The following is a 71,167-nucleotide window of genomic DNA, read 5'->3' as shown; positions in this document are numbered from 1 at the left end:
GAGCCTGGAGCCTGTTTCAGATTCTGTGTCTCCCTCTCTCTCTGCCCCTCCCTTGTTCATGCTCTGTCTCTCTCTGTCTCAAAAATAAATAAACGTTAAAAAAATAAAAAAAAAATAAATTCTTTTTCTTTAAAAATTTTTGATGTTTATTTATTTTTGAGGGGGGAGGAAGAATGAGCAGGAGAGGGGCAGAGAGGGAAGGAGACACAGAATCCGAAGCAGGTTCCAGGCTCTGAGCTGTCAGCACAGAGCCCGACGCGGGGCTCGAACCCACGAACCACCGGATCATGACCTGAGCTGAAGTCAGATGCTTAACCCACCGACTGAGCCACCCAGGTCAGGTGCCCCTATCCTATCTAAATTCTTTTAAGCAGTCGAGGGGGCAGAAAAGAGCTTTCCCTGAGTTTGCTGGGTTTTCATTGCCTTTCAGCTCCAAACATCCCACATGCCAAAATGACACAATTCTACCCCAAGTATTGTATTCTGCTGCCGGCCATAAGTTTCTTGAGTTCGCATTTATTGGGTTTATGTAAGGTAAAACACACCTGGACTCTTTTTTTTGTTTGTTTATTTATTTTGAGAGAGACAGAGACAGTGTGTGGGGGGGGAGGGGCAGAGAGAGAGGGAGAGAGAATCCCAAGCAGGCTCTGCACCGTCAGTTTAGAGCCTGATATGGGGCTGGAACTCATGAAAATGTGAGATCATGACCTGAGCCAAAATCAAGAGTGAGACACTTAACTGACTGAGCCACCCAGGGGCCCCTGGACTTTTTGTTTTTTTAAGTTTGGGAGTGGCTTGAGGTTTTCCTATAAATGTATGTTTGCCAGCCCCCCAAAACTCTTATTCTAAATACCTTTTGTGTTTTTCCCAATGTGTTTCAATACATCCATAAGCACCTCGACCAGTGGAAGGAGTGATTTAGCTGCCTTCCCACCCAGTCCTTTCCACTGAGAAGAGGAGAGAAATGTGGAGAGAATGGGCACCCCCAGAAGCGCAATTAGCGTGGAGGAGGGGAGAAGGGCCGAGCGCCAGGGGACCAGCTGGAAGTGAGAGAGCAGCCGTGTCCCCAGCTGTTTACAGCCCAGCCAGTCAAAGGGAAATCAAACCTGTGTGCCAACCTGGGCAGGCAGATTGTAAGTCACACAACGTCCTATTCTTTTATAGCTCCACCCCAGGATCTGGCCTAGCATGAGGGCAGAGAAGAGAATAAATTCATTCACTCAACAATAGTTAGAGTATCTACTGTGTACCAGGAGCTGTTCTTGGTGCTTAGGCTGTGTAAGGCAACATAAAAGACATAAAAGCATTTTAATGGGGGGAAGATGGACCCTAAACAATAAATATTATAATAAATAGATTATATTTTATATTCGGAGGAGACAAGTGCTGTGAAAAAAAAATGGGCAGGAAAAGGGAGTTTGAAAGTGTGTGTGTGTGTGTGTGTGTGTGTCTATTAACTAGGGTAGTCAGAATAGGCTTCATTAAGAAAGTGGCAGGAGGGGCACCTGGGTGGCTCAGTTGGTTAAGCGTCCAACTCTTGATCTCGGCTCAGGTCATGACCTCACAGTTCATGAGATTGACCCCCATGTTGGGCTCTGTGCTGACGGCGTGGAGCCTACTTGGAATTCTCTCTCTCTCTCTCTCTCTCTCTCTCTCTCTGCCCCCCCCCAAATAAATAAACTAAAAAACTAAAAAATAAATAAACTAAAAAAATAAATAAACAAAAAATAAACTAAAAAAAGGGGGGGGTGCCTGTTTGGCTCAGTCGGTTAAGCGTCCAACTTCAGCTTGGGTCATGATCTCGCGGTTCGTGAGTTTGAGCCCCACACCCGGCTCTGTGCTGACAGTGCAGAACCTGCTTCGGATCTTCTGACTCTCTGCCCCTGCCCTGCTCACTTTCTCTCTCTCAAAAACAAATAAACTTAAATAAAAAAAAATTCTCTTTATTAAAAAAAAAAAAAGAAAGTGGGAAGTAAGACTTGGAGGAAACGAGAGAGTTCATCATCTAGGTATCTGAAAAAAGAACATTCTGGAGAACATTCCAGAGAAAACAGCCAGCATAAAGCCCTGGAGTGAGACTGTACCTGAAGAATGGCAAGGCGGTTAACATGCACGGAAGGGAGCAAGTGAGTAAATGGCTAGATTACAAAGGAGGGTGTTAGCAGGTATGAAAACACCACCCACACTGCAGATGGAAGGTATGAGGGCCGGGGAAGCTGCTGAGTTGGAAAGAAGGGATCAGATGGAGGTTCTGGGCAGGCTTCCTTGAACTTGAGTGGTGGAAGGTGGGGGAGGGCGGTCAGGGTGCATAAAACGGAGCCACGGCCTCGAGCTGCCCTACAATCATTGTCAAGACTTTCAGGTTCTAGAGGGCTAGATGAGAAATCTGTCTCAAGCCCACCGAGAACTGGCCTGTGCTCTTATTCTGGGGCTTTTAAGCAGCAAAGGAAGCAAATAAACCACCGCAAACCCCAAAATAACAATTACATTTTCCGCCAGAATCTTATAAATGCCAACTTCAGGGGCAGAGTACTCAGGGACCCACCTCTCCTTCCCTAAAATCTGCTAGTCTTTCATACAAGGGTGGTTTTCTTAGTGTTCTATTGCTGCTTTGGCAAATCACCACAGACTTGGTGGCTTAAAACCGCAAATATTTATTATCTTATAGTTCTATAGGCCAGAAGTCCCCAAATCAAAGTGTCAGCAGGATTACGTTCGCTCTGGAGGCTCTAGGGGAGAATCTGTTTTCTTGCCTTTCCTACTTTGTATCGGCTGCCCACGTTCCTTATCTTGTAGTCCCTTTCCTTTTATGATGTCGTTGTGCTTTGTATTTTCGTTCATTGTAAATTCCCTCCTTGAACAACTACTGAGGCACAAGGAATTTCCAAAAGCTGTGGGATCCAAGTCGATAGAGCACTTAGAGGTCATCTTATCTCATTTTTCTTTCAGTTCTGAAACTCATTCTGCATTTTCTGGACAACTGCTCATTTAGCTTCTCTTTTAAACACTTGCAGTGACTCAAAACAAGTCATTATGAGTTAGTACTTATTAAGGTTGAAAAGTCTTCCTACTGAATCGAATCCTGGCTGGCTCCTTGTAACTTTAACCTTTTGTTTGTTTGTTTGTTTGTTTGTTTGTTTAGAAAGAGAGAGAGCGTGCGAGGTGGGGGGGGGGAAGAAGCGGGGGGGGGGGAGAGAGAGAGAGAGAGAGAGAGAGAGAGAGAGAGAGAGAGAGAGATTCTCAAGCAGGCTCCGCACTCAGCATGGAGCTGGATGCAGGGCTTGAACTCACGAACTGTGAGATCGTGACCTGAGCCAAAATCAAGAATTGGACGCTTAACCGACTGAGCCACCCAGGCGCCTCTGGCTATTTTCTAAAAATGCAGACCCCTGGGGTGCCTGGCTGGCTCATGTAGCATGCAAGTCTTGATCTCAAGTTTGTGAGCTCAGGTACCACGTTGGGTGTGGAGATTACTTAAAAAAATTTTTTTAAATAAGATAAAAATAAAAGTGCAGACCCCTGGGCCCAAGTCAGACTCAGATTCTCCAGTAGTGAGGCTCAGAAATTATCATTTGACATTAAACCACAGGTTATTCTTATGGACACTGGAGTTTAAGAACCCTGCTTTAGGACTTCAACACAGTGATCTACAGCAGTGGGCCTTAACTTTTAAAACCTCTCATGTCAAGACCACACCTCCTATCAAGTCAGAATTCCTGGGGGTGGGACCCTAGTATCTGTGTGCAGAAGAAAGTTCCCCAGAGGATTCTCATGTGTAGCCATTACTGAGAAACACTGATTTATATGTTCTACAGTATAGATCTGAGGGTCAAATAATCTTTAACAGCTTGTCAAATCTCAAGAAAACCCTTTGAGCTCATAAAATGTCACCTGATTACTTTGGACTTTGAGTTAGTTGTCCTAGAGTAAAAACGAACTTACTGTGAGGAGAGACACGACATGCCTCTTATTCAGCACTAAAAATCCCAACAGTAATTGCCATTATTATTATTCAGATAGGAGGGGTTGATGACTACTGAATGTGCAGCACGGGGTTCGGCACTGCTGGGAAGGCTGGAGATAAATAAGCTAGTAGAAGGCATGTTCCTCAAGGACCTTAGTCTAGTTGGACAGTCAAAGTGAACGTGGGGGAATCTAGAGTGAAAAGTTCTATAAAACCTCATCATACTGAAATATCGAATGATAGAGCACACAGTAAACACTGGTTCAGAACCTTAAGAGGGAAGGAGGTTGGTAAAGTCTACAGGTAGCGTCTGAGCTGCGTCTTGAAAACATTTCAAGATTGGAATTGATGGTGAAACAGATGGACGGTTTCCCGGACAAAGGATATGACTTCAGATGACTTCAAGTCAAGCAATAAAGTTCCCCAACTAACAATGGCTTAAGCTTATTATTTATTTTATTTTTTAGATTTCCTTTCTTTAATGTTTATTTTTAAGAGAGAGGGAGAGACAGAAAGAGTGTAAGTGGGGGAGGGGCAGAGAGAGAGAGAGAGACGGAGACAAAGAATCTGAAGCAGGATCCAGGCTCTAAGCTGTCAACACAGATCCTGACGTGGGGCTTGAACCCATGGACCATGAGATCATGACTTGAGCTGAAGTCAAATGCTTAATTGACTGAGCCACCCAGGTGCCCTGACTTAAGTTTACACGGACATTTGTTATCCCACTTAACAAGAAGTTGGGAGGTGGACAGTCCCAGAGAGGATTATGTAGCAACTCAACGATATTAAAAATATTTTTGTCAGGGTGGCTCAGTCGGTTACGCGTCTGACTTGAGGTCAGGTCATGATCTCATGGTTCGTGAGTTCGAGCCCCATGTTGGGCTCTGTGCTGACAGCTCAGAGCCTGGAGCCTGCTTTTGAATTCTGTGTCTCCTTCTCTCTCTGCCCCTCCCCTGCTTGCGCTCTGTGTCTGTGTCTCAAAAAGTGAATAAGCATTTAAAAAATATATTTTTGCCTTTTTGCTCCGACATCCTCAGCACGATGAAGTCTTCCCTCATGGTTCCAATATGGCTGCCACAGCACCATACATTGCACCCTATCTCTCAAGCAATAGGTCGATGGAGGCCTTTCCCAAGTTCATCTCTTTTTCAGAGAAGAAAAATCTCTTTCAGCAGCTCCTTCAGGGTCCTCTTCATGTCTCATTAGCCAGAACTAAGTCACTTGGTCACCTTTATATCCGTTATCAGCACAGGCTTGCATGGCTGGCTTAAAGCAACTGTGATTCATCTCTTGGAGCTGAACACACCATCACCTGTAACATAAGGTTCTGTCACTAAGGAAGTAGGAGGAATGACTCTTTGGTTAGGCAACAAGCTATGGCTGCTACAGATGTAATGAACATTTGCCATAAATGAATGAAAACTTATGATAACTCATTACAGCAATTCAAACTGACAGAGATGTGCAAGTTATTTAACCTTTCTGGGCTTCAGTTTCCTCCTGTGTAAAACAAAGGTAACAATGCCTGCTTTATACGGTTGTGAGAATTCCATCAGATAGTGCATATGAAGGGCCTACCACAGACCCTGGCTCATAGGACATGCTTGCTGTTATTGCTTTTTGGGTGTCACCAGATTACAGACGATTCTAGAGGACTGCCACAGACATGCTCTTTGAGTGTTCTTGTTTGAAGTTCTATTTTTAGAACAAAAGCCACCAGAATCTTTCATCATCAGACAGGCCCAACTTGGAAACTCAGAAAGAACCTAGAATTTTAGACTATTACAGCTGAAAGTGAACATGGCGATTTCCCAGTCCAATGTTTCTGGTAATTTTTTTTAGCCACAGAGCCACAAAAACTCATGCTCTAAAACAAAGAAAACTGGAGCCATTCTCTTCCTTACTCGCTGTGAGATACCTCCCCTGAACCCGAGGACTCCGTGGAACACACTTTGAGAAACACTGGTGTAGTTCAAACACTTAGACAGTATAGTGTGGTTAAGTGGCCAACGATATTAGGTGGCCTGAATAAGCCACAGAGTGAGAAGTGGACAAACTGGGATCGGAAACCAGCTTTCCTAGCTTTATGCTGAGGAGGGTGAGCGAATGTTTGATGTGAGCGGGGGCTTGATGTGGTATTATGGTGGAACTTCAGTAGGACCCTGCGAAGCCCATCCCTTAGGTTTTGTCCGGAGGGTTGGTGTCTTCATCCCACTTACAGGCCTTCAGGTGGATGTGTCTACCTCTGGAAGCCACCCCGGCTCCCAGAAATCAGTGTGTCTGGGGAGAAAAGATGGAGAAGTGTGGCTGGAAAGAAAGGGATGGAATCAAGTAATGAAGGGATGGGCTGGCTGGACGGTCTTCCTTCAAGCCCACTGTAAAGCCAGAAAGTGCTTACGTGAACAGTCTGCTGGAGAAGGGGATAAATAACATCTGGAAGAGCGAGGTTGTCAGGAAACTCGCACACTTGAGTTCGGCAGAGTGCTCGGCTTTCCAGCCGATGAATTCGGTACCAGAACGGAACACAGCCCTCTTTGTTTTCCCGGCCTTTCTCACTGGCATGGAACTTTTGATGAATGGGGCCTTTTCGATTACGGAGTTTGAGCTAACCAAGAGCAGAGCACTAGATAAGAAATACAGAGGTGAGAGCTCTAGTCCCATTTCGGCTGCCTACTTGGGCAAGTAACTTGAGGCCTGTGGGCAAAATGAAAAGGTTGATGCAGACAAGGGCCCTTGCGATTTTAAAATGTCCATTATTCCATGGGGCGCCCGGGGGCTCAGTCGGTTAAGCGTCCAACTTCGGCTCAGGTCATGATCTAGCGATTCGTGAGTTCGAGCGCCGCGTCGAGCTCTGTGCTGACAGCTCGGACGGAGCCTGGAGCCTGCTTCGGATTCTGTGTCTCCTCCTCTCTCTGCCCCTCCCCCACTTGTACTCTGTCTCTCAAAAATAAATAAATGTTAAAAAAAGTAATAAAAAATGTCCATTAGTCCATATCTTACACCAGAGAGCTGCCCGGGGCCTTCTCAGTAAAAATCTGCAGAGCCAAGTTATTGTCATCACCAATACGGTCCCAGGGAGGGCGGGGGAGTAAGGATTTCTGAATCTTAACACTGTCCTCCAAACTCCTACTGCAAAGGAAGGGAAATGTGACATTACTTCCTAAGTGATACATCATTTCACAGTTTTGTGGGTCATAATGTCCTGGGATCACCCTCCTATATAATCTATGGTGTTGAAAGAGAATGTGGAGATCACAGGGGAGATATAAGTAAGGTAGGCTTACGAGTGTGTGTGTGTGTGTGTGTGAGAGAGAGAGAGAGAGAGAGAGAGGGTCTGAGACTTAGAAAGACAGAGACAAGGAGAAAGTGGTCAAAGTCAGAAGTTTGTCAATGGTCAGCTGGCCAGTCCAGTGGAAAGAAGGCATATAGCCAGCCACTTTCCCTCGTGTGACTCAGACGGAAAAAGCTTGGGAAATATTCTGCTGGGGAGACCATTCCTCCAGCTCGACACTGACGTCATGTAGTCTCCAAAAGCCAGGACCTATTCTTAGATCTGTCATTCATTCATTAATTCAAGAAAACATTTCCTAAGCACTTATGACAAGAGATTGGTGAAAAAATGGCCGTGTTCTCCACCCTAAAGAAGCTCCCAGGCTACTATGGGGTCTCGGCCAGTGAACAGACGATAACAGCATGACAGATGCCATGATGATGGAAGTCCAGGATATTAGAGGAGCACGTTGATGAAACCCCCCCATTTCAGCCTTGGCTGGTTAAAGAAGGTTTGTTAGGAGAAAGCCATGTTATTTGAAGGAGAAGCAGAATCCAGCCTAGTGTTGGAGGAGGTGGGAAGAGAAGGAATGTTGTAGGCAGAAATAGGACTACAGGTTATTTTAATTTTTCTCTTTGTGCTTAGCAGTGTTTTGCAAATATTCTTCACTGGACATGGATTACATTTATATAGAAAGAATTTTAGAATTTGCACGATAGCAACAGCCCTCCCTTAATCAGTGAGCACCAACGAGAACTTAGGTCTGTGACACGCTGGCAGGGAGAGAAGGGGACACGACAATGACCACTCTAATCACAGTATTAGAAATGTGTGTTGAGTCCTTTCTATATGCCAGCATTTTCCATGTTCCTCACTTAATCCTTGCCATAATCCTATGTGATAGATACCATTGTTATCATCTCCATTTTATGGCTGGGGAAACTGAGGCCCAGAAGTCACACAATTAGTAAGTGGAAGAAGCAGGAATCAAATACAGCCAGAGCCCTGGCTCTCGACTACTAGGCTAGACTGCCCCTCTTTAAGAGAGTAAAGCCAAGCGATACACACAGGAGACGAACTAGCGTTTTAAACTTCGCCCTCTTCTAAGAAGCAACCTCTTGCCATCATCTGACTATGTTTCTGTGTCCTCCATGTCAAGGTAAGGGGAACGGGGGCGAGTCTTCATTTGGGCGTGGACACGGATATCAGATGCACGATGCGTGAAGTGATTTTCCAGAGATTGCATGATAATCTGATGGCTGAATGGGTTCCAAAAACCCACTTCAGTATCACAGCTGCTGGACCCCACGTTGCTCTGGCCACACCAGCAATGCTTATCTTGTGGTAAGTTTCCAATTTTCAAAACTGCGACTTCAGTCAAATGGTTTATTAAAACTCCCATATATTGATGTTGCTCTATGATGCAATTCCTATGTTAACCACAAGGTGATGCTGCAGACAGATGCAGGGATTTGTTTGGAAAGGAGAGGTTTAAGCATATTTGTATTTTGATAAATTATGATATAGCTACACAATTAAATATTAAGCAGCCATTTGAAATAATGAGGTAAAGCTATATGATTTCTAGGAAACATCTTTAAGATATGCCAATAAATAACTGAGAAAAACCAGTCAGTAACAAAATGTAGAGCATGCGCATATTTGTCTAATTAAAAAAAAGAATATAAATACGTATGCAGGTACACGCATCATTTTTTCCTGAGAGTATTAAAAAATAGTGCTAACAGTTATTACTTTGAGGAGTGGGATTGGGGTCTGAGGGAGGGGAGAGGATGCTTCTCCTTGATGTTATCCCTTTTTAAGTTATTTGATGTTTTAAATGATTTGCACTCATTACTTTAAAAATCATTATCACAAAAACAATCCAATTGCTGTAAAAATTTAAATACTGCAGAAGTTAATCAAAGTCCCTCTCCTGTCACCTCTTAATCCCATTCCCCAGAGGACAGGTAACCACAGAAATGAGTTTGGGACCTCACCACTCAGAAGATGGTTTCCAGAACAGCAGCATCAGGAACGTCTGAGAAGCTGCTAGAAAAGCAGATTCTTGTGTCTCACCCCAGATCTGCTCAAACTCCATAGTGGGGCCCAGTAACTGGTGTTTTCAGAAGTCCTTTTGGTTATTTTGGTGTGTACTCGAGGCTGAGAACCACTTCGTTTTAGCAGGTTAGACCATATCTTTTGCGGGGGGGTGGGGGGGAGTGTTGAGAACAATCCTGTGAGAAAATTAATAACTCAAAACGGCATGTCTCCATTCACCCAGAGAGCTCTAGCTCAGAGGTTGACAGCCTCTTGAGGCCACTGTGACCTCTCTGCTGGAGTTGAATGATGACATATTGCCACGGTTTGGAAGCATTATCCAGAAAGGGGGACCTGCTAGAGTGAGAAACTTAAGGGAGGAGGACTAGGGAAAGGAAAGATGGTGCACAGAGGATGCAAATAAAACCACCACATGATGGCAAAGAGATGACACCAATACCTCAGGGCCACTCAATCATTTATTTCATAAACTTTTTTTTTTTTCAAAAAAACGTATTTCTTCTTACATTGAGGTATCGTTGAGACACGATGTCACATTCATTTCAGGTGTACAACATAGTGATCGGACAAATCTATACGCAATGCTGTGCTCGCCACCGTCTGTCACCACACAACACCATGACGATGCCATCGCCTGTATTTCCTATGTTTCATAAACATTTATCACTTTCGCATTCTATATCTCTGTATCATTATGTCCGTTTCCTTGCTCTGACCCACACATTTCATTGTCCATCATTTACCAAATCTGATAGGGTCATTATTTCTCACACCATTCAGTGTGTTCACATTCAGGGATGTGTTTGCCAGTGATTCCCTGTTCCCTGGCCAAAAAGTCATGAGCTCTCAAAGCTGCTCAAAAGAGGAGCGCCAGGGGTGACTCGGTCGGTTGGGCGTCCGACTTCGGCTCAGGTCATGATCTCACGGTTCGTGGGCTCGAGCCCCACTTCGGGCTCTGTGCTGACAGCTCGGAGCCTGGAGACTGGAGCCTGCTTCGGATTCTGTGTCTCCCTCTCTCTCTGCCCCTCCATCACTCACACTCTGTCTCTCAAAAATAAATAAGTGTTTAAAAAATTTAAAAAAATCAAAGCTGCTCAAAAGAGTCATAAACAGGGGTGCCTGGCTGGCTCAGTCGGAGGAGCAAAACCCCTCTTGATTTGGGGGTTGGGAGTTTGAGCCCCACGTTGGGGGTAGAGATAACTTAAATGAATGAATAAATAAAAATTTTAAAAGAGTCATAAACTCCCTCTGGGGGTAGAGGGTATGGAGGGGGTGTGCTGAGGCCTTTTGCACAGTGGGGAGGGTTGAGGTACGGTAGGAGAGGACGTGTACGTAAGCGCACTCGGGATATAGCAGTTTCAACAACGAAGCCACCCCATCTGAAGCTCAGAAGAGAGGGGATCTCACAGGGTTCCCCAACACGGATGCTGGTCCCCATGCACCGATCTGCCTCCGCCACAGAAGAGCTTGGGGCAACAGCCTTCAACGGGGGGGCAGGGGTCATGGGAGGCTGCCTGCAAACGGGAGTCGTTCTCAGTGTTTCACATGAGAAGACTGGGAATGTGGAAGCTCAGACAAGCCTAAGGCTCGGGAATGTTTAATCTATTGATTCTAACAAGATGCCCCCCATTTACTAACCACTTCAAACACATCGTTGTGTCTCATGAGGTACCTGTTCCATTTACTCACCACTTCGAAGACTTTGTTCTGTCTCCTGATGAACTGCACCCGGTTCCCAGTCGGGGAACGAGCGTTTGTTTTCTGGCAGGAGAAAAGGTTATAAGGGGTGGGAGTTAGCTTATAAGGCTGTTCGTATCTCGCTGTGTTCTGTTTTTGTAATTTGATGGCACCTGCAGAATGTTAAGGGCAACCATTTATTAAACTGGACATTTGACGAATCGTGACACTGTTTCCTTCTATTTTATTTTATTTTGCTTTATTTTATTTTATCTTATTCTATTTTATTAAAGTTTATTTATTTATTTTGAGAGGGAGAAAGAGAATGAGTGGGCTGGGGCAGGGAGAAAGGGGGGCCAAGGATCCAAGGCAGACTCTGTGCTGACAGCAGAGAGCCCGACGCAGGGCTTGAACTCACGAATGGTGAGATCACGATCTGAGCCAAAGTCAGACGCTTAACCGACTGGACCACCCAGGCGTTCCCCCTCCTTCTATTTTGAATAAATGAGCATTTACTCTTATAGAGTCTTAGCTGGGGCCACCTTCGAGATGGTCTCTGGGCCATTAATATTTTCTTGGGGAGTCTTGAGAAAAATACAATGCCCACGCCGCACTGTATACCCACCGAATCAGAATCTCAAGGGGTGGGACCAAGGTGCAAGGCTAGTTTTAATGTCTTACAAGTTACTCCAACGCAGCCAGGACTGAGAAACTGCTCTAGTCTCACTATTTTGTTTTATGGATAAAAACACAGAAGTTAAAGAGATGAAGTGATTTGCACAAGGTCAAGCTGCCAGGAAGTAGATCTCATCCCTAACTTTTCTGACTGCCCATCCACTGTTCCTTCCACTGTGCTCTCTCGTCTCTTCTAGAGCTTAGAGTTTTGCTGAACATTGCAGTTAGGTGATTTTTTTTCTTTCAAGATTTTATTTAAACTCAAGTTAGTGAACATATAGTGTAGTATTGGTTTCAAGAGTAGAATTTAGTGATTCATCCCTTACATTAATACACAGTGCTCATCACAAGTGCCCTCCTTAATGCCCATCACCCACTTAGCCTATCCCCTCACCCACCTCCCCTGCAGCAACCCTCAGTTCATACTCTGTATTTGAGCCTCTTATGGTTCACCTCCCTCTCTGTTTTTATCTTATTTTTCTTTCCCTTTCCCTATGTTCGTCTGTTGTGTTTTTCAAATTCCATATATGAGTGGAATCATATGGTATTCGTCTTTCTCTGACCGATTTATTTCACTTAGCATAATACACTCTAGTTCCACGCACGTCATTGCAAATGGCAAGATTTCATTCTTTTAGATGGCTGAGTAATACTCCATTGTGTGTGTGTATACCACATCTTTATCCATTCATCAGTTGGTGGACATTTGGGCTCTTTCCATAATTTGGCCATTGTTGATGGTGCAGTTCGGTGATTTACAGTTGAGGGAGAAGGGACAGAGTCTATCAGTTAAAGATGGGTGGGGAAACATCTAAGGACTCAACTCAATCAAGCGTTCTCCAGGACATGGCTCCTGTTAGTCTTATTGGTGGTGGGACAGTCGAATGACCTTTCATTGCTAAAAGCAGTGCCTAATACTATAGTATATGTTAGCTCCTCATAGAGCAAGTCAGTTGCTCCTGACTTTCACCCATGAAAGAATACATTCATGAATAAGTGTTCTCACGTTCAGGAATTAATCATGCTAAAGCAAATGATAGGGTATATCAGTGATTGTTCATATTTGAGCAGGGGTGGGTGTTAGGGTGAGGACTCACAAGTTCCATTTGAGAATTTGTAAAAGCTATAACCTGCTCCCCCTCCCTGAAAAATCCACATACATAAATGTTGCATGTAATTTCTGGAGATTGACAGACCCTCTTCCCCTGCCACCCCCCGGCAAGTTCATCCATGGTCACCAGATTAAGATCTCCTGGACTAGAAGCATTTGAAGCTCTATTTTTTTTTTTTTTTTAGTGTTTCTTAAAGTGTAGTCCAGGAACCACAGAAATCAGAATCACTTGGGGGTGCTTGTTTAAAAAAACGGATTCCAAGGACAGCCACAGAGCTACTGTTTCAGAATTTCTTATGAATGAGGTATGGGAGTTTGTATGATAGTAAGCTCCCTAGATGATTCTTTGGGACACTAACATTTGAGAATTTGTGCTTTATCCCAACGTGAGATTTTTACAGTTTTTGAATGCTTTCATTTGTTTACTATTTTAGGTTTCATCTATTCAACTGTCAAGTATACCAAATAGTATGCTTAGTCCGAATTCATTAAAGAATAGTCACATGTGGATATGCATAGGAAAAATAGCTGGAAGGGTAGATAGATAACCATCTCTCTCTGGGTCTTTATTTTTCCCCTTTACCCTTCTATTTTATTTTTTTATTTCCTATTATCTTTCTTTCTGTATTCAAAAAAGGTTCTTTATCTTTCTGGGTTTAACTCCTCCATTTGAAAAACAGGGTGTTATAACTAGGGCGAACTTCGAAGCCACGTCTTGCTCTGGTTGTCCGTGACACCATACTACCCTCAGCGCCCTTGTGCATTTAATAACACGAACTGCAGAGCTAACAACAGTGTTTGGAGTAATAACTGGGTACTATTTTTATATATATTATGTTGTGATGCCTAGCAACTGTTTCACTCCAGTAAAATTACTCTCTTCTTCCTCAAGGAGTTGGAACTGAAATAAACTGTACTATCTGTACCCCCCAAAAGTTAATTCTCTCTTTTAAGCCTTAGAAAAAGCCGTCCGCGCATATCTCTTAAGCGCATAAGAATGATTGTGAACCAAAAAGCCAGGGCGTGGTCGCCCCGCCCACCGGCTCCTACGTCACCACCCTTCTCGCCGCTTTCGAGCGCGGAGATTGGCTAAAGGCAAGAAAGAGCCCCGCCCCTAGTCTTATGACCCGCGCTGAAGCGCCTTGTCCTGGCGTTTGCAGCAGTTGTGGTCGGTGGTCCGCGCTCCTCTTGCCCGGGTTCCAGCAAGCTTTTTCCCTGGTGTTGCTGCTGTTGTTGCCACCGCCACCGCCACCGCCACTGCCGCCGCGCCGCCGCCGCCGCCTCCTTTGCGGAATCATGGTGTGCTTCCGCTTCTCCCCGGTTCCGGGCTCGGGGCTCGTTCTGCTCTGCCTAGTCCTGGGTGAGTTGTCGGGCCCTCCTGCTTAGTCCCTCAACCTGGGCCCGGGGCGCCCAGTTCAAAGGCCACAACCTGCAAGACTGGTCCGGGGGGTGGGAGTGAGAACCTGAAAGGCTGACACTGGGCGGTGGCGCTTGGCCCAGGGAAGCGAGCCGTGACCTAGAGAAGGCCTGACCGAGGGATGGCGGGGAAGAAGGGCCCGTGAGAGTAAGAAGGGGCAAGTAAGGGGGGGGTGGGCGCCGAGGGAGTAGGTGGGGAAGAGGGAGGGAGGAGTGGAGCACATCCGGGTAGAAGGAGTAACTTGGGGAAGATACTGAGGAGTGAGCGTAGGTACGTGCGATTCTGGGGTGGCAGAGACAATCAGGGGAGTCCTGGTTTCTTAGGATCTTAGGGGCGAGAGCAAAAATTGGGGAGGGAAGAGACTATTGCCTGCGTGGAGAAACTTGGGGGAAGGGGGAGGGTAGGGGCAGATATGACAGTAGAGTCTGAGGGGGCAGTGAGAGGGCTGGGGGCGGTTTGTGGGCAGGAATTTGAGGCTGTGAAGGAAGGGTGATTAAAGAGACGAGGAATGATGCTGTATTTGAGTTTGGTAGCTCGAGTTTGGAGGGGTAGGGACCTCGGGTGGCCCGGGGCAATTTCCAGGCAAGAAAGCACGGAGGTAAGGTCTGGAAACGAAGGGGATGAGGGGGGACTTTGGTGGGGGAGTGAAGATCTGACTTGGAACTGTTGAAGATGTCGATTTTCTACCAGTCGGCTATTTCCTCCCAGCCAGATCCTGATTTAAACAAACAAACCAAAAAAGAAAAACCTTAAAAATCCTTTAAAAAAAATCCCCAGCTCTTTCAGCTGGGAGGGTCTCCTAGATGTGAGGTTTTGGAGTCTTCGTCTACTGCCTCTTTGCCTTCAGAAGGTTGTGTTCATAGCCACACAGCTGGCCTTTCACTTCATTTTTGGAGGAGGACCATAGGTAACTTGCTAAAGATTGGGGTGTTACCAAGTCCTAAGAATGGCTGGATGAATGTTGGCTGATTGGGTTCTACCACCCTCCCCCAGTGATTGCTGAGTCCCTGAGGGCTTTAATGCCTGAAAGGTGAACCTTGACCAGAAGGTCTCTTCCTGACCTGATTCATCCTGTGCTTGCTGCTATCCACTGACTCTTGCTGTTTGTGACCAAATAAATGAACAGAAGGAACAGACCCAGATGGGAGTGGGGAGGAAATAGACATAATAGGGGTCTGAGAAGGCACTGAGAGGTACACATTCTAACTCCCATTTCAGTGGAATAAAATCAGCACCTGAAAATAGTGGATTTTCAAACAGTGGACATTTGGCAACATCTGGAGACGTTTTTGGTTGTCAAACAGACGTTTTGGTTGTCAATCTGGGATTGCTTTTGGCATCTAGTGGGTAGAGGCTGGGATGCTGCTGAACATCCTATAATGCACAGGACAGTGCCCCCAACAAAGACTCATCCACCTCAAAATGTCACTAGTGCCAAAGTTGACAAGTCTGGCTCCAGAGTGATAGTATTGGAAGGGTTCTTGATGATCTAGTCTAGTGATTCTCAAGGATCTTTTTGAGGAGGCGTATGTCAGATACAAACTTATTTCTAAAGTAATACTAGGAAGTTACTTGTCTTTTTCACTCAACACTCTTCACCAGTGTACAGTGGAGTTTTCCAGAGGCTACATAATGTGTGGTGACATCACTGCTCTGATGGCTCTGATGTTGTGTTGTATTCACTTCTCATTTTTGATTTCAAATATGGCCAACGCCAGTAGTCATAACTCATGTAAACCAAAGCTGTTTCAAGTTCTCAGTGGATAAGAGAGTAAGGGGTCCTGACACCAAATGGTTCAGACTCCCTGCCCCTAGTGCAGCTGTCCACATAGGGCAGGAGACGTCTCCATAGCCCTTGTGAAAGGGGGCCATGGAGGCTTCGCTCAAACACAATTCAAAGCTGTAACGTTGGAGTGAAGCACCTACTGAGGGGCCAGCGACCCTAAGAGAGGATTGTTTACAACGAAAAGCACCTTATCAGTGATGGAACACATCTGACCAAGGCATCTGTTAATCAGTAGTTCACTGCCAATTGAATCTGCACAAGCACAACGCCGTTATTGTTTAGAGAAAGTGAAAAAAAAATAATAGTTGTCTTACTTGTTGGCTTTTGTGTCATTAGATTTCTTTTTTACTGAAAGCTTTTTTGTCTTGTTTTTACAAAAGCAATGCTTGCTCAATGCAGAAAATAAACAGGCAAAAAGAAGCACATAAAAGAACCCATCAGCTCATCTGCTAGTTTGCCATTTATTGATTGGGACTAACTAGATTCATCTTCTTGGAAGATTTCCAAGATCGATTTCCTCCACCTCCAGGTTTAGAACAGGATTTGGAGAAGTAAACGTTCATAATGTACCTAGATTAGATTTGTAGAAGGTATCAGGATGAAATGGAAAGCATTTCTTGTATACAGCTGCTTTTTCTGACAGCTGTTGGTTCAGTGTGGGGCTCAGACTCCTTCATGTGGCTTTTGGTCTAAGAACTGAGCAGATCTTGAGTTGCTTCATGGGTTTGGCACATTACTTTTTTTTTTTTTTTTTTTTTGAGCGAGAGAGTCAGTCAAGTGGGGGAGGGGCAGAGAGAGAGGGAGAGAGAATCCCAAGCCGGCCCCAGCTATCAGCATCAGTGCAGAGCCCGGCGAGGGGCTCTGACTCACTAGCTGAACAGTGAGATCCTGACCTGAGCCAAAACCAAGAGTCCGACACGCAGCTGACTGAGCCACTTGGGCGACCCCGTGTACGTTACTTTTATATATCAGAGTGGATACCAAAAATTTTTCAAGCAGTCAGTAAATACTCATAAAAGACCTGTTGTGAATCTTGTGCTGCTCCTGGGTTCGAACGGAGGGGAGGTTCTGTCCTGAATTTATAGTCTCATTAGCTTGAGCACTCAAGCTGTGCCAGTTTCACTCTGTAACTATCCTGGCTCCAGAGGGTAACTCTTTAAAACAAAACAAAACAAAACAAAACAAAACAAAACAAAACAGCTGCTTTACAGCAAGCGTAGAAAAGAGTTTGAAGGGTTTATGCATTGGTCCTTTTCACAGAGATTACATTGTGCTGTTTATTTGAGTGAATTCTAACTGACTAGGGAACTTTCTGAAGAAAACCTATATGATTTTTCTGAAGAAAAGCTGTGTAGATGCATTATAAAGAGAGTAGTAGGTGAAACTTATTTCCGAGCATCATTGTCTTCAGGGTCTTTTCTTTGAGACCTCAGAGATTTCAGAATTCTTCTGTGGTTATTGATTTTTGTAACTAGTTTGACTCCTGGTTTTGATAGGGTTGATGCTTCTCAGGGTGGGAAAAACCTCATACAAATATCCTGACTGTGAACTTAAGGGGTAGGAGCCCCTCCCTCCCTCAAGTGTTTATCCATTGCCTGGTGAGCAGAGACCTGAGTGTTGGGGGGGGGGGGGGCAGCCAGGTGACCATCTGAAGGAATAGGAGTAAATCTTGTTCCCAAACTCTCAGGTTTTTAGACTAGCCTGTTTTCCACTTTATTTATTTATTTTTGATGTTTGTTTATTTTTGAGAGAGAGAGAGCACAGGAGAGGGAGAGGGCTAGAAAAAGGGAGACAGAGGATCCCGAGCTGTGAGATCATGACCTGAGAGCCAAAATCGAGTCAGATGCTCAACCGATTGAGCCACCCAGGTGCACCCCCCATTCTTTTTTTTTTTTTTTTCTTCCTTAATATCATTGCCAGTCAAGTCTCCCCTGTGGCACTGGTCTCCGAGAGTGAAGACTCTTATGGACTGTCATTTCCCACTGCCTGCTTAGCACAGCACTTGGTATGTAGTTAACCCTCAGTGAATTTTTGTTGAGGGTATTCATTGGTGGGTACTGGGGATGATTGTAAATTAGACCAGCTTGGTCTCCTTTTTCTTCTGCGAATCTTAAATTATGTTTTGCCGAAACAAATTTTTTTTGTGTCTTTGGACTTAGAACTTCAAGATCAGTGCTAAACAATACAGATAGTTTAAACCAATTTACTGAACTATAATCCCATATAATAATGCTAGTATCTTACTTGTACCCCTTCAGATATACCTACATAGTAGTGAGAGTTAGCATGGAGAAGCAGGAAAGTCCTTGGTGAGAATGAGATTAAGGTTTTCACAAACAACCAGTCTCTTCCCTTTTGCAGGTGATCTAAAAGAGAGAAAGTAAGCATGGGATCTTTCTGTAACCCTACCACATTTTGTTAACCTGATTACTTTGATTTCAAGGTTCTGCTAAAATTATTTTAGCTGTAACAAAGATACTTGAAAGGACAGGCTTACTATTTGGCCGTTAGTCATTGGTTATCACATCCGATAGGATTCTGGATATTCAAATATTTGAGTGCAGCTTTCTTCCCCTATATCCTTGGATGGAATTTGTGATCGATGATTATTTCACAGCACTGTAGCTGACCTAAGTGGTCCTTCCTGCAGGAAGACTGCTCTTCCTCCTGTAGTGACAAAAGCATTCCGATCATAATTCCATATTAAAGTGATCAGAGATTGCCTCAGATCCAAAAGCACACTTTATAAGTACTTGTTGGTATGTTGCTGTGCATTGCAAAAGAATTCTGGAGGTCTGCCAAACACCACTCACTCAGCAATAAGCACTTTCCATTAGTTGAATAGTGTTGAACCTTACTTCCTTACCCACTCTCTGATCTTAAAAAAAATTATTTTGTAGCTTAAAATCATTTCATTACTTTTCTTTTCAAAAGAGATGTACCAGAAATCAAGAGTATCAGCAACTGAATGGGTGATTGTACTTATATTAGGAAGCATAAATGAGGACTTGTAAATGAGGAACAGTTAATCTGATTTATCAAACCTGGGGACAGAGGAGAAAGAGTACGTAGATACTGTATGCCTATGTCTTTTTTTTTTTTTTTTTTTAAAGACCCTTTGCCCAACATCATTGTGAACGGATCAGTTTTACTTCAGGAGTTCATAACTTAACATGATGAAAAAAACCTATAATTAAAATTTGGGAAGGATTCCTTTAGGTGCTTGCTACGTTTACTACAAGGGAAGCTTGTAAGCTGGAATATCCAGCTTGCTTGGCAAAGTTCTCTTAGCTCTGAAGGGCTCACATGCTTTCGAAGAACCTGTTCAAGAAATACACACTCCAATTCTTAGCGAGGATAATTTACCCAGAGTCTCATAGCTAATAAATTGGACTGACTGATTTGAATTCTAGCTTTTCAGTGCCAAAGATGGGGCTCTTAATCGCCTCATTATATCGCCTCTTAGATTATTGTTTTTTATTGGTTATGTTGTACGACTAGTATTATGTTCCCACCCTGCCCCAATTTTGTTCACGAATACATATATTTTTCAACTATGCTTCGGGTTAGATAGACTTGTAAAAACCTAGCCACTTTCTGCAGCATCTCATGCTCGGAAAAATAAGTTGAGTTCTATAAGAGCCTATAAATGAACTTTTTGGAAATAAGATTGAGAAGATATTTAAATTTGAGAAAGTTGATTTTGAGGCATGCCTTTTTCTTTGGAGAATAAACTCTTAGCTCTGTAATTACACACTCTAGGATATATTCAGCTGTGTGGGTTTTTTTAAAACATTATTTAACTAATTATTTTTTTTATTTGAGTATAGTTGACACAGCCTTGGGCTTTTTAAATTCTTTTAACATTTATTTATTTTTGAGAGACAGAGGGAGCACAAACAGAAGAGGGGCAGAGAGAGAGGGAGACACAGAATCTGAAGCAGGCTCCAGACTCTGAGCTGTCATCACAGAGCCCGAAGTGGGGGTTGAACTCACGAACCGTGAGATCATGACCTGAGCCGAAGTTGGATGCTTAACTGACTGAGACACCCAGGCACCCACCCTTGGGTTTTTTTTTTTAATGCCATAAAGACTTTTAAATTTTTTTTTTTCAACGTTTATTTGTTTTTGGGACAGAGAGAGACAGAGCATGAACGGGCGAGGGGCAGAGAGAGAGGGAGACACAGAATAGGAAACAGGCTCCAGGCTCTGAGCCATCAGCCCAGAGCCCGACGCGGGGCTCGAACTCACAGACCGCGAGATCGTGACCTGGCTGAAGTCGGACGCTTAACCGACTGCGCCACCCAGGCGCCCCATAAAGACTTTTAAACAAAAACGATTTAGCTATGCTAAAAGAAAATACAGCAATAAGGATGGAAATGGCTTTCTGGAGACTTTTTAGCAAAGTGTAAATGTTTCAACTATCAACTTGCCTTGTGGGAAATACATTATTCCTAGCTTGAAATTCATGTCAGAATTTATTGAGGCGAAAACTGACTTGGGGGTTGAGGAAGAATCCAGAAGACTGATAGGTTAGGTTCGTGATTTGGCAAAACTAGAAGATTTGCCTTTTTGTAATTAGATTAAGCTATATTTCAGGTCCTTGTTGCAGGATATTTTTGCATTGATATAATCAGTCAATATTTATTGAGAAACTAACATATATTCAGCACTATTAGGAATGAGAGGAGATAGAGGAAAAGTAATAGACATGGTCTCTCCGACCATGGCACCCGTGATGGATGACATTCATATAGAAGGCCCACTCCTAGGGGCTGTGGCATAGATTGGATCATCTGTTGGTAAGGGAGCATATTGGAATTCAAATGAGTGGCAGAAACATTATCAAAAGGGAAACTTGAATCCAGATATATCATTCATTCACAGACTTGGGTCCTTTTTTTGTTAGTTAACAAATTACCTGCTGTATACAATAATTTACTGTGACACATCAGTTGGTTGTGAAGTTACAGTTGAAGACTGCTGTTTTGGAGCTTGTGACAATAGAGGGGTTAGGATTTACGGGCATAAAATAAGTGAATAATTCAGAATAGTACAAAAATATACTGAAAGGCGGGGGTATGCACTATGACTGCTCTTCAAGGCTTCTATTGTTCAGGAGATTTTTGTGGAGAAAATGGCTGCTGAAAAATGGATAGCTTATTATTCCAGGTTCTTAATTGTAAGTAACAGAAATAAAATCTGATAGGCCCACCTGGGTGGCTCAGTTGGTTGGGTGTCCAGCTTTGGCTTAGGTTATGATCTCATGGTTTGTGAGTTTGAGCCCCACATTGGGCTTTCTGCTGTCAGTGCAGAGCCTGCTTTGGATCCTCTGTCTCCCTGTCTCTCTGCCCCTCCCCCGCTCATGCGTGCACACGTGCTCTCTCGCAAAAATAAATAAACATTAAAAAATAAAATCTGGTAGTTTTTAAGCAGAAAAAGAATTTATTAAAAAGTTATCAGGGCATATGCATAGCCTTTGATCCCCCGTTTCATTCTTAGATACATACCCAACAGGCACACATACACACATGTTCACCGATGTGTCCATTTGCATTAGGACCAAACTGGAAACTATCCAAATGCCCATTAGCAATAGCGTAGATAAGTAGTGGAATATTTACCCAATAATAGAAAGCTATATGTACAGAGTGAGAACGTACACACTGCAGTTACACACACCAACCTGGGCGAATCCCACTAACTTAATATGCAGTGAAAGAAGCCAGACACAAAGGAACGGAGTGAGTGCTTCCATTTACATCAAGTTGAAAAACAGGCAAAACTAACCTGTACTGTTAGAAGTCGGGATAGTGGTTGCCCTTGGGAGGGAAATAGTACCTGGAAGGGGCTTCGGGAGCACTTGGAATGTTCTGTTTCTTAACCCAAGTGGATTCAGCTTGTGGAAATTCTTTGAGCTGTGTGCTTAAGGTTCCATGTACCTTTCCCTTTCATATGTGATAGTGTGCGTCCCTCTGTATGTTAGGCATCAGTAACATTTTTCTTTATAAAAACATGCATATCGAGTGGCTCGGAATTACCAGGGCTCCTGGCTGTGGATGTCAAGGCCTGGCCCAGTTTCCCCGTCATGTCGCTGAACTGCATGAGCGCCGCCAGGCGTTGGACTGCAGTTCGCGCACTACTGTCACCACCGCCAGCTCTGCAGGCCTTGTTGCCTGGGACCTTGATCCTGCTGTAGCAACTGCCACCTGAGGGTGACACTTCCATTCCTGGCTCCATTCCGCCGCCCTCCTATCTAAAATCTGGGGCAGATGCCTGTGTTAGGTGGAGCCTCGTCCATCCTTGCTGCAAGGGAGGCTGGGAAAGCAAGCTTCTGACATTTTCAGCTTTTACAGTAGGTGGTGACATCTGCCAGAAGTTATTAGAAAAAGGCAGGGTCTGACAGTGTTGCACATTTGGAGGCAGCCTGAAAGAGAGACGGTCCTTCCTCAAGTGAACACTTAGATCGATCGGTAGAAGAAAAGTAAATCTCAAATGTTAGGGACAGTAGAGGCCTAGGGGTAGAGGTTGAATAGAGCATGGCATTTGGGTCCAGTGGAACAAGTTTAACCAGATTAAAGGGTGTGTTCTGGGAAAATGGTTTGAGAGAAGTTGAAGGAATAGGGTGGGATGAGATCAAGGATTACTTTGAAAGTCAGCTGGAGGAATTTAAATTTAATATGGGACTTTTGGAGCTAATAAAAGTATTTGAACAAATGTCCTGACAGGAAGAGGTATTGAAGGACCATTAATCAGGGAGCATTTCTAGGGACAGCTAGGAGGCGTCTGTAGTAATTTAGGGGTGGGGTGGTGGATAGGGAATAGAAGTAAATGGCAGGAGCGCCTGGGTGGCTCAGTTGGTTGAGCGGCCGACTTCGGCTCAGGTCATGATCTCACAGCTCGTGCGTTCGAGCCCCCATCGGGCTCTGTGCTGACAGCTCAGAGCCTGGAGCCTGTGTTGGATTCTGGGTCTCCCGCTCTGCCGCAACCCACTCGCATTCTGTCTCTTTCTCAAAAATAAATAAAAAAAAAACACATTAAAAAACAAGAAATAAAAGGCAAAGTTTGGATTTAAGAGGATTTGAAGGGGAGAAAAACATCAGTAGAACTTCATGAAGAGAATGAAGTAGAAGCTAATTCCCAAAAATTTTTAAAAATATTTTTTATGTTTATTTATTTTTGAGAGAGCTAGAGAAAGAGAGAGAGCATGAGCACAAGTAGGGGAGGGGCAGAGAAAGAGAGAGACACAGAATCCAAAGCAGGCTCCAGGCTCTGAGCCGTCAGCACGGAGCTCGATGAAGGGCTTGAACTCACCAACTGTGAGATCATGACCTGAGCCAAAGTCGGACCCTTAACCGACTGAGCCACCCAGGTGCCCCTAATTCCCAAGGGGGAATCCTCAAGGTCCTGCCTTTCCTTTACAGCCAGAGAAGGGGAGCAGTTTAGAGGAAGGAGAAGAGTGAATTTTCGTTTTGGAATTGTTGAGTTTGAGGTGATAGATATGGAGTAAAAGTGGTCCCCGGGCAGTTGGAGATGTAGGGGAAGCCAGGAAGCTCTGTGAAAGGGATAGCTGTCACAGGAAGAAAGGCACTAGAACAGAAAGTGCTGGAGCCCTCAGGGTACTTCTCAGTTCTTATTTTTAGGTTGGCAGCTAGACTATCTTGAATTTAATGTAGTGGTAAATTTGAACCACAACCTGTACCTTCTGCTTCATGAGGTGTGAGGTCTCCCACATGGGTACACACTGGTGCTATTACTATTTTATGCCATTTTCTTTCTGTTCCTTTAATATCTCTGAAAAGTAAAAGATTAACTCACGTGAGGCTTTTCTTGGTTATGTCTAACAGTTTTGAATGTTTTGAATACAAGGAGGATCTGTTAAAGCTAGGGACTTTAAACAAGACCAAGAGATGGGAATGTAAGCTGATGCAGCCACTCTGGAAAACAGTATGGAGGTCCCTCAAAAAACTAAAAGTAGAACTACCCTACCTACCCTACCCTACGACCCAGCAATTGCACTACTAGGCATTTATCCAAGGGATATAGGTGTGCTGTTTTGAAGGGACACATGCACCCCCATGTTTATAGCAGCACTATCGGCAATAGCCAAAGTATAGAAAGAGCCCAAATGCCCATCGATGGATGAATGGATAAAGAAGATATGGTATATATATACAATAGAGTATTACTTGGCAATCAAAAAGAATGAAATCTTGCCATTTGCAACTACGTAGATGGAACTAGAGGGTATTATGTTAAGTGAAATTAGTCAGAAAAAGACAAATATATGACTTCATTCATATGAGGACTTTAAGATACAAAACAGATAAACATAAGGGAAGGGAAGCAAAAATAATATAAAAACAGGGAGGGGGACAAAACAGAAAAGACTCTTAAATATGGAGAACAAACTGAGGGTTGCTGGAGGGGTTGTGGGAGGGGGGATGGGCTAAATGGGTAAGGGGCACAAAGGAATCTACTCCTGAAATCATTGTTGCACTATATGCTAACTAATTTGGATGTAAATTTAAAAAAAATTAAAAATAATAAGCTTGTCTATAAATACAAAAATAAATTTTTGGAATTTTGAAAGAAAAAAAAAGACCAAGAAAGACAGCATATAAAATGCAGGCTTCCAGTTGATCAGAAAAATTAGAAGCCAGGGGCGCCTGGGTGGCTCCGTCAGTTAAATGTCTGAATCTTGGTTTTGGCTCAGGTCATGATCGCACGGTTCGTGAGTTGGAGCCCAGCGTCGGGCTGTGCGCTCACAGCATGAAGCCTGCTTGGGATGTCTCTCTTCATCTCTCTGTGCCCCTCCCCGGCTTGCTCTCTCTTCTCTCGCTCTCTCAAAAAATAAATAAATAAACTAAAAAATAAACCAAAAAAGAAAGAAAGAAAAGGCAAGAGAAAACAAAAAGGAAAATTAGAAGCCAGAGCCCTCAGTTCCACTACCAGATAGCCTTGGATCAGGGACGACAGCTCTGTTCCATATTGCACTTAGAAAAGAATGGCTACAGAACCTGCTCAGGCTTCGGGAGGTCTGTTCAAGCCTTAACCAATACATTTAAGCACTCAGTAACCACACACTTTAGCATAATATTCAGGCTTGCAGGACAGCCTGGCTTCCGGAGCATCATGACCACAGGCTTTTGTGTACAACTTGAAAGCTGTTGCTGAGGCACGCCTTCTTGGTAGTCCTCTTAGGACTTGATTCTCTGTAGTCCGTAGCATGTCCCTGCTTGTAGATGACGCCGGATTGCCCAGCTATCATTAAAGGCTGTCTTAGCAGGAAACTGCTTTTCCCTTGGGTAATGTGGGAGACAGTGAAGAAAACTGGTTGCCTGTCATTTATGCTGCTGGTGTGTTTGCTGGCACATAGTATTTTTAGTTCTTGGGCTCTTCAGTTTAATAGGGAATGTCCCTGTGTTGAACCTAGTGTAGATGAGAGCCAAGTTAGCTCAAAAGCCCCATGGCTTTTCTGTCCTGGTAAGGTTTCTCTGCCTAAAGAGGTAGCAGGTTGAGAACACAGGAAGTGACTTTGAATCCATGTCGAAAGATTCATCAGCCTTTCTGATTAGTTGGATTTTAAAATGGAACCAAGTGATGAATGTTACATTTATAAAAAAAAATAACGTTTTGCTTATGGATCTAACAACCTTTGAAGGTCTGTTCTTTTGGTCACATGGTACACATGCTTACAAAGAGCCATCCCACATCTTCACATCAGAATAAAATAGTTCATGGGGCGCCTGGGTGGCTCAGTTGGTTAAGCGTCTGACTTCGGCTCAGGTCATGATCTCACGGTTTGTGGGTTCAAGCCCCGCGTCGGGCTCTGTGCTGACAGCTCAGAGCCTGGAGCCTCCTTCTGATTCTGTGTCTCCCTCTCTCTCTGCCCCTCCCCACTCGCACTCTGTCTGTCTCTGTCTCTCAAAAATGAATAAGCATTTAAAAAATTTAAAAAAAAAGAATAAAACAGTTCAACAAGACGTCCATGCGTCATAGGCCACATAGCTTGTGACCGGGTTGAAGGCAACAAGACCATAGAACATCCGATCTGTCATTATTTTTGCAGAGAAAGTTCCATCAGCTGGTTTGAGAGAGACCGTTTAACGCCCCCTTCTGAGCTCCCCCTTAACCTCCTTTACCTTAAAAACAAAAGTCTAATGGGCAAACTATAATTGCCTAAAACAAAACTAGCCAGGCACAGGCGAGTGTGGCTATGACTACTAGGCGGCATCCTAGGTCAAGTAACCATTCCTTCTGGAAGGGGTAATGCTAACTTTATGAATAGGAGTCCACTAAAAATACAAAGAAAAACCATCACCAAGATACCAAAGGACTTTGTTTCATCTTAGAGATGGTTGAACTTCAGTGGTGGATAGGGGTCGTTTTTATTTTAGATATGTTTTTGTGGTACAGTTTCACAATCTTATTTCTTTTTAATAAATCTAGGAGCTGTCTCATCTTACGCATTAGAACTTAATTTGACAGATTCAGGAAAAGCCACTTGCCTTTATGCAAAATGGCAGATGAATTTCACAATACGCTATGAGACTACAAGCAAAAGTTATGTAAGTATTTTTCTTTTTTCCTTGAGGTTTCTAGTAGAAACTCAGTTCCGTTCTTTATCCTTTACATACACTTCTGTGGATGAGATTTCATATGTTAACTGACTTAACGCTTCAGTTCTGTGGGTTTTTTAAAAACCTAGATACCTGAAGGTATTCTGTGTAGTGTTAGAAGGAATATTTTACTTCCTTGGTTCTTTGGAGTTTTCCTTGCAGTCGGTTAAGGGCACATGATCCAAAGACTGTGTGGTGTTCATGCCTCACCACATCGGTGCTGCTTTAACATGTACTGACATCAAAGCATTCCCATTTCTAATAGTTTGCTGTTATAATCTCCTTTGGGGGGGGTGCCCTCTCAATCTTTTTGTCTTATTTTCTTTTGGTTAAGGTCCTGCCTGCTTATAACCTGATTTAAAAAAAAAAAATCAAGAAGAGAAGTTCAGGCCATTTTTCCTTTTCCTTTTGTCCAGAGGACTGGTCTGTAGATGAAGAATCTGAGACTGGTTTCCACAACAGGCCAGCCAAAGGGCAGCCTGGCCATGGGATGTGTAACGTAGGCTGAATTGGCACATCCGACGTAAATGCCTGATGGTCATCTCCGCCTGTGTGTTCCTTACCCCCAAACTTCTTTTTCTTTTAGAAAACTGTAACCGTTTCAGACCTCAGCACCGCAACATATAATGGAAGCGCTTGCGGGGAAGACCAGAATGGTCCCAAAATAGCCGTGCAATTTGGATCCGGTTTTTCCTGGGTTGTGAATTTTACAAAGGAGGGGTCTACTTACTCGATTGACGGTATCTCATTTTCCTACAACATTAGTGACAACACAACATTTCCTGATGCCAAAGATAAAGGTAAGCTTAAGAATTAGATTTGTGTTCTGTTCTCGTACTCTTTATTAATAATACAAATGTAAATGACTTAAAAGTCATCTGTATGCATGACTGTCTTCCTAACTAGAATGGAAAGTTCACGTCTTTGTTTCCGCCCCACATACAGCAGTGTTCAACACAGTGATGATATTTGCTGTCATTGTTTGCGTACTTTGTTTTTTTTAACTTTTTTTTTAAATGTTTGTTTATTTTTGAGAGCCAGAGCACAAGTGGGGGAGGGGCAGAGAGAGAGCGAGAGACACAGAATCCAAAGCAGGCTCCAGGCTCCGAGCTGTCAGCACAGAGCCCGATGCGGAGCTCGAACCCATGAACCACGAGATCATGACCTGAACCGAAGTCAGCCGCTTAACCGACTGAGCCACCCAAGTGTCCCTGAGTGCTTTACTTTGTACTAGGTAGTACCCTAAATGTGTGACCAGCTGCGTCTCAGTCCACAGCAGCAAGCCTGGGAAGTAGATACTGTCTCAACTTTACAGGTAAAGGGAATGAGGCTTAATGAGATTAAATAACTTTCCCAGAGGTTACACAGCTAGTAAGTGGATGAGCTGGTGTTTGAACCAAAGTCTGTTAAGCTACAGAGTTCATGCACTTGACTATTATCATTTATTTCGTTCAGTAGTGGGTAGTTCATCAAATCTGAATGAATGAGAAAATCCTTTAGCTGATAACTATTTTAAATATGTACAAGTTCAGTAACCTGAGATCAGCAGAAATGCTTCATCTTTAGATCTTTTTACCACTTAGATAAGATTTTGATTGAAAGCTAAGTGATTAAGTAAAGGCAAAGTGAAGTCAACATCTGTTGTTATTTTGAGACAATTTCAGGTCAAAACGAATTTGGGAAAGCATTAGTAATAAGGCATTCTTGTAACTCTTAGAATCGAAATGTGTACTAGATTTTTTTTTGTTCTAAACATTTTGAAGGCATGGATAGTGGAGGTTTCAGTTTTGTTAGGGATAGAATTCTCTCCTTTCTTTCCCTTCTACTGAGATTTGGGTTAACGTGGTAGCCGAGCATTCTTCACAGATAGGATTTCATTCTGACCCCAAAAACACAGGCAGATGACCTTCAGTTGTGAGGCTTGGGGGGTGAATGATTTACTGGGATTTCTGGACATCAAAAGGCCATATTTTCAAGACCCAGAAGTGAATGAGCTCATGTAAAACTTGGGAGGTAACACGGACTGAGACCTGGAAATCAGTCCTAGTTTTCTCTTTCCTAATCTTAGTTTGAGAGGGTAACTAGAGCGAGTCTGTTACTGGTTATCTTACATATTTAGCCTCGTGCCTGACATTGTCTTTTAGAACTAGTATAAGACTTGCCCCTCACCTTCAAGGAGCTTTAAAACTAGTTGGGGACACAAGGCAAAATTATTTTTCCAAGTTATATGGAAAAAAGTAGAAAGCATTGAGATAGTGTGATTTGTTGTTGTTTGTGATTTTGTTGAGGGGGTGGCAACAGGAAGAAAGCTGTAGACCCTCCCTCTCAGAGTAAACTTTGCAGATGGTATATACTTCCTGAGCCCGTCTATGAGTGCCCATGGTTAAGAGTGCCTGATCTGGGGCTTAGTTGATTAAACGTCCAACTGCGACTCGGATCATGATCTGGTGGTTCATGAGATCAGTGCAGTCTCAGTGCCCGATTCTCTCTCTTTTGGGATCCTCTCTCTCTCCGCCCCTCCCCTGCTTGTGCTCTCTCTCCCAAAATAAATAAATAAACTTAAAAAAAAAAGTGCCCTCACAAGTGGTCTCATTAGGAGCAGAGAGAAAGGAGAGGTCAGTGTGCGTTGGAGGGGTGAGAAAGCTTGGTATAAAGAAGGACCCGAGCTGAAACCTCAGCTAATGATCGAATTTGGGTAAGTGGAGAATTTGGGCAGAGGATTTCCAGCAGGGGGAAGCGTAGCATGTGGAGCAGTGTTTGGAGAGCTGCCTGATTAAAATAGAGGCTGTGTGTGTAGCAGAGGGGAAATCAGGCTGGCTGGGTGCAGTGGGTCTAAATTATAGGGGGCCTCGGAAGCCAAGGAAAGGCATTCAGCTTGATGGCGTAGGCATCGGGGAACTGTTTTAGGTTTTGAAGCAGGAGGATGCCATAACCAAAGCAGACACGGTAGTTTATAAAGAATGTTCTGCAGGATTAATTTGGAAGTGAGGAGACTGCAGGCAGAGATGCCAGCTTAAGAGGCTGTTCTGGTCACCGAGGGATGACGTAATGCGTGCCTAGACCAAGGGGGCGGCAGGAAAAGGGTAGATCTGACAGATCTGAATGGAAAAACTAGGGACTCTAAACACCTAACTCACCTCCTTTTTATTTTAAACATGGGGAGGATGCAGTTTTTTATTACTAACATCTCTATACTAAGATATTTGAAACTATTCAGAATTTAAAATGGTTTCCTTAAATGGACTGTTGGGTTTTGATTTAGTGTTTTATTTTTAGGTGTCTGATAATTGAAGTAAGTTTGAAGCTGCTGTTTTCTTTTAAAATTTTTTTTCATGATTAAAATACAGAAAATTGCAGAGAATAATAGACCTCCGTGTACCCATTACCCAGAATTTATTAAATTGCCTTTTTTTCTTATTTGCCTCATCTTTTTTACTTAAAGAAATAAAACCTTACAGATACATTTGAGGTTTCCTTTGTACTCACTGCGACCCCAGAGCCATTTTCCTCTCTGCCTCCCAAGAGGCAGCCACTCTTATGAATGTTGAGTTGTAGTCTTGCTATGCATGTGTTCATATTTGACGAACACACATATTCATAAATAATACATAGTTTAAAGAATTCATAGTCTAACTGCAGGATGTCTACAGATTGTTTTTAAGGTCTGTCTATGTAAGATAGGTCAAGTGTCCATTCATTTATGTTGACAGTGAGAAATGATCTTGGGGGAAAAGATGTTCTAGTCGTTGGTTAAAAAATGTTTTTCCCTGTAGCCATTAGGGGGCGCCAAGACAGCATTATTTGTCTGTCTTCCTACATGATGGAGAGCAGGGAAGGCAGCCTGTATTAGGGACCTTAAATACCTTCCTTCCTTGCCGCTTCTCCGCAAGAAATGAAGCCATTTGGGTGGATGACTGTGATCATAGTCTTTTAAAGTTTCAAAACTCTTCAGAATGGACATAGCTTATTCCTTTCATATTCTGAAGATTTCCTGAAATGGAATAGTCTTTAAATGCTATCCAGGAAGAGGTTTCTTTTTTTTAAATTTTTTTTTCAACGTTTTTTATTTTTTATTTTTGGGACAGAGAGAGACAGAGCATGAACGGGGGAGGGGCAGAGAGAGAGGGAGACACAGAATTGGAAACAGGCTCCAGGCTCCGAGCCATCAGCCCAGAGCCTGACGCGGGGCTCGAACTCCCGGACCACGAGATCGTGACCTGGCTGAAGTCGGACGTTTAACCGACTGCGCCACCCAGGCGCCCCGGGAAGAGGTTTCAAAAGCTCATTTTAGTTACTGCAACTTCCTCTGGGATAGTAGCACAAAAATAAGGATTTACTGTAAAATCCTTGATTAATCCATCTTTTTTCCTTCCTTGAGCACTAAGCCCTGTTTTTTTTTAAGTTTATTTATCTATTTTGAGAGAGACAGAGACAACACGAGTGGGGGAGGGGCAGAGAGAGGAGGAGAGAGGGAGGATCCCAAGCAGGCTCCGCACCGCCGGCACAGAGCCCGGATACAGGGCTCAAACCCACGAAACCGTGAGATCATGACCTGAGCCGAAACCAAGAGTTGGATGCTTAATGGACTGAGCCACCTAGGTGCCCCCAAGCCCTGTTGCTTCTACCTTAGATATGTGTTCATTTTGGCCTCTTTGCTGTTTCTTCTGCCACTCACCATCCTAATTCAGGCAACCCCTTCCCCTTTTCCCTTAACCAGGTCAGCAGCTTTCTAAGTACTTTCCCTCTTAAATGACTTTTCTTAAAAGTTTTTTCCCCTGCCCAGCCCCCACGATTTTGCCATCTTCCTGAAAATAAACGATATGTGTGTTATTTATTTCCAGCTTTAAAAACTGGAGCTAACCTTCCACTGCTAACAAAACAAAGCCTAACCTGTCCTCAGCTCATTTGGTTTGCTTCGGTGTGTGGCCACCTGCAGCTCGTCTTTCCTTCTTAACCCCCATCGCGTCTTTCCTCTTACTCCCTATGTTTCAGCCACAGTGACTTTGTCATTTCCTCAACGCGCCATGTGCTTTGTCACTTGAGGATGGGGTTAAGACAGGCAGACGGAAGAAGAAAGTCTACACGTGTATTTACGTTATTGCTTTTCTCCTACCTTCTTGGAAATGGCTGGTGTTAATCTTGTTTTACAGGGATCTTGACCGTTTATGACCCTGTGCGATTCAGAATTCCATTGAACAACATCTTCAGATGCAATAGTTTATCGACTTTAGAAAAGGATGATGTTGTCCAGTACTATTGGGATGTTCACGTACAAGCTTTTGTCCAGAATGGCACAGTGAGCACAAAAGGTGAGTACTTAAAGTATAGATACTTGGGTCCTAATTTAGGGTTGGAGTATACCAGCTGGCTTTAACTGAACTTGTTATCTAAAAGCATTTCTTTTTATTTTTTTAATTTTTTAAACATTTATTCATTTTTGAGAGACAGAGTGTGAATGGGGGAGGGGCAGAGAGAGAGGGAGACACAGAATCGGAGGCAGGCTCCAGGCTCTGAGCTGTCAGCACAGAGCCCAACACGGGGCTCGAACTCATGGACTGTGAGATCATGACCTGAGCCAAGGTCGGACGCTTAACTGACTGAGCCACCCAGGCACCCCATGAAAGTATTTCTGTCCGAGATTTGTTCATGGTTTATGGTGGACTGTAAAGTTTTTGTAAAGAGCGACAATTCATACTCTTGTGGAACTTGCAATTTTTTAAAGTTTACTTATTTATTTTGAGGTGGGAGGAGAGAGAGAATCCCAAGCAAGTTCCACACTGTCAGCACGGAGTCCGATGTGGGACTCGAACTCACGAACCGTGAGATCATAACCGAGCTGAAACCAAGAGCCAGATGCTTAACCAACTGAGCTACCCAGCACCCCGGAACTTGGAATTTTAAGTTGATGACGTACCTGTTAGAGGATGGTTTTTAAAAAATGTTTCACCTATAATGTTTTCAGCTGATCAAACCTAATCTTTGTTTGAACAAATCCTCAAATAGCTTGATCATCAGCTCTTTAGCTTTTGATGATCTAAGACCACAGCTCAGGTTGTGATCTTAGATGATCACAGGATGATCTTGGGATGATCTTAGACCAACCAGAGGTTGGGTCCTACTCGGTTAATAATAGCAATGGTACTTGTCTCCTGGCTACCATGGGGCTGCAGCTGAACATTACTTACGAGAAGGTTAGTTGTCTATTTTTCTTGGTACGTTCTTCTCGTATTTCCTTTCAAATACGGTATATTCTACGTCTGGCCCAAGAGTCCTGTTACTAGACTGATTCTGTCTTAATATATGTACTGCCGAAGTGAGCACTAGACCGATTCTGGTTTTCGTTTTAAACTTTATTTACTTGTTTTGAGACAGAGAGGGGGTGAGAGTGCGAAGAGGGGAGGGGCAGAGAGAGAGAGGGAGAGAGAGAGAATCCTAAGCAGGCTCCACGTTGTCACAGCTTGTGTTTGAAGCTTGAATTTTATACACTGCTTTTGTAACTTATATATGACTTTATGGAAATGTCATAATTTCTCATTCACGAGCTCTGGAAAACTACCAACACTGCCTAAGGGGAGTTTGAAATGTGTCTGATTTGCTGTAGGGGTGCTACCAAAAAAATGGGTTTACCGTTTGAACCCTTTAATGATCTCTAAACTTTTTTTCTGGTAAACACTCTCCTTCCTTATAGTGGCTGTGTGCGGGGAAGAAGAGGGTGGGCCTAGGTAGGAGTAGAATGTTTTCAAACTTAAATCTCTCCATGTGTCTGGGTGGGTCAGTCGGTTAAGCGTCCAACTCTTGGTTTTGGCTCAGGTCATGGTCTCACGGTTTCGTGAGTTTGAGCCCCAAGTCGGGCTCTGGGCTGGCATCAGGGAGCCTGCTTGGGATTTTCTCTCTCTCCCTCTTTTTCTCTGCCCCTCCCCTGCTCGAGCTGTCTCTCTCAACATAAATAAGTAAAACGATTTTAAAAAAGCTTAAATCTCTCATCTTCACATCAGAGGCAGGTGAAGTTCTTTGGGAATAAAGGGACTTAAGGGTCTACAAATGGGAGTGCGTGACCATGTGTAAGTAGATACGGCGTTTGTGTCTGGTGTGTCATAACCCTTAGAGACGGTGTGCATCTGAGGCAGCAGTTGGGGAACCTCTGTAGTATCAAGGTGGCCCCTGCCCCTAATGTAACCTTTAGACTTCTGTTGTGAGAGATATTTTGTTCTTTCCTGGCCTTATGAATTGAGGAAAAGTCCCCTTTAGTTTATTTTGTCCTTTGTTTCTTTTAGAATTTCTGTGTGAAAAAGATCGAACTTCAACCACTGTGGCGCCCATCACTCCCACCACCACACCGGCTCCTACTACAACGCCCATTCCAAAGGAAAAACCAGAGGTTGGGTCCTACTCGGTTAATAATAGCAATGGTACTTGTCTCCTGGCTACCATGGGGCTGCAGCTGAACATTACTCACGAGAAGGTTAGTTGTCTATTTTTCTTGGTACGTTCTTCTCGTATTTCCTTTCAAATACGGTATATCCTACGTCTGACCCAAGAGTCCTGTTACTAGACTGATTCTGTCTTAATATATGTACTGCCGAAGCGAGCACTAGACCGATTCTGGTTTTCGTTTTAAACTTTATTTGTTTTGAGACAGAGAGGGGGTGAGAGTGCGGAGAGAGAGGGAGAGAGAGAGAATCCTAAGCAGGCTCCGCGTTGTCAGCACAGAGCCCATTGCAGGGCTTGATCTCACAAACTGTGAGATCATGACCTGAGCTGAAATCAAGAGTCTTACTGAGCCACCCGGGCGCCCCTAGACCGATTCTGTTTTAAACAGAGATTTGATGTTGACTTGTTGAGGTTTGATTAGTTTGGAGTTACACAAAGAGTTAATGTCACTGTCAAGGCCTTGTCTTGGCCAGCAGGAAACCTAGCTGTATCCAGGACTCTTTGGGGTTTGGATTGTATTTACCATCAGCAGATCGGAGTACAAATAGTTGATCTTTATTTCAGTCCGTTTAAAATATGAATCCTTCGCATTTGTATCTGAAGCGCAGTGTAGGTTGATGATGCCAGGAACGGCGCAGCTGTGTCTCCAGCTCTTTGATGACTCAGGTCGGAGAGATGCACTCCTCTAGCTGCAGTGCTCCGCTGAGGCTACAGAGGGCGTGCCGGCGCCCAAGCCCGTTCCCAGAGTCTGGCGACTTAAACAAGCTAGACAGATGGCCCTTGTGCTCCATAAAAATGTGTCTTGTCATTTGGCTCATTGCTGAGGAAGCTTCCCTCTTGTTTTTCTCTCTTTTTTTTCCTTAAAGTTGTCTGAGTCCTAGCTTGAGAGCCCGTGCCAACTTTGTTTGAAAGTAAGACACCATGAACCTAGGTATCCAGACAAAAGGAATTTCTGTTCCCCACCGACGTGGCGGATTAGAGTATAAGGTTTTGCTGTGGACTCGTATGGTTAATGTGTACTTTTCTCCCTCTCCTTCCACGACAGGTTGCTTCGATTATTAACATCAACCCCAACACAACCGACTTCACCGGTAACTGCCATCCTCAGAGCGCTCTGCTTAGGCTGAACAGCAGCAACATCAAATTTCTTGACTTTGTCTTTGCCGTGGTGAGTAACAGACTTTTCTAAGATTAGGTTCGTTTTCTTAGGAACACATCTGAAAGTCTAAACATCTGTGTGTTTGGCGGGGGGTTGGCTATTTAGCTGTATTTTCCATTTCAGCACTACTTAATTATAAAGTGTAGTCCATTGATCAGCTTTCATCCCTGAGAGTCACCTCAGTGGTCCGTGGGCAGGACTCTTGTATTAATGTTCACCAAAAGTGACCGTTCTGCCATCACACAGACTTTAGGATAGGAGCGAGAATTAACCCACCTCCCCCCCTGAAACTCTGTAATCCATCTCATATAGATATACTTAATCATAAAGTGTGCATGAATTTATATGTCATGTATTTTATAAAAGATAAAAAGTAGTTTCCATAATATTTTTCTCTATTACTGGTTAGAAAATTCGTGTTTGTCTGCTATAATATCTTAGTGCTTTTTGGAGGCTCTACTGTTTGTCACAGTACCAGCAATGATAATAGTTAACATTTATTGAGTACTTGCCATGTGCAAGGCTCTGGCTTAAGTACTTAACACACATAAATTCATTAAATCAAGATAGTTTATAATGGCAGTGTTTGGGATTTTATTCATGCTCAAATCCAGGGCTGAGCCCTGGGAACCTTCTGCGGAGCCTGCTTAAAATTCTCTCCCTCCCTCTCTCTCTTCCCTTCCCCCCACCAAATAACTAAACTTAAAGTGGGATGAGTGATAGACCAGAAGAAAATACAAAGCCTGTGGGAGTATAGAGGAGGCAGTGGTTCATTTTGGGTGGAGGAGAGTCAAGGTTTCACGGAAGAGATGACATTTGAACTGGACCTTCAAGGATGGGTTAGATTTATACATATGGAGCTAAGGGGAGTGAGTGGAAAAGTACAGGTACTTTCTGGGTGAAGGAACACAGTCAAAACCAGCTAGGAGAATGAGGCATGTGGCATGTTTAACGAAAGGTGGGTATGGAAAAGTAGTTGGGACAAACTGTGAGGAGCCTTGAATGCCAAGCTGAGATGTAGCCTAAGTCAAGGAGAGAGATAGCCTCTTTTATGCTTCCTCCTGACATTTCTCTGCGTCTCTCCCTTCCATTTTCCTTCCCCATCTGTCACCTTCCTTCCTGGCCCTGATTCCAGCTTGCATGTCCTCTTACCTGGATTGTTGAAACAGCCTCCTAACTAGTCCTTCCTCTTCCTCTCCTCCCTCAGTGTTCTTCTGCATCAGCGTAACCTTCCTGCAGCACAGCTCTTCCCCCAGAAACCTGCAGTGGTTCTGTTTTACCAACAAGATAACCTCTAAATTCCACGGCAGTGTATTTCCAGTGTCTCCCCCGGCACCCCCCGCCCTCACCATGCAACGTAACTTGCATGTCCGGCTTTGTTTCCTTCTCTCCCTTCTCATGAATCCCACGCTCCCCTCACCCTGTGCCCTGTGCACTTTCAGTGAGGTAGGAGAGCATAGTAGTAATCAGTACATAGGCTCTGTAGCCAGACTTCCTGGGTTCAAACCCCACCTCACTGACTACCAACCATATAGACTTGGGGAAAATCATTTTAACATCTCCCTACTTCGATCACCCCATCCCAGACCGGGGCATTATAATTATTCGATGTGAAGTTTTAAGAACATTGCTTGGTACTGAGTACGTTTCAAATGCTAGTGTACTTGTGACGGTGCTTATTTTCTGGTTACCTTAGCTCATACTGTTGCCTTCTCGAGTACCCTTTCCTGCTTGTTTCCTGATTAAGTCCTACTTAGTTCAAATGGCCTATCCCTAAGCTTGTATCACTTTGCTTCTTTCCTACTTGGATGTCATCTGTCTCCTTTTAATTTTTATAACTTGTCGCTGTCTTTTTTTTTTTTTTTTTTTTTGCAATATGGTTATTTCTTTATGTATTTATCTTATCTTTCCTGGCAGATTGCAAACATGGTGGGGGTGGGATCTGAGTCTGGTTCACGTGGCTGGCTCCCTGGAGCACTTAGATAATGTTGCCTTGTACATGCTAAGCATTAAAATAATTAGAATGACTGGCTGATCAGATGAGTGCTTCACAAAGATAATAGCAGCGAAGGAAAGATCCCAGCTGGAGAGGCTGAAAAGGCGGGGAGGGAGCCCAGTTAAGAAGAGACTGTTGAGATCCAGGCTGGAGGAGGCGAGGGCTCAGCAAGGCACACGAGGAATAAAATGAGGGGCTGAACTGTTGAGTGTCGAAGAGCCATGTGACTACACCTTTGGTCCAAAAATGGGAACAAAATGCAGAGGAAAAAAGATTCTGTCACGTTTTACTTCGTTGCAGTTTATTCTCTTGGCCCGGGGTCTAATCTGTGGCTTTATTTTCTGGATAATATTTTAGATTGCTTTTTGTCTGTAGATATTAACTGTACCTGTGGACAGTTGCGGTGTGTTGATTAACTCGAAGCTCTTTTCCTAACAGAAAAATGAAAACCGATTCTATCTGAAGGAAGTGAATATCAGCATGTATTTGGTAAATGGCTCTGGTAAGCAAAGCATTGGCCTCGGGGAGAAGAGTGGGCTGGGTTTCACCGAAGAAATAAAAACCATAGCTGTCTTGTTACCAAATAGTACCTTATTTAATGCAACAGAAGACTCTGTGTGGAAATTGTACCTCGACCACACATGAAAATCAGTAACTTAAGTCTCCCTTATTTTCAAAGTGTGGGGGCTAATAGTCAAGGATGTGACTGATTTTTTTGACCATAGAAACCTCTATAGAAAGATAGGAAACCTAGTGGTCATAAGAATGGCTTTTTGTGGGTAGACCCTGTACCCCAAGCTTCCATACTTCCCTGGAAAATTCTGAGGACTGTCCCATTTCTTAGGTCGACAGGATGAGATGTTACTAACAGGGGCGCCTGGCTGGCTCAGTCGGTAGAGCATACGACTCTTGATTTCAGGGTCGTGAGTTCATGCCACACATTGGGCGTAGAGCCTACTTTAAAAAGAAGTTACTAACATGTCTGTTTTCCTTAAAGTTTTCAGCATCGCAAATAACAATCTGAGCTACTGGGATGCGCCCCTGGGAAGTTCTTATATGTGCAACAAAGAGCAGACTGTTTCAGTGTCTGGAGCATTTCAGATAAATACCTTTGATCTAAGGGTTCAGCCTTTCAACGTGATGGAAGGAAAGTATTCTACAGGTAAGAGTTGAGCAAGTTCTGTTGATAATTTATGTTCTCATGTTGACTGATAGGTGGCTTTTCCTTTGACTCATGGGCATCGAAGTATTGAAATACAGAAATATGAATTCACCTCTTGTGACTCTGTTGGAGAGTTCGCATAGCCTTGAGCAAGTTGTGTGAACTGTATTTGGCTCATCGGTTTGCTCAAACTAGATTTTTTTGTGTGGATCTGAGAACCATTTGCACCCAAGTTCTTAAGGCTAAAAACTGATGGAAGCTTTCAGTGAGCTTAAGGTACAGAAACTCCTAGGTTTTAGTTTGTGAGAAGGATGGCAGCTTTGAGCATCTTGGATCTGTTTTGGGGGGGCCATCTTCTCATCGGAAATATTTTCATACGCGAATAAAAGCAGTTGGGTCTTATTTTGTTAAGACAAAAGATTATGATTAGCAAAGCCTCAAATACCATGAGCAGTGTTTTGGTCAGCCAAAATGACTTGGAGAGTTTTTAAAAGCATGTGCCAGTGTGAATGAGGTTTTTTTGGAAGATCTACTCAGGGCTAATGGTGGTATTTATCAGATTTTTTAATGAAACCTTTGTGGAGGGCTCAGTTCAGTGCGTTGATATGAATATGAAAGATGCATTTGGCATTACAAGATTAACATTTGCACACAGGGAAAAAAAGTACATAAAATTCCTTAATTGACTTGTCCTTTTAGACTGATTACCTAAAATTGGGGGTTTGTGGATCACAGCTCTGCTGAGCAGAGCCATTCAAACCGTCTGCATCCTTTTTAACAATTAATTCTCTGGTTTAGAAGGAAATGTGGAAGCTGTGTTTAAAAGCAAATGTGCCATGAGCCCCTGAACTGCTTTTGCAGTGGTGCTGAATCCCCCTGCCTGACCTGGTTAGGCGAGGGTAAGTGGGGGGCCTTTATCCCACCATTCTCGTGACCGGAGAGGTCAATCACACTTAGAAATTGTTTTGAAGCCTTCCTTTTCCCTCGTCAGTTTTGCTTATGTACTACGATTATTTTGATCCTTTCATAGTTTTATTTTTGAGTCTTTATCTAGCTCCCCTACATTGTTACCCTAATTTTAGGCCCAGATTTGTGTTTAGAATTGAAAATCATTTTCAGTGTGATAGCAGCTCGGGTCTGCTTAGCTAGTCAGCTGTAATAGAGATAGACATGGGCTGCGTTCCTTCTCGGATCTGAAACTTTGGTTTTTTTGTATGTAGAGTTAAAAATGGTACCCAAAGGAATATACAGCATTTAATCCTGGTAATGGATGTGTAATGTACTCATGGAGCTAGGTTCTTGACCATGGGTACCCATAAATATGATATACTTGACTGTAGAGGAGGAGGAAATAGACTTGCAGTAAGGTAAAAGAGTGTTGATTGGATTGTACTGGATGGGACTACTCTCCAGAAATAGACAAGCTAGCCCGTGTGGGCTGCCAGCCCTGGGCAGGTTGATAAATGCAGTAAACACACACAAATTAGTAAGAGGTCCCAGTCTCTTGACTTCTGTAGCCATTAAAATCATACACTCTAGGTCAGGGATCTGCAAAGTGTATTTGTAAGGCACAGACAGTAAGTGATTTTAAGTTTGGAGGCCATATGGGCTCTGTCACAACTATTCAGTTCTACTGTTGTAGCATGAAAACAGCCACAGGCAATAAACAAATGAGTGTGGCTGGGTTCCAATAGAACTTTATTTATGGATACTGAAATCTGAATTTCATATAATTCTCATGTGTCACAAAATTTCTTCTTCCTCTTTTTTTTTTTTAAATCATTTAAAAATGTCGAAAAGCCATATTTAGCTCTTGGGTCAGATTTGGCCTCCAGGCTATAGTTTGCTCTCTGCTCTAAAGGATTCCAGAGCCAGCACGGTTCTAATCCCATGATTAAACCTTTCTGATCTGTGCTCAATTTCCCAAAAGACTCTACCACTAAGAGGCTAATCTGGCCATGTAGAAATGGGCTGGATTAGCTCTCTTCATTTCTGGTAAAGTAACATTCCTCTATTTTGGAAAGGACTTCAAATATGAAACACGTACACGTATGTATGTGCTTACTCAGAGATATAAAGGAGTATATATGTATTCATATACATGAATACCTATATTCATACACACACGAAAGAAAAGACCAGTAAGCTTTAGGATTTTAATTCTAGAGCAATCCATAATTTTCTGTAGCTTTATCATTACAATATACCTGTCTTAGTTACTTAGCGTTGATTTTGTAAGAGCGTTTCTGACTTTTGAATCAACATCTTTTACTTCTGGACATTCATTTTTGATTATACTCATTATTTGTCACACACTTTTTCTCACCTACAGCCCAGGAGTGTTCGCTGGATGATGACACCATTCTAATACCAATTATAGTTGGTGCTGGTCTTTCAGGCTTGATTATCGTTATAGTGATTGCTTACCTAATTGGCAGAAGAAAAAGCTATGCTGGATATCAGACTCTGTAATACTGATCCATATGTGATCTCTGTTACAAAATAACAAAGCAAGTACAAGTTCCAACATGCAATACTGTTCAGTTTGAGGTATATTTTAGTTGCAGTTCTGATCTTAGAATGGGTGGTGTGGGGGATTTCGAACTTAAATAAATAGAACCCCCCCCCTCAAAACTATAAACTACACATTAATCACGTGATTTTGGGTCTTTCCCCCCACCCAGCCAAGGAATTTAAAACTTATTTCCACGGCAAAAAAGCATGTGTGAAATCACCTGGGTTATTGGTTCTACTCTATTGTCTTGAATTAGTATTTCTGCATATTTGCTCTAGGTATTCTGGTGAGCAATCTACAGTTCAGGAAACAGATTTCAAAAAGAGATTTTTTTTTCCTACATGGGGTCAAAATTGACACAGTGCATCCTACAGTGGATTTGTACTTGCTCCTTTTGCATTTTTTTGTGATTTTGTTTGCAGGTTAACTTAGCTACCTTGGCATTGCTGCATATTTGACCTATGAGAGATATGCCAATAGATTTGAACAGGGTCTGGTATTATGTTCTTAGCGATGAATGCTTTTCTAATGCCTTTTGAATACATTTGTATTTAATGTGGCTGTAATGACAAAAGATACAAAAGCTGTATAAATTTTGGAATAGGTGTTAATCTTGTTTAATCCTTTTTTTTTTTTTTTTTTAAAGAAAAAAGTGGATTTCTTTCAATCTTTTAATGGCAAGACACAAGACTATTCCAACTGGGCATTTCAATCCATTTTCTAGGTGCTTTAGAGATAATTGCTAGGCAGTGCCAGTTTGGGGCGTTAGACCTTTGTACCTGTAAATTGGCCTCTACACGCAGTGCAGAAATCAATGTGGTTTCTCTTTAGCCTTGCAGTATGCTTCTCGGTGGTAGTATGCTCTTTCTTTTCTTGTGTTTTTTTTCTCTTCTCCTTTCCTTTCCTTCTCTTTTTCTTAAAGAAGAAATGCCAGGATGTCCTAGAACCCAGACAAAGAAGTGCACTTACACTTAGAAAGTAACTCGCACCTAACCTAAAAGTCTTGGTCTTCTCTTAGTCCATTAAAAAGTTCTGCTTTCTTCCAGCTTGCATCGATTGCTACAGCATTTACTAATTTGACTTTCACATTTAAATGGTTCTGTGCTAATCAAAACTTAACGTTATTATTGTTCATTATGGTGGAATCATTACTAATTCATGTACTTTGTGTTCAGTTTTGTGCCCTGGAGAGATGCACCGATTGTCCACTTATCATGCACTGCCTAATGTTTATATGAGAAAGCAAAACATTTCAGCTTGATAGTTAACACATCAGGTAGTTTTCACTGCTCTAGGAGACCTTTTTTTTTGGTATTGGAATGGCTGAGCAAATATTTAAAAGTTTTTAATATGCAGCCATATATGGAAGGGAGGTTCCTGTGATTTGGGAGTGGGAGATTATGTGCCCCCACATTCACTAGAAAATGGGATACGTGGGTTCCAAACTATGACTGATGTTGAATTACTTTGGTAGTCTGGCTATATACACCACACACACACACACACACACACACACACACACACACAGGCAATTGCATGTTAGCATGTGTATGTCTATAGGTATCTTTCGAGTTATGCTGGAGTGGCAAATACTTTCTCCCACTTAGATTTGCTCTCTGCTTAGAGTAGCCTGAAACTCTTACTGGCTCAGAATCAGATTCTTGGCCAGCCCCTCCCTTAAAGCTACATTGAGCTGCATTGCCAGCTTAAGGCACTTTTTAAAGACTAAATATAAATCTGATTTTTAAAAGTTATTTTTTACTTTAAATAGTGTTCTAGTGTAGGATTGTTAACCTTATATGAATAGATAATGCTTATAAGAAAATGGGCGTTAGATATTTCTCATGAGTCAAAATAAAGCAGCTTTTTATTTGAAAATAAAAACCGGAAGCACAAGTGGGTGGCGCTCGCTTAATGCTGTTGATGTTTCTAAAAGTTTTTACATTTAGATTATATACCTAATTCATATTAAAATACCTCTAATTAGCACTGTTTTGTAGAAAATCTGACTTCATTGAATATTTTTGTATTTTACATGGGCCAGTTTATATCCTCTTACTTACACTATTACTTCCTATAGCCACATGTTCTTTGTACCTTTTGTAGTTTTGTTCTTTGTACTGGGTTTACACCTTGCTGGTCTCACATGCTATTTGGTTCTAGGTGTTTCTCATGTTTTAGCATTTGTATAAAGAAACTGGTCCATGTAAATACTTTTCATGTTTTTTTCTCATATGTTTAAACCACTAGTTGATGTATGGTGTTTAGATATTTGCCTGTCCAATTTGCTCAACATACTGCTTCTAAAACAATAAAGATTCTTTTATTTCTTAAGGAAATTTGCTCACATTTTTTCCCGTTGGTTAAAGTAAAACTTTTGTATACTTTATGATGACGATTTCTTCCAAAAGGGAAAACTTTAGAAAAGCTTAGAAGTGGAACTAAGTTATTTCCAAAATATTCTGTGTATTACCATCTGGAAGAGTGGTCCCGTGCATCAGTCTGTACTGATGCTGGGCTGGCTACAGATTAAGAATCACCTGGGAAGCTTGTTAGAAAAATTCACATGCCAGCCTCAATTCCTAGAAGATTTCACTTAGCAGGTCTGGGTGTGCGTGTGTGTGCGTGTGTGTGTGTGCGCACGCGTGTGCGCGTGTATGTGTGTGTAAGCGCTCCTGTAAGATCTGGCATGTAGCCAATTAGAGAACCAGTGATCTGGAATGTTTATTTCATAGGAAGAGCTTTAGAGTATCTCCCTGTTCACTTTTCTTTTTTCCTTTATTTTTATTAAAAAGATTTTTAATGTTCATTTTTGAGAGAGACAGAGAGGGGCAGAGAGAGAGGGAGACCCAGAATCCGAAGCAGGCCTCAGGCTCTGAGCAGTCAGCACAGAGCCCGATGTGGGGCTCAGACTCATGAACTGTGAAATCATGACCTGAGCCGAAGTCGGATGCTTAACCGGCTGAGCCACCCAGGTGCCCCTCTTTGTTCACTTTTCTCATCTCCCTAAGTTGAGGCTGATATTTAATATCTATAGATAGTAGCTGTACATTGCAGCCATACAAACCCAGCTATTGATCTGAACCAAAATAAGATTGGGTGCAATCACTCTCTCAGATCACCCTAAAATACTTGAATCGTCCAATTTTCACCTAGCTTCCCAGTCACCTAGCACACACAAAAACTTGGCAACCTGGCGTTGCCAACCTAACTTTCCTCTGGATTGCCCACTTCAGCCATGTGACTGCCAGTTAATTGTCACAACTTCCAGCTACTAGCTGCCATGTGACTTTGGCCAAGCTGCTTAACTTCTGGGGTCTCCATTTCTTCATCTGGGGGCTGAGGGTTTTAAAATCCTGTTACTCTTGATTTCTTTGAGTGATAGTTTCCATTTCAGTGAAAATTTTGAGTATTTTTAGAACAAATCTGAAAAGAAGCTACTAGATATAATCAAGAGCATACTTTATATACAGCGTAAAATATACCATCTGAAGCTTCTTGCACTTTTCAGGAGGAATTCTTGTAAGAAAGACTCAGATATTTTTTTTAAGATTTTAGCATTTCATCTTTGTTTCTTTAAGTAGATAATGTTAAATTATCTTGGGCTCCTCTTGCTCCCACCCATCTCTTTTATTCTGGTAACTAGCTTTCTGCATCAATAATTACCATATCTTGTTTTTGAAAACTAGTATAGACATGTTTGGGTAATACTGAGTAGCTTCAAGTATCTTCAGATTCATGTGATACACTTCAAACAGTTTGTAGATCTAAAAGGTATATAATTAGGTGTCACATAAGACTATGATTCGTAGGGCACCTGGGTGGCTCTGTCAGTTAGGCCTCCGACTTCGGCTCAGGTCATGATCTCACGGTTCCTTTGGTGAGTTCAAGCCCTGCATCGGGCTCTCTGCGGATAATGTGGGGGCCCCTTCAGATCCACTATCCCCCTCTTTCCCTGCCCCTTCCCTGCTTGTGCACCTGTGCACTCTCTCTCAAAAATAAACATTAAAAATTTCTTTAAAAAAATACGATTCTTAATGCTGATTCTTCCAAAGAGAAATTTTGAGACAGTTGGTTTTTAAGATGAGTTTGTTTTATATTTTGTCACAAATGTATATCTCAGCTTTCCGACTGAAAACTGTACCCTGAAAATAGTTTTTGAAAAATTTCTGAGCTAACAGAAAAGTGAGGATTAATAGAATTTTTAGTCTATATGAAACTTTTCATTGAAATTTCAGCGGCCGTGAAACCTTTTTATCTTTAAAAATCTTCAGTGCTTCTGTAATTAATTATTGAACTCTTCCACAAATACACTCTTTGTTTCTCCAGAAATATTTTCAGTATGGGTCTCAAGTCTACATTTTGCAAATATATCAGGTCAAAATGACCTGAGAGATTTTCTTTCCTTCAGGATGTGATCCTGTTAAAATTACTGTTTTCCAAAATTTCTTTCCATCACCTAAAGAATTTTTAAAGGCTGAATTCGTAAAATCAATAGTTATTATAAATTAATACTTCACATACTAATTGAGAGCATTTTAAGTAAGTGACAGCATCTAGAAAGGTCTTTGTATTAGTGGAATTGCCTTTTTGATCTACTCTGGGAATATTTGTCTTACATGAAAGCCTTATTGGCAGTATTTATGAAAGTCGTTTCAATACTAGGTCAAATACCCAATTTGGGAAAGAGAGGACTATGAATCCGTTGCCAGAATAAGAAATTAATCTGCTAATGAATTTTTTAAAAACCAAGTTATATTACATCCAAGGCATAATACTTTATGGTTCATGTCACCTCATAGTTTATATGCTGGGTGGTAATTTGGGAAATTGAAGGGGAGGAGTCAGCTCACCGGGTGCTCCTGCCCATATACTCACAAGTCACATCTGGCAATCTCAGCTATCTGGATCTCTAACAGAACCAAGAAGCAAGTAAAAAAGAGCATTGAGCTGGCAGCCAAAGCCGATATCATAAAGTCCATAAACTCCAGGATTGCATCCTGTTCCCAGTTATTGCCCCAGAGGCTAGCAAAAGCCTGGCCCATTTCTTAAATGTAGGCACAATCAGAATTGCCTTGTAGCCTGTCCATTCTTATTTCGACACAGTTCTAACGAGCTTAATTATCTGATTTCTCAAACCCTGGTAGATTGCAAGCTAGGGCAGTAAGAGGCAAGGAAATGGAAAGTAGAAGTGATGGTTCAACATCCCAGCTGCCTTCCTCTGCAGGTGTCCCTCCATCTGTATCATTGCTTCCTCCTCTCCACTCTCAGTAGCTTTTCTTTTCCTGCTCGGTGCTTCCAGGATCCCATTTCACCTGCCTCCTAGGCGACTTTGTACCATTGTCTTCAGTCAATTGTTTGTTTGTTTGTTTGTTTGTTTTTAATTTTTTTTTCAACGTTTTTTATTTATTTTTGGGACAGAGAGAAACATAGCATGAACGGGGGAGGGGCAGAGAGAGAGGGAGACACAGCATTGGAAACAGGCTCCAGGCCATCAGCCCAGAGCCTGACGCGGGGCTCGAACTCCCGGACCGCGAGATCGTGACCTGGCTGAAGTCGGACGCTTAACCGACTGCGCCACCCAGGCGCCCCAGTCAATTGTTTGTTTTGTTGTTGTTTGTTTGTTTTAACTTTTTAAAAAATTTTTTTTAACGTTTATTTATTTTTGAGACAGAGAGAGAGCATGAACGGGGGAGGGGCAGAGAGAGAGGGAGACACAGAATTGGAAACAGGCTCCAGGCTCTGAGCCATCAGCCCAGAGCCCGACGCGGGGCTCGAACTCACGGACCGCCGGATCATGACCTGAGCTGAAGTCGGACGCTTAACCGACTGCGCCACCCAGGCGCCCCTGTTTTAACTTTTTTTAATGTTTATTTATTCTTGAGTGAGAATGAGAGAGACAGAGTGTGAGTGGGGGAGGGGCAGAGAGCGAGGGAGACACAGAATCTGAAGCAGGCTCCAGGCTCCGAGCTGTCGGCACAGAGCCCGACGCGGGGCTCAAACCCACGAACCGTGAGATCATGACCTGAGCTGAAGTTGGACGCTTAACCCACTGGACCACCTAGGTGCCCGTCTTCAGTCAATTGTTAATGGCTCTTTCCCTTGGTCTACAGACTATTTAAGTGTCTTCCACCCTAAAGCTAGCCTTTGTTCTTCTAACTACCTACTTCCTTGTCCTCTCTTCTTCTAAACTTGTCAGAACGACTACTGAATGTTCCCCATGTTCCCCATCCCAAGTCGTTGATCTCCCAACCGATCACTTTCCTTTTGCTCCTAAACCTATAGCAATTGGACTCACAGCCAACACCTTCCATATTGCTAGAGATCCAGTAGGTTCTCTAATATTTTTCACTATTCTTCCATGCTGATTGAAGCTGTTTCCTTCCTTGGCTTCTGTGGCACCACTTTCTACATGCCTTTTCTATTTCTTTTCCTTGCTCCTTTATTCCTCCAATATTAGTGTTCCCAAGGGTTTTGTCTCTGGTCCTTTTTAAATTCTGTTTGCCCTTGCTGAGACATAAATGTGTCCCTGGTTTTTATTGTCACTTAGGTTCATCAACCACTCGGTTGGGACACAGGCAGGCATCTTAAACCCAGAAGATCCCAAACTGACCATCTCCCTCTTCCACATATTTCTCTCCACCCTGCCCACACTCACAAAAATAAAATAGATAAATTAAAAAAACCCAGGCCACACACATAAAAATAACTACAAACAAATCTGAATGCACAGATTCTCCCTCCTGTATTCCCTATCATGATGAACGGCACCGGTATCTACATAATCACTCAGGTGTGGAATTGAAAGCCATTTTATTACCTCCTACCACACCCCCAATATCTGTGTGGTCAATTCTGCCTTCTCATTGGATCGCTAGTCTGTCCCTTTCTGTATCTGTGCTTCGTTAACCCGGTTGGGGACCATATTATTGGTCTTCTGGCCTCTAGCAATAGAGACGCCTCCTCACTTCCAGTCCTGCAGCTGCCGTAACTTCCAAAACAATATCCTGGTTAAAATCTTACTACACTGTTTTTTTCCCCCATCAGTATGAGGCCAGGCTACCTAGAGCATACAATGCCTTTGTGAGCTGGTCCTGGAGTCCTTTTTCTGCTGCTTTTCCAGCCAAGAGTACCTCTTGATCCATCCTAGCTATGCCGACCTGCTTGCATTTCCCCTGAAATGCCATGTTTTCTTGCCCTCCATATTTTGGTCTGTGCTGTTTCATATACTTGGAATGCCCTTCCCGCATTATCTGCATGGTTAATTCCTACTCATAAATTTTTTTTTGGAGAGGGAGGAGAGGGGCAGAGGGAGAAGCAGGGGGAGAATCCCCAGTAGGCTCTGTGCTCTCAGCACAGAGCCCAACACGGGCCTCGATCTCACGAAGCACAAGATCATGACCCGAGCTGAGATCAAGAGTCTGACGCTCAGCTGACTGAGCCACGCAGGCGCCCCGGTTCCTGCTCATTCCTCAGTCACCAGTGTCACCCCTTTCAAAGTATGCCTTGTGTAACAAGGCCGAGTTGAGTGTGCCTCTGAAACACTTCCATGGCCCTTTGTGGGCTGCTGCCCCATCACAGCACGTTTTGAGATCCTAACCCCTGCTTTTCTTGTCTGACTCACACCCGAGGCAGGCAGCTATGCTATCAGGGTCAGCTTCTGCTTTCTGCTCAATGACCTCAGGTTGCTACGTGTTGAGTTCATATGTCTGCTTTGTATGGCTATTCAGTTGGCTCCTTGCATTAATGCTTCACAATCTGCAGTGTTCTGGGCACTCTGCTGCTTCTACATTGTAACAGTTGGCCTCTGAAAGCTCACAGCCTGGTCGCCAAGGAAAGATTCATTCTGTGTATCATTATCTTTCGTTTAAGAAACCTGGGAAGTGTATGTGATCAGTTTATGTACCTTTCATCCAAAATGACTGCATTTGCAGGGGGGCGGGGGAGGTCCTTAAAAGTGTACGATTTGGTTATTTGGAAAATCGCTTTGGTGGAACATCTCATTTGCCGATAAGGAGTGCCAGTGACTTGTTCCCTTGGCGTCAGAGACAAATACGCGTGTCAGGAAGTGCTGTCATTTTAACCTAACATTTGCAGATTTGAAATTTTGTCACTGTTTCTGTTCTCAATTGTCCTTTCTCCATGTCTAGCTCAAGACTGCAGTGCAGATGACGACAACTTCCTTGTGCCCATAGCGGTGGGAGCAGCATTGGCAGGAGTACTTATTCTAGTGTTGCTGGCTTACTTTATTGGTCTCAAGCGCCATCACGCTGGATATGAGCAATTCTAGAACCTGTAGTTTGATTGATTATATAAAAATACATGCACATAAGATTTTTTTGCCTTTCAATTTTGAAACACGTTGCTCTCTTAAGACTGATGTGTTGAAACTTTTGAAATCAGTCCCAGCATTTAGAGATAAGTCTTTGTGAATAAAAACTATTCTCTTTTATCAGCTTAAAATTAAATACTGTATTTACTGGTCCTGAAGACAAACTGGTTAAAAACATTGGTGTGTGGTGTGTTAAGGTCTACCCTTTTAGAAGCCTTGGCCAAATTTTGATCCTAACCTCAGATGCCTTAAACTTATTAACCTGGCCATTATAAGAATAAAATATGTAGCTGTCTGTTAATGGAATTAATAAATCCTGTTTCACTACCGGTGTTCTGTTTTAATATTAGAACTATCCTGATTTAAACTCATCACAGTACTTTTGCATATAGTTCATTCAATAAATATCGATGTGACATAAATGCCCATCAAATATGCTCAAACTTGGTTTTTAGTCGAATGTCCTCAGGACCATCAACATTTTTTAGGTTATGTGACTTGCTGTTTTCTTTGAGTTTGATTTAAGGATGAAGCCAGGATCTCAGGCTTGTGACTTTTCCCTGGGTGAAAAACAGACCCAAGAGACCACAACAGAACTTTAAACTGGCTTCAGAATTAAAGTTAAAAAAAAACCTGCTTCTTTTTCTGCAACATAGACTGAAAAGATTCAAGCGTATTTAACCACTTGCCTTGTTTTTCTTTGTGTTTTTCTTTTCTTTGGATGCCTGATTAGCATTGAAAGATAGAAATATTCTATGAACTAATTAGGACAGATTGTGTTGTGTTTCTCTACCTCATCTTGTTGATCTCTAGAGCATTAAAATCTATTTAGTGTTGTCATCAGACTGGTACTTATAAAATGTAAGCTAACAGCAATCTCAGAAGGGAGGCACTGAAGCATAGCAACTAGGCTCTTGCTTCTTCGAGAAGGCCCCCGTGGGGCAGAGCATAGATAGGGGGGGTAGAGAGAAGCTGTTGGCATTAAAATGAGCTAGATAATCAGCCCCTATTGAAGCATACTGCTCATTATAAGTACAGCGTGCATATTGAATGTATAGACAAATGAGAAGGAAGTTTAACCAATGGACGGGAGAAGACATTCACACTGAAGTGATTATTTTATTAATTCATTCTGTGTATATATTGGCTTGTTCAGAATTTCTGTAACTCGCTGATGACAGTATCTTCGTACCCAGCCATCTGTGTCTGAAGGCTTTCAGTGAAATATAGTAAATCCTTCCAATAAAAGCTATGGTCATTACTGAAATTCATGTACTCAGTACCTTTAGCAACTGGTTTCTGTTTTGTTTTGTCTTGTTTTTTTTTAAATTAATGACAAAAACACAAGAGGAATAAAAGGTAAAATTAGAGGAAAAAGTGCAAGGTATTAACCATAAATCACACCAAATATGCCATGTTAATTGCATTAGGTTTATACTGGAAAGGACCCTAAAGATTATTTACTCTAACCCTATAATTTTATTTTATTTTATTTTTTAAATTTTTTAATGTTTATTTTTGAGAGAGAGAGAGAGAGAGAGAGAGAGAGAGAGAGCGAGCGAGCATGAGTGGGGGAGGGGCAGAGAGTGAGGGAGACACAGAATCTGAAGCAGGCCCCAGGCTCTGAGCTGTCAGCACAGAGCCTGACACAGGGCTTGAACCACGAACCACAAGAGCATGACCTGAGCTGAAGTCCCAGGCTCCCCTCTAACCCTATAATTTTAAAGTTTTGTGTGTGTTTTGTGTGTGTGTGTGTGTGTGTGTGTGTGGTTTTTTTTTTTTTTGAGAGCAAGAGAGAGCATGAGCAGGGGAGGGGCAGGGGCAGAGTGAGGGAGAGAGAGAATCCCAAGCAGGCTCCATGCTGTAGTGCAGAGCCCGATTTGGGGCTTGAACCATGAGATCATGACCTGAGCGGAAACCAGGAGTTGGATGCTAACCAACTGAGACACCCAGGCGCCCCACCCTATAATTTTACAGAAAAGAGGGTGACTTCATTGAGGTTAAACCATTATTAGCATTTTGATCAAAATTGTCCCAAGGAAATCTAGTCACTCAATAGTAAAACTAGTTTAAACATAAAATTGTGACATGAGAATGGGGCACTTTGAGCTTCTCTACTAACTACTTTCAATAAATAACACATGATACCAACTTTAAGTACTTTTTGAAGGCACTGAATATTGGCTTTTCCAATAAAAATATAGTGAACACTCTTATTTTGATCCCTACTTGCTGCTTCAAAACCTAAACCTTGGATGGGATCATAAACATGGGAGGAAAAGAGAAGGGAATGAATACTTGTTGACCATCTGATGTGTGTCAGATGCTTTAGAAATCCAATTGTATTTAATCCTCAAATACCTGAAAATACAGGTATTATTATCCCCCTTTTACTAAAATACGGGTATTATTATCCGCCTTTTACAGATGAGGAAAAGTGAAGCCCAGTTTAAATAACTTGACCAAGATCCTTTAAGTCCTTATTGAAGTAGTCGAGATTCAAACTCAGCTCTGTCTGAATCCACAGCTCAAAACCTACACCACACATTGCCTTCCTGGTGGTCCTGGAATGGACTGCCATGTCTCAGGTTCTACTATTCTTCCAGGCCACTGTTCACTACCTGATACCTGTGTGAAAGAAACATTATGCTGCATTTTCTTGATGCAAAGTCCTTTTTAACTTAAATTGTATTACTCCTACAGAATTCTTGCTTCTATTTTGATGATAGTTGTGGCAAGGGAGAAAGGGAGTGGGAAAACACACAGGCGGTGTGTTAAGTGCAGATGACAGCTCTTTTCCTGGTGCCATTAGACAAACAGAAAAATTTCCCGTGTTAGGCAAGTACAGTTCTTTTCTTGTTCATCCCTTAACTTCTGCTTTCTGTACTGAGGAATTAGATGTGATTTGAGATGAAGTGAAAATGAGAGATATCGGAGGATCAGTTCCTTAGAGATATTTGGGTGAATATCAAGAAGATAAGGACGTGGGGGTAATGCTATTAAAGACTAATCTGCATTCACTTTCGAAATGCTTGTTTCTTGTTGGCTCATTTCTGCTTAATTGCATTCCTTACTAATTTCCTTGCTCTCTGTCTGTTCTTTTCTAACAGCTGAAGAATGTTCTGCTGACTCTGACCTCAACTTTCTTATTCCTGTTGCAGTGGGTGTGGCCTTGGGCTTCCTTATAATTGTTGTCTTTATCTCTTATATGATTGGAAGAAGGAAAAGTCGTACTGGTTATCAGTCTGTGTAATCAATTAAATCTAGTGCTTTTTTTGCCATCAGAAGTTACATTTCCCTTGGCGAGGTGCCAGGAAATGCTGTGCAATTGATTGTTGAAGATATGCAGACTAACTTCAGTGAATTGCTAGCTAACTTGGGCATGAGTAGCACTTATTTAAGAAAAAATGTATTAGGACCATTCTTTTTTCTATTTTTTTCTTCCTTTGTTAAAATGTAATTGGAAGAAAAATTGTGGGTTAGAGTATGTTTTTTAGTAAATAATGATTTTAAGCCTCTGGATTCAATTATGAAAGCATTTCTACGGAAGAATAATTTTGTATGTTGCGGTTACTGGTATTTTGCTTACTTTGTTTGACGTTATTTGCAAAATCAAGGCTGTTTGAGAATTTAACTTGCTTCAGGAAATAAATTCAAGAACATAATGAATTCATTTTCATTGGTGGCAAGCATAAAATTTGGTTCATTAAGACTTCTTTTCCTCACCTTCTAATCATGATTATTTAAGTCTGTTTAGTATTTTTCTGTTAAAAAAGAAAGTAAGAAATGGCTTCAGAATATTGTGCTTAATAGCAAAAGTCTGGCTGTTTTCATCACTGTTAGTGGCTACTGTATTTTAATAAGGATGTCTTTTTTTTTTTTTTTTTTTTTTTTTTTTTGCCTTCTGGAGTTTGGACTAGATTGATTATCTCGGACTTGACATTTATGCTGAAGGATGAATGAAAATCCTCAGCTTTAAAAAAAAGTATTGATATAGGATGGCTTATGGTTTTTTAGGGTTATGATGTAGAATTTTTTTCCCTTGAGCCTTTACTTGTTCAGAAAGTTAATTCATCCTCAAAAAAAAACCAACCCAAAGCTTATATACTTCGTGTGCCTCCTGCAGTCTCCCATTCCCTATACGAATAAGTTCCAATTGACGTTTTTAATGTATTGATTTCTCTATTCACGCAGCAGCAAGTGCTAACTCTAGAGGCTAGTGGGCCCTGAAGTGACATCGGTAAGAGGAATGCCTAGCCAAAGCTGGACTGGGATTATACTGTAAATTTGTTGATCTTGATATAAATTTGTTGATACTGATATAGACTTGTATCCCTGTAGGGACCTCTACTGACTCTGGCTTCTGGAGTAAGGTACTGGGAACCATTCATCCCAGGGCCTGCTTGATGGGCTAGGCTGGTGAATTGCCCTTTGATTTGGAAGCACAGTGTTGTATTCCTCCAGGGCCCAAATGGCTGCTTTGCATACCTGTTATTAGCCTAAGGCAGATGTGTATTTTATCAAGCGGTTTTATCTCTAACTAAAACCCCAAGTCTCCAAAGATCTGCCTTCACTTCAGAAATGTTCCATGGATTGAGAAAATGAAGCCTAAACCTTGAATAAAGTTAGTTTGTTATTAAATTTTGTTTAAAAGGAAGAAGCTTCATCCACATCTTTCTTTACTATCTTATCTATATGTTCGTCTAGAAAGCATATGTTCCAATGTGGCCTAGAGTCAGCTTGCTCGATTACCTCTCCCTTAGAACTGTCTAGCTCTGACTTGCAGATTCCAGCTCTCCTCTATTTGCTAAGGGTAGAAAGAAAGTTTTCTCTTAAAATGTTCTCCCGCGAAAACAATTGCTCATTTGTCATTTGGTCAAAATGATGGCAGCATAAAGAACAGTGGCTTCGTTTCAATAAATATTTTTGAGATGATTGTCTAGAAAGCCCGATTATTTAAATCAGCTTGTGACCTTGCTAATAAGTATGTGAACTGGAAATTGAGAGACATTCAAAATTTTGGCTTCATTTAAAAGTTTTCTACCTTCTGAGTAGATAATCAGCAAACGTGTTTAATTCTTGTTTGAGAATGAAGATTAAAATACAAAATATTAATGGAGGGTTCAAACAAAAGCTGCTTCAATTCCAGTCAAAGACAGGAAGCTCCCAATCTATGAACTGAGTATTAGCTTTGCTCACTGGGGTCATTTTTATGTCAGTACAACAGCGGATCAGACAGTAGGTCTTTGAACTAGGGTATAAAGGATTGTTTTTCACCTAAGCTTCTTTGGAAGAACTGATGCTTGCTGCTGCCTAAAGTTTTGATTATATCAATTTAGTGAACTAATCAGTACCTGCAAAATAAAGCATTCTTGTGGTAGTCCTGTTTAATCTGATATGTGTGATTCTTAGACCAGTGGATTAAAAGACAATAAAGATTATGCAATCCGTATCACTATGGATAACTTCATTTTGATTCCATGTGCTCAGCCTTAAGAGCTTGGATTGATTTGTATAATCTGAGTTCCTCAAATTTTAGTCTCTTGAATTGTCAGTAGGAATCGTATGATTTCATAGGTCCTGCAGATTAACCAAGTGCCATCGGGAAGAAGGCACCAGGAACCTTTAGTACAGACGCTTCAAAGATGGGGGCCTGTGTGGTCATGAAAATTCCAAGGAAACACTGAAAATAAAACATGGAAATCTAACAAATATAAAAGTTTCCAAATAAACATCCTTTCAGCCTATGTCTGCTTTTCCTTGATGCGTTGTACTCATTGTTGAAGTTCATGGCATTCTGAGCAGGGTAGACCTCGGGGATACGGCAGGGGCAGAGGAGGAGCTATCCAGTTTCTGAAAATTCCTTTACATTCCTTAACCTGGTCTACTCAAACGGTAGATCATTGGATTAAATGACAACATACCCCTTTTTTTTACAGAGGGTGCGTTTAGGATGGCAGACAGAATTGAATACTGGCTCTATAGCTCCTGAGTAATAGGGCTTCATTTTCTTATTATGAGATGTTTAGTGACTGTTAAGTAAAGAAAAAAAAAAAACTTACTTGCATTTGTGGGACTGGGAAGGGGGTTCTCGGTACAGCCCATTTTTCTTGTCTCAGCTTCTTCACTGAGTATATTTCACAATTCTGCACCTCACTGGGCCTCTAAAAGAAGCACTTTAAGTTTACTGACAGCAAGAAGAGTGGTTCTATGTATATGTTGCTGGGACAGCTACCATGTACCGGAAAGTCAACTTGGAAAAAGGAAAGGCAACGTTCATCTTTATCAGCTCGGTGCGACTACTCTGAATGCCAGAACCGCCTCTAGAACTCTGAGGCAATGTTTTATTTGCTCTTGGCTTTTGCCCTCTGTATGTATTTTAATGGCGGCGTGCCCTTGAGTCCCTTTGTTTCAAGAGGTCTCCAGAAGAAACAGGAGACGTCATGCAACACTGCATTTTTGGCAGGAAAACTCAGGCATGGGTTCATTGAGTTGTTGCAGAGCCACGCACTTTGACACACATTATTTCATTCTCAGAGCAACCCGCTGAGGTTGTGCAGTAACGCTCCAGGTTTGCAGATGACCTGAGTAGGTTGGTTACTTAAGGGAAGTCACACAGGAAGTAAGTGACAACACCGACATTTGAGCTCAGCTCTGTCTGCCTTCAAGACCACGCCCTTAACCCCTAGGCATTCTGGTTTCTAAGAAACCATAGATTAAAAAAAACAAAAAACCGTGTGCCTTACATTAAATGCTTCCAGAAATCTGACTTCTGTACTCTTCTATCCTGTGTGTGGTCATTCTGTAGATGTTCTTCAGTATTCTTAAAATAACTTGAGTTTTGTCCAGCCCCCTTTGAGGGGCGGACAGATGCTGTGGCAGCGCGCCTTCTGAAAGATCAGAGCAGGGCCAGTTCGTGCTGTGCCTAATCAGTAACACTCAGCCCTGAATGTCGCTTTTTTCAGAGGAGCCCCATCTAGTTATTCTGATCACGTATCATTATCATTCTGCCCTCAAACTGTTCTGCACCGTGAATCATTTTGACTGTGCATTAGTGTGTTTAAGAGACTAAATGGAACTGTCTCTCCCCTCACTTTGCCTAAATTGATACCATCCCTCCCCCCCCCCCCCCCCCCGCCGGCAGCCGTCCCCAGGCTTTAAGTGCAGTGTAGCCGTGACACCCAGCGGTCCTCGCTAGGTGGTTCTGAGCCCCGGTGTGCGGTTCCTACTCTCAGATCTGGAGCCTGTTTTGAAAAGATTTCAAGAAATGTGTAGCCGTGTACTTAAATCAGTGCCCCCCTTCTTAGCTCGTCCGTTGCCCCTCTGTACCCACCCCACTCCAGCCAGATGGCCCGCCCGCTATTCCTCAAAGCCCCTAAGGGTGCTTGAGGCCCCTGCACCTGCTCTGCCTTAACCTGAAAAGATCTCCCCTTAGCTTTCCTCAGGGATCACCCTGTCATCCCACTCAGCTCTCCTTTCGAATGCCCCACAGTCCGTGAAGCGCTCCCTGACCACCCTATTTAAAATGGCACTCCCCACCCCACCCCCACTTTCCACTCCCCTTGCTCTGGTCCCCTTACTTCTCATCACCCATCTCACCACCTGACACCCTGCACATCGTACTTGCTAATCTGTTTCATGGATGTCTCCTGCTGGAAGGTAAACTTCACAAGTGCGGGAATTTTTGCTGTGGTTTACTATTCTGCCCCAGTCCCTAGAATGGTGCCTGACACATAGTTCACACTGAATAAATATTTCCTGAACATACGAGTGGTCGTCTTGCGTAAGCGCTAAACATTTATTAAGCACTTAATACTTGCTTTCATCACATCTACGATGCCATCAGTTGTAAGGTAAATGCTGCCAGTTAAACTGGTTGTGAGAACCCCGTGGGTTTCAGATATAAAAGTGAACAAACGTGGGGTGCCTGAGTGGCTCAGTAGGTTAAGTGTCTGACATTTGATCTCGGCTCAGGTCGTGATCCCAGGGTCACAGGATCAAGCCTCACGTCAGGCTCTGCATTGAGTGTGGAGCCTGCTTGGGATTCCCTCTGCCTCTCCCCCGCCCCTCCCAAAATAAAGAAATAAACATTAAAAAAAAAAAGAACAAATGTGCATCTGAAAATTGATGTGTGACAGGCACTGTGGAGAGTGCTACACCATTTACCTGTAGTCCATTGAGCGCATCTGGGATTCAGACGCAGAGCCTTTCGGTACTCTGCCGTGACAGCCTCCCTGTAGTATGACAGGGTTCTTGTGTCGTTTTCAATTCCGGAAACAGAAGCCTATGTCTGGTTGCTATATGTTTCACTTTTAAAGCAGACAGCGTTTCACATTCAGTTTCCTTTCTTTTAAATGCTTTATGGTGTAGCATGGCAGGTGTGTGAGAACAGAACCCGAGTCCTGGCTCTTACCACACAGTGGCGGTACGACCTTGGGCAAGTTACCTAACCTCTAAGCCAAGGTTTGTCCACCTGTAAAATGGAGATGGTACTATTAGCCATCTAGTAGGGTTTTAAGGAAAACTAGATAATATGATGCCACCAAATACACTAGTAAGGCAATAAACATGGGTTTTTAATTTGTTTAAATTTTATTTATTTTTTAATTTTTTACTGTTTATTTTTGAGAGAGGGAGACACAGACCACGAGCAGGGGAGAGGCAGAGAGAGCAGGAGACACAGAATCTGAAGTAGATGCTAGGCTCTGAGCTGTCAGCACAGAACCTGACGCAGGCCTCGAACTCATGAACTGTGAGATCATGACCTGAGCCGAAGTCGGACGCTCAATCGACTGAGCCACCCAGGCGCCCCAAACGTGGACTTTTTAAATGATATAGATGGAGATCTTCTTTCTAAAGATGAAAGATGTCAAAATATTTAGTTGGTAGATGTCGAATTTTTAGACAAGATCACAGACACAGGAAGTAGATTAGGACTGAGATAAAAACTCTGGGAACAGAAATTCACTCAAACTGGGTTTAAAAACAGAAGAATGAACTATGAAGTTATAGGGTAAATCTCCCAGAATTCAAATGAAGGAAGTACATCTGGGATTCAAAGGAACAGAGAGTTAAATTACAAACCTTCACCTGAGAGAATATACAGGTGATGACTCCCTGGAAATTAAAAAAAAATTTTTTAACGTTTATTTATTTTTGAGACAGAGAGAGATAGAGCATGAACGGGGGAGGGTCAGAGAGAGAGGGAGCCACAGAATCCGAAACAGGCTCCAGGCTCTGAGCCGTCCACACAGAGCCCGACACGGGGCTCGAACCCATGAACCATGAGATCGTGACCTGAGCTGAAGTCGGATGCTCAGCCGACTGAGCCGCCCAGGCACCCCGTCTCCCTGGAAATTTAGAAAAAGATCGATGAGTGATAACTTGCATTGCATTTTTTTTTTTTTTGAGAGAGAGAGAGAGAGAGAGAGAGAGAGAGAGCATGAGCAGGGGAGAGGAATATAGGGGGAGAGAGAGAGAGAGAGAGAGAGAGAGAGAGAGAGAGAGAGAGGATCTCAAGTAGGCTCCACACTCAATGCAGAACCCAACACAGGGCTTGATCCCACAACCCTGAGATCTTAACTAAGAATAGACCAACAGTTTTAACAGACAACAACTTGTGTGTGTGTTTGTGTGTGTGTTTGTGTGTGATGTTCTTTTCAGATCAGAGGGGAAAAAGTAGAACATTGTAGCTGAGGTACAAGGTTAATTACATTTAGACATATCCCTCACAATAAGTACCAAAATAAATTCAAGATTGATTAAAGGCTTATATTTTGGGGGAACCTGGGTGGCTCAGTCACGTTATGTGTCCGATTCTGGATCTCAGCTCGGGTCACGATCTCACGGTTTGTGAGTTTGAACCCCACTTCGGGCTCTGCACTGAGATCTCGGGGCCTGCTCGGGATTCTCTGCCCCTGCCCCACTCATGTGAGCACTTTCTTTCTCAAAATAAGTAAGCTAAAAAGAAATACATTTTTGAAAACTATAAAAGATATAGAATCAAATATAGATGGCTGTAGATCTTACCTCAAAATAAAGAAGGCCTTCCTAAGAAAAAGAAGAAATACCAGTGGAAAAGATCTCAACATCTAAAAATTTAATACTTCTGATCATCAAAATGTCACCAGGCACAAATTTAAAGACAACCCAGAAACAAGGAAAAATACTTGCAATCTTAAGTATAACAAAAGGTTAGGTTAATAGCCTTACTATCAAATACAGGGTAAGATGAATATTCCACGAGTGAACTTGAATAAGGACATGAATAGCTAAATCATGATAGAAGAGTATAAATGAATAAGTAACTTGAAATACTGTTCCATCTTCCTAGTAAGCAAAGAAAGAAATTAAAACAAGTATTTTTCTAACTCGTTAGGATATTTTTAGTGATGACATTCACTTTTAGCCATGGTACAGAATATTGTGCATACTAATACAATGTTGAGTGTGAAAATAAAAATTTTAAAACAATCTAAATGCCCAGTAAGATAGAACTAGTTAAGTAAATGGAAATATTCATGTGACCGAATGTTACACGGTCATTTACAGTCACATTCTCGGGGCGTCTGAGTGGCTCAGTTGGTTAAGCATCTGACTCCGGCTCAGGTCATGATCTCCTCATTCGTGGGTTCAAGCCTCACGTCAGGCTCTGTGCTGTCAGCTCGGAGCCTGGAGCCTGCTTCGGATTCTGTGTTTCCCTCTCTCTCTGCCCCTCCCCTGCTTGCACTCTCTCTCTCTTAAAAATAAACATTAAAAAAAATTTAATAATATCACATTCTCAAGGGGCGCCTGGGTGGCTCAGTCGGTTAAGCATCCGACTCTTGGTTTGGGCTCACATCGTGATCTCCTGGTTTGTGGGTTCGAGCCCCACATTGGGCTCTGTGCTGACAGCGAGGAGCCTGCTTGGGATTCTCTCTCCCTGTTTCTCTGCCCCTCCTCCATGTGCTCTCTCAAAATAAATAAAACTTAAAATGTATTTAGAGTCACATTCTCAATATGAATATGAGACTGCTCATGTCTTACTGTGAAGGGAAAAACAAGTGTTGGAAAGAACTACATACCATTATTCTGTTTCAGTAAATAAATTCATATATATTGTGTCTGTGAGGGCTTCTCGCCTTCCTCCCACCTCCACCCCCCTCCGCCCCCGGTGCTGGGCACAGAGTCCACCACAAGAGGGGTCCAGATTGGAACCAGCACTTGTGCAGCCGAGGAGGCTACCAAAAAGTACGTAACGTGTCCCGTTTGGTGTGTGTGCATATACGTCCATGTACATGTGTCTGTATGTATATCAAACAAATACATTAAAATATAAACAGCAGTCAGCCCCAGGTTTGGGGATTGTGGGCGGTTTCAACTGCTTTTTATATTTCTGTTTTGGTCAATCCAAGAGAGCGAGTGTGGAATCTCCTCGGTTCTCTCTGGCCATTCTGCTCAGAGAGGTGAGCCGGCTCTGTGAGGGGACCAAGCCTCTACTCCTACCGGATATCAGGACTCTCCCCTCATGGGGAGCACGGTTAGTTCAAAGAAACATGCATTGGTTTCCCACTGTTCCTTAGTGCGGTCACCCGGCCTCTCCCGTGCTTCCCGCGCGGCCCTGCCATCCCCGGAGCGAGGCAGAGGTGCGTTTCTCGTGGCCCGTTGCCGCCTCCTGTGACCCCTGAGCGGCCATGTCCCCGTCTCTCCACTGTCCCCCACGCTGCCTGCAGAGGCCCCGCAGGAAGGGTGCCACGCGAGCCGTTCCCTCCGCAGCTGAGATGAGTGGCAGTGGGAGCGGGGATGGCCCCGGGCTGTGCAGGTGGGGCTGGGAGCCGCAAGCGCCCCGCCACGCTCCTCTTCTGTATCTCTGTCCCTGCACGTCTCACCAGGCTGACGCCCGCGGGAGCCATGGCCACAATCCTCTTCTTCCAGCACCTTCTTTCCTATCACCAACACTCCCTAGCCACCGAGGCTGACTCGTGCCTTCTCCCGCCCCTTCCCCCTCCAGCAGACTGCCTCTGTGACTTAGGGTCCTTTCATTACGGCCAATTCTACCAGTCAAGGTATTGACAGACCCTGTCAACGGCTATTAGTTGGGAAGGGCAGAAGTTTGAGGCTCGGTAACATGGTAGAAAGGGCATGGAGTTTGGTGCCAGGCAGATCAGGACCTAGGCTTCACCAACTCCCACCTGAATGGTTTGGGGTAAGTTATTGACTTGCCATATCTGTAAAATGGGACTAAAATATCCTCCTCGAAGAACAATTAATAGAGGAATCTACTATACCTATACTTCACAGAGCAGTGACTGTCACCAGTGGGATAATGGCCATAAAGTGTCACATAGTCGGCACTCAGTGGTGTGAGTGGGCACTCGCTGGGTATCCTTTACACCTGTTACCCCATCATCACAGAGCAAAACAATAAGGATAGAAGAAGGGAGCCAACACTTTTTGGGGGTCTGAGAAATTCAGTAGTTTGTTCAAGGTCACACAGCTAGTAAATGGCAGAATAGGTATATAAACCCAGGTCTCTCTGGCCCCAAAGCCCAGGCTCTTCCCTTAAACAGCTTCACTGCTTTTACGTGCATATGCCCAGCCCAGAATCAAGGGATAACTGAGAGCCAACCTCAATGATTCTGGCCAAAGATTTCTGGAGGTTTTTATAAAAAAAAAAGCCCTGCAACAGTGGGTAAATCACACAGAGCGTTGGAGGAGCTGTTCCCAGGGAGGAGTCTGCTTTTGCACAGATCTGAAGACATTCCGATGGACAGCGGAGTGAGTTGTGAAGCCCTAAATGAACCAACCGTAATGAAATCTAGGGTGATTTGTTCACATTACGCTATGGATTACAAAGTTTCTTGAACTTCAGCAGGCACCAGAAACCCCTGCTGGGCCCTACTCCCTGAACTTCTGGAGTCAGGTCTGGGGTGGTGCTCAAGAATTTGCATTTGGAACAAGTTCCCAGGTGATCCTGATGCTGCTGGTCCAGAAACCACCCACTGAGGACCACGAGATAAAAATGTGCTGTTGGGGCACCCAGGTGGCTCAGTCGGGTAAGCATCTGACTCGATTTCGGCTCATGATCTCCCGGTTCGTGAGTTTGAGCCCCATGTCGGGCTCTGTGCTGACAGCATGGAGCCTGCTTGGGATTCTCTCTCTTCCTCTCTCTGCCCCTCTCCTGCTCGTGTGCACTCTCTAATAAAAAGGAAAAGAAAAGAAAAAGAAAAGAACAAAGAAAAAAAAGAAAAGAAAAAGAACATACTGTAACATTCCCAAGTCCCACCTGTGTCCCATCCTCCCCAAATCCCAGGGAGCTATGAGCACACACAAGAGTATCACAAAACCAGCCCGTAACCCAGAAAACCTAGCTCTGGGTTGATGTCCTTGATGGTTCTCTTCCTCCCTAGGGCTCCCTTCTAGTAAGCAAGGCCTGCCTGTTATCAGGACTGAGGGGAGAGAAAAAGCTGGTGGGGTAGGATCAGTTCTCTGCCCCTTCCCTGTCCCTATACCAAGCAGGCAGCCAGGCTCCACTCCGTTTGCCTCTGGGAACATTTCTGCCAGAACCTGGCTGTTTTCCGGAATCCTGGGCACCTCGATGGGATTATGCATAGGAGGGAGGGGACAGTGCCTTGCGGGACAGAAACGCAGTAGGGAAATTTCTGCTCGGACGTCTAGGAGACGGGGCCTTGGGGAAATGGCTTCTTGGTGCACATGGGGAGTCTGGACACAGGCATTCGGGCTCCCGGCCTAGACAGAAGCCCCCTCTCCACCTCACCTCTAGTGCCCCACGGGCCCAGGAGCAGCAGAGAGGCCCGCCTTCAGGGGACTGTGAGAGGACGCGGACAGTGAGAGGCACAGGGACGATCACAGTGGACTGAAGGCCTCAGGGACGTTCCTCCTCCTCCCATTCTTGGGTGACCGGCCGGAAGAGGAGAGGCCCCCTAATAGTCTATGGGATCGAACTTTCCCTCACTTCGGTGGGACCGTGGGAAGATGCAGGTTTCAACTGCCTGCCCCGAGGAGACACAGCACCCAGGAGACACGGCAGGCCGGTGCACGCTTTTTATTGTTACGATCAGAAACCTCAGACAAGAGTTTGAGCTTGGTGGGCCGGGATTTCCCGGGGGAACTCAAGAACACCTTTTGTTCAGACTGGAGACCGTCGAACTTCCCACCCCCGGGGCTCCCCCCACCTCAGGGGAGCGGACAGCCAATGGAAGAGAAGGGGCCCGGGGGCGTTCCCAAAAATGTTGGTGCAGTTCTTTTTTAATCCAGTTAGCCTTCCCGAGAGAGGCACCGTCCATGGCACGATGTCTGCCCTCGGAATCCATTTTGTTCTTCATCCACTCTTGACTGGAAAGAGGCTTGGGATAGGGAGGCCCGAGGCTGAGGGCTCAAGTATGCAGCCCTTTCAGACAACCAGGAAAATAACGGTGCTTCTCAAGGGAGGGAATCAGCTGGACTGTCAGAAAAGTCCCGCCTTGACTTTTGTGAGGCTAATTTCGCCATCTTCGCCACCGCCTATCCATCTCCGTTGGGATTGATGCACTGGGCGGCACAGTCATTCCAGCCCTGCCACGGAAGTGTCTCTGATGACGCCTCCAGAATCATCGAAATGGATCTTGATGTTATTTCCACTGGGGCCGCGCCAAAGCCGTACTACGTGCGGGGCAAAGACCCCCCCGCCCCCCGCCGGTGTATACGGGCTCTCAGATTAGGCTCTTCTGTCATCTAACCAAAGTCGTTCCGTTGGTTTATAGTGCATGCACCAGACACCTAACATATAATTGTACTTACTAACAGATACTGACCAATTAAGAACTGTTTGTTCAATGAATTAATGAATGAAATTCAACAAACTCACTATAACCTATAAAATTTAATACTATCCTCCCACTGACCCTTTGAAATCTGCTGCCGCACCCTTTTTTGCAACAGAAGCCTCCAATGCTAACAAAATCTGTCTGCTTTCCCTTGTTCCAAGATGTGTGCCAGAATGTCGCCTTTTCCCTGATTTCTTCACACTCTACTAGCTCCAGGCAGTTGAGGTCTCACTGAGGTGAGGCCTGCTGGGAGCCAGCGGGTATTTCAGGAGGGTTCATTCACACGCTGGGAGCTGGAGTTTCTTCGACTTCACGGAAGGTTCCTGGAGCTTAGAGACACAAAGAACAGGCCCTCAGCGGTGAATGTTGTAAAAACAAATCAAGAAACAAATACGAACCCTGCTGCAGTTCACGGCGTAACAACAGCATTCTCCAGGAAAAGCGTCCCGGGTGTGTGTTCTAAACGTGTGATTGTTCTTAGCCGCAGGCCTGCTATTGTGGGAGAGAGGAGGTTAATGAGAACACATAAAAGAGAAAAAGAGTGTTTCCTCCCGACAGCCTCTCCAGGGTGTCAACCAGTCGGTAAGAGCCATCCAGGGTCCGCCACCTGTGAACTTAAATGCAGCCGGAGGAATTTTCCTTTAAATGATTAACATATTCAATAGAATCTGGGTGTTGTATGGAAGCGATGAATCACGGGAATCTACCCCCAAAACCAAGAGCACACTGTACACACTGTATGTTAGCCAATTTGACAATAGATTATATTTAAAAAGAAAACAATACACATTACACACACACACACACACACACACACACACGTGTAATATGAAACTGGGGAAAGAGATCCACCTGTGGAAATAGCTAGATTAAGGTATTAAAAATGGTTATTGATGGGGCGCCTGGGTGGCGCAGTCGGTTAAGCGTCCGACTTCAGCCAGGTCACGATCTCGCGGTCCGTGAGTTCGAGCCCCGCGTCGGGCTCTGGGCTGATGGCTCAGAGCCTGGAGCCTGTTTCCGATCCTGTGTCTCCCTCTCTCTCTGCCCCTTGCCCGTTCATGCTCTGTCTCTCTCTGTCCCAAAAATAAATAAACGTTGAAAAAAAATGGTTATTGCTTGATGGTAGGATAAAGAACAATTTGGGGCGTTTTTGATTTTTCTATGATATAAATAAAAGAGGCAGTTTTTGATCAGACGGGGCTTCCAGAAATTGATTTCTCTTTGGAATATGTCTCCATTCTTTCCTACTTGCCTAAATTCGGTGAGGAGCTTGTTTGGGGTCAAGGCTTCCCACGTGGCTTAGTATACAGACTTTCTTGCATTCTTTCCCCCCCCCTTCCCCCCCCCCCCAGCCAAGCATCCCGAAAGCTTAATCACGCCCTACGCTATGGGCAGTCCCAATCCCTCCTCCCCAGGTCTCAGGCGGGTTCTCCTTTCACTGGGTTTCAAAGGCTTTCTTACCATCTTCTCGCTGGGGCATCAGGCCCTGCGGTGGTTGCTTCATCGCGTCTCGGCTCCAGTTGCCCCCTGAGGGGTTTACCAAGTGGGACCTCACGGGACCTTCCTCCTGGACGTGGCTCCTCTGGTCCCACAGCAGGGACGTCTCCTCCTGGGACCCCAATGCAGGCCACATGCCCGGGGGGCAGACGCCCCCAGGAGAACTCTGGGGTGGGAACTCCGCTCCCGACACTGCTTCTGCCACGACTCTGGGTGGGGGAGGTGGGGGATGGGGGAACGCCACCGGGAACGGCATGGGGAATGGCATCGGCACAGGGGGTTGAACAACCTGGGCCCAGGGGTACGGCGGTCTTGGCACGTGAAGCACGCCGGGCATCGTGGTCGCCGTCATCGAGGCCGTCCGGGCCTCGCTCTGCATCTCCGCATCCCGCTCACGCTGCAGCCGAGCTGCGCCCAGCACGTCGCTCCGCTCCTCCGTGATGAGGGGCCACACCTCGGTCTCGGTCGCGAGCTGCTGTGTTTGAGGCCAGACCTGCGGGGGCCGCGTCTGGGTGTGGAGCAGCTGCCCGCGCAGGGCCTCCTGCTCGTCCAGCGCCTGCTGCAGGTGGTGCTGCGCGCCGCGCAGCTGCGAGAGCGCCTGCTCGCGCTCCTCGCGCAGCTGCTGCAGCTGGGAGGCCAGGGCCCAGGTGGTGGTCTCGCGCTCCTCCAGCTGCTGCTGCAGCCGCTGGATCCGGCGCCCCTGCTGCTCCTGCTGCCTCGCGGCCGCACGCACGCTCAAGGCCAGCGCGCTCCAGGAGTAGGCCCTCTTGACGGCGCGCGGCACCTGCGGGTCGGCCACGACGGACAGCAGCTCGTCTTCGATCTCGTTCCAGGGCCTCGAGCAGAAGGTCACGTAGAAGTCTGGGCCGCCGCCATTACTGAGCACCTCTTCGTTGATGAACCCCACCACCTCGTTGTGGCGAAAGCCGCTCTTGGGGTCACCGAAATCCACTGCCATGGCCGCTGCGGCCTAGTCAGCCGGCCGGGCCGCCTCCGCCGCTGGAAGTTGGCCTCCGCTGCCGTTGGCCTCCGGATCCGCCCCTCACCGCCTGCCCCGTCGGTCCTACTTCAGTCCTCGCCCAGTCCTGGCCTCCCCTTCGGCCTTCCTCTCTCCCCCACCCGTTCTCCTGACACGGCGTGAGGCCGACGCGCCACGCTGGCCTCTGTCAGGGCGACGGAGTAGCACGTCACAGAGCTGGGCTCTGAGTCATGGGCCGCAAGGCCTATTGGGACCGGTCTCTCGGGAGAGAGAGCCCCCTGTCTGGCAGGCCGGTTGGCGGCCGCACTGGGCTCTGCCCACTTTGCTTGGCACAACGCCTCCTACAGGACGGGCTGGGCGGGCGGCCGTGCAGGAAACTGCCGAGAGCACGGAGGCGACTCTTGCTCCCAAGGGCTTCTGAAGGACAACACCCGGATGCGCTGAATGAATTTCTAACCTGGGGGTCGGGGGTGTGCGTGCATGGTTGGGGGGGGGGGGGCTCCTGTTTGGTTCAGCTCCCCCTCCCGTGGCTCTCGGGTGCTGTATCAAACTTTCCGTGGTCTCAAGGGGTCTGCCCTCTACCCTCCTCCTCCTAAGCGGATGACCTCGGAGTTCCTCTCGTGGAGAAAATCGAGTGACCGAGCCGTGGAGTCCCTCAGCTTTCCTTGCCAAACCCTATCTTGAAGCTCTAGACCCTAGTCCTTCCTATTTTATTTCCTCAGCGACTTCGATGCATCTTATAACCGTCGTATTTCTTGCATCCCCGCCCCCACCCCCCATTCTGTGAGACTGGACATTTTTCTCCCGTACAGTAAACCTGTTCGAGGTTCCTCTGTGCTTAGAATAATTTCCTCCCTCTGCGCCCTATCCTGGCCTTTCTCTCCTCCCATTGGACAGTAGTCTAGCTCTGTCCGCTTCATTGTGCTGCCTTCCCCATTCAACCTGCTGCACGTTGGTTTTCATCTCCCGAAACTTTAGCGACAGTTCTCCGTGAAAGTCAGCAGAGGTCCGTATCTCAGCACCAAAGCAAGTGGATACTGTGCAAGTTCGTTTTCACGTGATTTCTCAGTAGCGTTCAATTCTGCGACCATTCCTTCCTTGATGGGCACTCCATCCTGTCTTGGTTTCCGTGATACCAGATTCCCCTGATGGTCCTATCTCTCTGGCTGATCTTTCATTGAACTGCCTGTTCTTCAGCCCACAGACCCCACGTTGGTGTTTTCCCAGTTTTGTCTTCAGACCTCTCCTCTTTTCATTCTGTGTGCTCTCCTCAGGTGAGCTCATTCACTCCTGTAATTTTAAACACCACTTTCAAATCACAACTCTGTATTTCCAACCTAGACTTTTGTCCTAATCATCAGAGCCATGGTTATGATCAGATAGTTATTAAGCACACAGTAAGTTCATTTGACAAAAAGTGGTGCAAAATATTGAAAAGTTCCCAGCCCTCATGCTACTTATACCTTCTCATTGGTGGAATAATAAATAAAAAAGTAAGTAAATAAGCAAAGCAGCTATAAGTTGTGGCATGTGTTATCAAGTTAATATGTAAGTTGACGTGAGAGATAGAGACTACACAGGGGTTTGAGATTGTCCCCTGTAAATAAGAGTTTAGGGAAGGTCTCTATGAGAAGGGGACATTTGAACTGAGGCCCAGAATTCCAGTGGCAAAAGTCTTGCTGTAGAAAATTTTCAAATCTTCAAGGAGTAGAAAAGATCCCAGTGTGGCAAGAGCCTGGTAAGTTAGGGAGGCAGTGGAATAAGATGATGTTGGAAACATAAATAAAAGTGTCATCTTGCAATGGCCTTGGAAGCAATATTAAGAAGATTGAATTTTAGGAGCGCCTGGGTGGCGCAGTCGGGTTAAGCGTCCGACTTCGACTTTGGCTCAGGTCATGATCTCATGGTTTGTGGATTTGAGCCTCACGTCGGGCTCTGTGCTGACGGCTCAGAGCCTGGAGCCTGCTTTGGATTCTGTGTCTCCCTCTCTGTGCCCCTCCCCTGCTCATGCTCTGTGCCTCTCTCTCAAAAATAAATTAAAAATTTTAAAAAAGAATCATGGATTTCATTTTTTTTTTTAGTCTTTAATCTAGATCATAGAACAGTACCTTTGACTATTTTTCTTAAAGATACTGATATTTTTGAAGAGTCCAGGTCAGCTGTTCTTTCTGTAATCTGGATTTGTCTGATTATTTTTTGGTGATTAGATTCATATTCAATACCTTTTCTTTTTAAAAAAATTTAAAAAATTTTGTTGATGTTTCATTTATTTTTTGAGAGAGAGAAAGAGAATGAGCAGGGGAGGAGCAGAGAGACAGGGAAACACAGAATCCAAAACAGGCTCCAGGCTCTGAGCTGTCAGCACGGAGCCCGACGCAGGGCTCGAACTCATGAACCGCGAGATCATGCCCTGAGCCGAAGTTGGACGCCTAACCGACTGAGCCACCCAGGCGCCCCTAAAATGTTTTTTTTAATGTTTATTTATTTTTGAGAGAGATAGAAACAGAGACTCGTGTGGTTTGAAACTCCTGAAACCAAAGGAGGAAGGACTCAGGGTTTCTTTCCTTTTCTTCTTTTCTTTCTTTTCTTTTCTTTCTTTTCTTTTTTCTTTTCTTTTCTTTCTTTCTTTCTTTCTTTCTTTCTTTCTTTCTTTCTTTCTTCCTTTCTTTCTCCTTTCTTAAAATTATTAATGTTTTTTAGGGTCTTTTTTTATTTTATTTATTTATTTATTTATTTAGTATTTTATTTTTTAATTTTATTTTTTATTTTTTAAAATTTACATCCAAATTAGTTAGCATATAGTGCAACAATGATTTCAGGAGTAGATTCCTTAGTGACCCTTACCCATTTAGCCCATCCCCCCCCACACCCCCTCCAGTAACCCTCAGTTTGTTCTCCGTATTTATGAGTCTCTTCTGTTTTGTCCCCCTCCCTGTTTTTATATTATTTTTGTTTCCATGTCCTTATGTTCATCTGTTTTGTCTCTTAAAGTCCTCATATGAGTGAAGTCATATGATTTTTGTCTTTCTCTGACTGACTAATTTCACTTCACATAATACCCTCCAGTTCCATCCACGTAGTTGCAAATGGCAAGATTTCATTCTTTTTGATGGCCAAGTAATACTCCATCGTACATATATAACACACCTTCTTTATCCGTTCATCCATCATTGGACATTTGGGCTCTTTCCATACTTTGGCTATTGTCGATAGCGCTGCTATAAACATGGGGGTGCATGTGCCCCTTCGAAACAGCACACCTGTATCCCTTGGATAAATGCCTAGTAGTGCAATTGCTGGGTCGTAGGGTAGGTCTATTTTTAGTTTTTTGAGGAATCTCCATACTGTTTTCAAGAGTGGCTGTACCAGCTTGCATTCCCATATTTTATTAATGTTTTTAATGTTTTAATGTTTTTAATGTTTATTAATGTTTTTTAATGTTTATTTATTTTTCAGAGAGAGAGACAGAGTGTGAGTGGGGAAGGGGTAGAGAGAGAGGGAGACAGAGAATCCGAAGTAGGCTCCAGGCTCTGAGCTGTCAGCACAGAACGTGACATGGGGCTTGAACCCCTAAACCGCGAGATCATGACCTGACTGAACCATCTAGGCACCCTTCTCTCTTTTCTTTAATGTTTATTTATTTATTTTGAGAGAGAACGGACACAAACAGGGGAGGGGCAGAGAGGGGGAGAGAGAGAATCCCAAGCAGGCTCAGCCCTGAGAGTGCAGATCCCAGTGCGGGGCTCAAACTCATGAACCATGAGATCATGACCTGAGGTGAAACTAAGAGTTGGACTTTTAACCAACTGAGCCTTCAGGCGCCCCAGGACTCAGGCTTTCTAATTAGCTTGCCCAGATGTGGGACACAGGGAGAGAGTGAGGGTTGAGTCTTAAAAGCTGTCAGCAGTCAGACATCAAAAAATGGAGTCAGACTCTTCATTATAATTCATTCATTATAATTCATTATAATAACACTGGATATTTGAGTGATGACAAAAATGTACCATGCTTCATTTAATTGAATTTGGATTTGTTTAAATAAGCCATTATGTCACTCTATGAGGCCTGAAGCCTGTACCCTGTAAGGAAAGGGAAAGTTTCACTGAATATCTTGCTCAAGAGCCCAGTATTTTGTTTGCTGAGAAACAAAAATGTGTTCCTTGGTCACTATCAGTAATGTTTGGCACTCCAAAGGGGATAAAGAGTGTCTTGGTAGGGCCTGGTGTACCTGGGTGGCTCAGTTAAGTGTCTGACTCTTGGTTTCGGCTCAGGTCATGATCTCAAGGTTTGTGGGTTCAAGCCCCATGTCGGGCTCTGTTCTGACAGTGCCGAACTTGCTTGGGATTTTCTCTCTCTCCCTCTCTTTTTGCTCCTCCCCCGGTCATGCTGTTTCTGTCTCTCTGTCTTTCTCAAAATAAATAAATAAACATCAAAAAAGAGAATGTCTTGGTAAGGGCTTGTATTGTGGTTTCAGGATATACGTACAGCCATGCTGGACCTTGATTGTACGTGGGGTATCTATGAGGCAAGAGTTCTTTACCCAAAAGGGTGAAAGCTCAGACGAGCAATCATTGTTGCTGCATTGGCTGGACCAGAGAGCCAGACCACTGGCAACAGTCTACAAGTCTGTAAAATGGTGCGGCTGGGGCTGATTCTTGGCCAGGGAAAATCGTTTTGAGATGCACGCTTGAAGCTTCGCCAATTGTGT

General features: G+C 43.8%; 2 protein-coding genes across 3 annotated transcripts; one reads left to right on the top strand and one right to left on the bottom strand.

Annotated features, from left to right (window-relative positions):
• The first annotated feature begins 13,866 nt into the window (after positions 1–13,866).
• LAMP2 (lysosomal associated membrane protein 2) lies at positions 13,867–50,446 on the top strand. 2 transcript variants are annotated; one of them, XM_004000847.4, is made up of 9 exons: positions 13,867–14,119; positions 26,415–26,533; positions 27,171–27,384; positions 31,735–31,893; positions 33,859–34,046; positions 35,061–35,183; positions 37,609–37,672; positions 38,168–38,332; positions 48,998–50,446. In XM_004000847.4, the coding sequence occupies exons 1-9, from the start codon at positions 13,882–13,884 to the stop codon at positions 49,135–49,137; spliced, it is 1,410 nt and encodes a 469-aa protein (XP_004000896.2). In that variant the 5' UTR covers positions 13,867–13,881; the 3' UTR covers positions 49,138–50,446. The 2 variants fall into 2 exon arrangements, with proteins under 2 accessions (XP_004000896.2, XP_006944035.1); XM_006943973.5 differs by lacking the exon at positions 48,998–50,446 and adding an exon at positions 40,665–43,186.
• Positions 50,447–63,208: 12,762 nt separating this feature from the next.
• On the bottom strand, positions 63,209–66,772 carry LOC109496592 (testis-expressed protein 13D-like). Its single transcript, XM_019824231.2, has 2 exons — positions 65,445–66,772; positions 63,209–64,312 (listed from the first exon to the last, which is right to left on the bottom strand). The coding sequence occupies exons 1-2, from the start codon at positions 66,436–66,438 to the stop codon at positions 64,263–64,265; spliced, it is 1,044 nt and encodes a 347-aa protein (XP_019679790.1). The 5' UTR covers positions 66,439–66,772; the 3' UTR covers positions 63,209–64,262.
• Positions 66,773–71,167: the final 4,395 nt, after the last annotated feature.

Source organism: Felis catus, chromosome X (genome assembly GCF_018350175.1).
Source record: "Felis catus isolate Fca126 chromosome X, F.catus_Fca126_mat1.0, whole genome shotgun sequence".
Lineage (NCBI taxonomy): Eukaryota > Metazoa > Chordata > Mammalia > Carnivora > Felidae > Felis > Felis catus.
This window is presented reverse-complemented; position numbering and strand designations above follow the sequence as displayed.

Excerpts from the sequence above, each read along its gene's own strand:
- LOC109496592 (XM_019824231.2), bottom strand. The coding sequence starts at position 66,438 with ATGGCAGTGGATTTCGGTGACCCCAAGAGCGGCTTTCGCCACAACGAG. Across the intron at positions 64,313-65,444 it reads GATGCCCCAGCGAGAAGATG|CTCCAGGAACCTTCCGTGAA; the intron begins GTAAGAAAGCCT and ends TGTGTCTCTAAG.
- LAMP2 (XM_004000847.4), top strand. The coding sequence starts at position 13,882 with ATGACCCGCGCTGAAGCGCCTTGTCCTGGCGTTTGCAGCAGTTGTGGT. Across the intron at positions 26,534-27,170 it reads AGACTACAAGCAAAAGTTAT|AAAACTGTAACCGTTTCAGA; the intron begins GTAAGTATTTTT and ends TTTTTCTTTTAG. Across the intron at positions 31,894-33,858 it reads TGGCACAGTGAGCACAAAAG|AATTTCTGTGTGAAAAAGAT; the intron begins GTGAGTACTTAA and ends TGTTTCTTTTAG.